Source organism: Podarcis melisellensis (assembly GCF_964234715.1).
Source record: "Podarcis melisellensis genome assembly, chromosome: 12".
Lineage (NCBI taxonomy): Eukaryota > Metazoa > Chordata > Lepidosauria > Squamata > Lacertidae > Podarcis > Podarcis melisellensis.
The window spans coordinates 36,541,008-36,613,096 of NC_138544.1; the positions used below are offsets into that span (position 1 = coordinate 36,541,008).

At 44.4% G+C, this 72,089-nt stretch overlaps 1 protein-coding gene across 1 annotated transcript; it reads right to left on the reverse strand.

Moving 5' to 3' along the window:
- Positions 1-14,453: 14,453 nt before the first annotated feature.
- ST8SIA6 (ST8 alpha-N-acetyl-neuraminide alpha-2,8-sialyltransferase 6) lies at positions 14,454-58,346 on the reverse strand. Its single transcript, XM_081882621.1, has 9 exons — positions 58,139-58,346; positions 57,765-57,875; positions 46,774-46,872; positions 35,341-35,427; positions 24,009-24,153; positions 22,507-22,616; positions 21,657-21,749; positions 18,919-19,393; positions 14,454-18,337 (listed from the first exon to the last, which is right to left on the reverse strand). Exons 1-8 carry the CDS (start codon positions 58,231-58,233, stop codon positions 18,925-18,927), a joined length of 1,209 nt encoding a protein of 402 aa, XP_081738747.1. The 5' UTR covers positions 58,234-58,346; the 3' UTR covers positions 14,454-18,337; positions 18,919-18,924.
- Between the last annotated feature and the right edge of the window lie 13,743 nt (positions 58,347-72,089).

Here is a 72,089-nt window from a genome sequence, read left to right on the forward strand (position 1 = left end):
CTTCAGGGCACTACATGCCGTAAATTTCATTCCGGTGTTCCATAACCTTTCCCAGTCTTCAAACATAATGTTGTGTCCCAAATCCTGCGCCCACTTTATCATGGAGGATTTAACAATCTCATCCTGTGTATTCCATTTAAGCAGCAAGTTATACATTCTCGAAATTAACTTAGATTTTGGCTCTAGCAACTCTGTCTCTAATTTCGATTTTTCCTCCTGGAAACCCACTTTTTTATCCGCTTTAAAAACTTCCTGGATTTGGGCATAATGCAACCAGTCTCGCACCTTGTTTTTTAACCTTTCCATACTCTGCAACCTCCAATTATCTCCAATTTTTTCAATTATTTCCCAATATTTAGGCCAGTGGGCCTCCATATTAAGTCTTTTACGTGCTTTGGCCTCCATCGGTGAGAGCCACCTCGGAGTTTTACTCTCCAATAAGTCTTTGTATTTTGACCAGACCATAAAAATTGCCCTTCTGACAATATGGTTTTTGAACAATCTATGAACTTTAACCTTGTCGTACCACAAATATGCATGCCACCCAAAAGCATTATCAAATCCCTCCAGATCAAGGACATCGGTGTTCTCCAGTAAAATCCAATCTTTCAGCCAGCAGAGGGCTGCAGATTCATAATATAACCTCAAGTCCGGCAGGGCAAACCCCCCTCTTTCTTTCGCATCAGTTAGTATTTTAAACTTTATTCGGGGCTTTTTGCCCTGCCAGACAAATTTAGAGATATCCCTCTGCCATCTTCCAAAACATTCCACCTTGTCCACGATCTGGAGGGCCTGAAACAAAAATAACATTTTCGGCAATACATTCATCTTTATAGCAGCTATTCTACCCAACAAGGAAAGTTTCAGTCTTGACCATGTTTCCAAGTCTCTTTTGATCTCTGACCAACATTTCTCATAATTGTCCTTAAACAAATTCAAATTTTTGGAGGTCAAGTGCACCCCTAAGTACTTTACTTTTTTAACCACATTTAGTTCCGTTTCTTTTCTGAACTCCTCTATTTCAGTAGTTGTCAAATTTTTTGCTAAAACTTTAGTTTTTTGTTTATTCAGCTTAAATCCCGCCAACTGACCAAAGTCAGAAATTAATTCTAACGCTCTTTTAGTACTAGAGGCTGGCTCCTGTAATGTTAATACCAAGTCATCTGCGAATGCTTTCAGTTTATATTGTTTCTCTCCGACCACAATTCCCTGCACCAACCGGTCATTTCTGATCATGTTCAATAGCACCTCCAGGACTGAAATAAACAACAGGGGAGACAGAGGGCACCCCTGTCGTGTCCCTTTTTCAATTTTGAACTCCTCTGTCACCACGTTGTTTACTATCAGTTTAGCTTTTTGTTCTGAATAAATTGCTTCTATTCCATTTTCAAACCCCCGCCCTACTCCCATCCTTTCCAAATTTTTCTTCATAAACATCCAAGAAATGTTGTCAAAGGCTTTCTCCGCATCAATAAAAATCAACACCGCTCTTGTATTTGAATTTGTCTGTAAAAATTCCAAAATGTCAACGATGTTTCTTGTGTTATCAAATAAATGCCTGCCAGGGAGGAAGCCTGCTTGGTCCTTATGAATCACTTCGTTTAATACTTTCTTAAACCTGCTTGCCAAAATGTCTGCAAAAATTTTGTAATCCACATTTAGGAGTGAAATAGGACGGTAGTTTTTAAGTTGAGTTTTTTCAGTTTCTAATTTTGGTATCAACGTGATGAAAGCTTCTTTCCACGTTTCCGGTGCCTTCTTCCCCTCCATAATCTGGTTACTAACTTCCAACAATGGTTGTATCAATGAATCCTTCAATACCTTATAATATTTGGAAGTAAGTCCATCAGGTCCTGGAGACTTGCCCAGTTGAAGATTCTGAATGGCGCATTCAATTTCTTGCAACGTAATATTACAGTTCAAGGTAGCTCTCATTTCCTGAGGTATCTTTTGTAATCCATTAGTTATAAAAAATTGGTCCACCTCCGAATCTTTTTGTGGCCTTTGTGAATAAAGTTCTTTGAAATATCTCTGGAAACACTTTCTAATTTCCTCGGGTTTCTGAACCATTCTCCCTTCAATCTCTAGATTTGTAACTGTGTTAAGCTTTTGTCTCTTTTTCAACTGCCAAGCCAGCAGCTTCCCACACTTGTTAGCAGATTCAAAGGATCTTTGTTTCATTTGTTTGATTTTCCATTCCACCTCTTGATTTATCAGTTTCGAATATTGTGCCTGGAAAAACTTCACTTCTCTCAATATTTCCTTTGATTTAGGCCTGGATCTCAATTTTTTCTCTCCTTCTCTTATTTTCTCCAAAATCTTCTCCTTCTTTTCATTCCAGAGCCTTTTTTTAATCGTGTTCTGCTGTATTAGAAACCCTCTCATAACTGCTTTACTTGCGTCCCAGATTGTTCTTTTTTCCACAGTTGTCTTTAGATTTATTTCAAAGTAGTCCTTTAAAACTTTTTGGGCCTTCTTAGCAATCTCCTGGTCTCTTAACAAAGCGTCATTCATTTTCCATCTGAAAGATCCGGTTGTATTTAATCTCAGTTCCATTCTCAAAGCATTGTGGTCGGAGCAGGTTTTTGGACAGATTTCCACTTTTCTGGTCTTAGGTGCCAGTCCTCTAGTAATCCATATTTGGTCGATTCGCGTCCATGTCATGTGAGCCTCAGAAAAGAAAGTTCCTTCTTTCCCTAGAGGGTTCTTGATCCTCCATATATCAGCCAAGTCCAAGTTGTCAGTCATTTCGAAAAAGGTTTTTGGTAGTCTGCCGTCTTTCGTTATGTTAGCACTTTGCGACTTATCCATATTCACTGAGACGACTCCGTTCATATCTCCCAACATGATAATGTTGTTGTAATCCAAATAGTCCAGCATAGTCTCATGCAGCCTCTTGAAGAATTCCGATTTTCCTTCATTTGGGGCGTATATTCCTAAAATTAAAAACTTTTCTCCTTGTGTCTGAATTTCAATCGCCAAAGTTCTGCCCTGTTCATCTTTGAATACAAATTTTGGTGACAAGTTCTCCTTTGCATATATCACCACTCCTCTTTTCTTAACTTTGTCCGATGAAATAAATTCTTGGCCTAACCTTTTATTTATTAACACTTTTCTATGGAGTCTTGTCACATGTGTTTCTTGCAAACAGATAATGTCCAATTGTTCTTTTTTCAAGATATGAAATACTTTTCTCCTTTTTTCTGGAGAGTTCCCGCCATTTATATTCCAACTAAGAAGCTGTAGAGACATCCTGGTCTAATACTTAAGTATCACAGTTGGGTATCTATGTTATCCTCCGTTCCCGAAGGATGTGGTGTCGGTCCGCCTCCAGATGGTCTTGGTGGTGATCCCGGTGGTGGAGGCCAAGAAACTGCGGCTCCCTTTTGGAGGTCCTCCTCGTTGTCGTGTAGGAACTTCTGCTGGTCCTCTAGTGATTTAATTCTTACCTTCCTTCCTTTATAGGTGAATGATAAACCTTGAGGGAATTCCCACCTGTAAGGAATTGCGTTGTACCTTAACAGTTTGGCCAAGTCTGTATATGAGGCTCTAAGGTCCAACAGATATTTAGGAATATCTCTATAAATTTCTGCTCTTTTGCCTTCAACTTCCAGAGATTTTTTAAAATGTTGGCCTAGTATCTTGTCTCTTTCCTCTCTTGTTCTCAAACAAACCAAACAGTCTCTAGACTTGTCTTTCTTAGCCGATCTTCCCAATCTGAAGGCCGTCACAATTTTAAAGTCTTTGTCTTCCTCAACCCCCCAAAATTTAGAGAATAACTGGGTCAAAAATTCCTCTAGGTTGCCCTGCTCCAGTTCTGGGACGGCCCTCAGCCTAAGATTGCATTCCTTACTTTTCAATTCCACCATCGACAGGTAGGCTTGCTGTTCTCCTACCTGTCTTTTCAGAGGTCTTACTTCCCCTTTGATCTCCTCAACCTTTTTACACGCTTGCTCTGCTTTTTGGTTGGCTTCCTCAGCTAATTTATAATTCTCTGCCGTAGCTCCTTGCAATTTCTCAATAGCCTGGGTATGCTGGGAAACCTGATCTGATAACTTACTGATAGTAGATGTAGCTCTGTCAATTTTAGATGACTGATCATCCACCTTTTTATTCAGAAGTGCCAGTTGTTCCAAAATTTGTTTCAAGACTGGATCAGTTCCTCCAGTTGCCATATCTTCTGTAGCAAGCGTTTCAGCTTCTTCCTCCTGCGCCGTCAGCACAGTTGGTACAAAGGATCTACGTTGATGAATTAACGTTGTTTGAACAAGCTGCCCAGCTCTCTTATCTTTTTCTTTAGCTTCCTTGGCTTTGGCTGCTCTTGTTTTCCCTGGGCCACTCATTCCCCAGCTGCCTCTGTTCAAGGTCAAATAGTCTTTCAATCCATGAGAAAGGCAAGTCCAGAATGTAAACAATTAAACCACAAAAAATCTCAATATGGTACAGTTCCCAGACCTCTATACCTCCGCAAATCCACTAGGGGGGGTGTTTCGTAGGAAGGAAAGTTTCTTTTCCACCATCAAAGTTCCTATCTCAACTTTTATAGTCCCCAAGTTCAAAAAGGAGGCTTCCAGATAGATCTGTTTCAAAATAGTGCCACAAGGTGACAGAAAGGTTCCAGTGTCAGTATTAAAGCGATAATGTATCCATCGATGCGACAATTTATACTTCAGAAAAAGTTTCAACAGCCTGACAGTTCTCCTTTGCAACACTGGCAGCCCGACAGCTCGGTTATCCCCTTTAACTCCACGTCACTCCGCAATAGGGGGAAGGTTCCGTAGCAAAATAGACCAAAAGATTTAATCCTTCAAATCCTTTTAGTTTCTAATAACACAGTCTATTGATGCCCCTTCGTATTACTTTCAGAGTCTCTTTTTAAGCGCTTCAGCCCACATCAATTTCTTTGCTTTGCTCTGGTTAGCAGGATCGGGAGACGGACTTCCTGTTACTCGCCTCCCGTTTTCAGCCGAATTAAGTGAATTTAAGTCAATCTTTAGTACCCCTTACTCACGGGTAAATTGCAGCCAATTCCGATGTTTTTCAAGAAGAAAGGTCGACGCTCATCAGCAGCAGCAGCGCGGCTTCACTTCCGCGAAAAGAGCGATGAACTCACAGCGCCACTCCCCCTTTCACGCTCCGGAGCCTCTTACGAGGTCCCTTCTCCGTTTCTGGGGGGGCTTCTGGCACCCGCCGAGTCCCACGGCCGCAGGCTCACTCTGCCTGCGGTTTATCTTGATGGGTCTCCGCTTTGCCGCAGCGGACAACCCTTTTTCGCGGAGCCCCTCTTCACAGTGTAAAGAGGACCGCCATTGCCGTTTTGCGCCGCCTCCGGAAGTCCGGGATGCATATTATTCTCTAGTCTTTTTTAAAATAGACTGCTTTTGTTGTTGCTCAGGTGCACTCATTTAGCCCTCATTGGTATGGGGTGAAAACCTGTAAGGCTCTTTATCTCTTTGCAGCTCCCTGACCTGCCTTCCCATGTCTAGTAAACAGCACGATTTGACTCAGGAACGTGAGAGTGCCACAAATCACCATTTGTCTCATTGACTGGAGTAAACAGAGCACATATGTACATATACGTAGTGCCAGGCTTCCTGTATATCTTGTTATGTGCAGTTTCAAATTGAGCAAACTTGCAGGCAACCATTCATGCCACTTTATGTACTAATTTAACAGGGACACGTGAATGGGTTTATTTTAGGAGCAGCTCGAGGTGATGTATATGGTTCTCCCTGCCTCCTTTTCTCCTCACAACTGCTTTGAGGTTTTTTCCTACCACCAAGAGGTATATAAACTTCATGAATTAAAAAATATCAACAACCCTGTGAGGTAGAAGACCATACATGATCCCAGACCATACATGGAGCTTCATGGCTGATTGGGGGTTTGAACCCTGGTCTCCCACCTCATAGTCCCAACACTCCTGCCATTATGCCACATTGACCTCTGTGTGTGTGTTGCGTGCCAGTATTCATGGCTGGTCTAGCTTCCATTCATTTGCTCTTGCAGCTGAGCGCTTGTTTTGCTCACATCTGCTTTGTCTGCATAGCACAAATTATTTCCCTGGTGGGTTTGTGGTGCCAGCATGACTGGCAGAGAACAAGGCTTTGGCCCTGTTCCCTCCCAGCAGACTTTGGCCCTGTAGGGACCACACAGCCAATTGCTAGTTCGTCTCACGCAAGTCAAGCCTCCGGTAGTGTTAGCAGAGTAAATTAATATAATCATTTGTTGGGTGATCATGTGGCTTACCCCAGCCTTCGAGAGCATGGGTGAGCAGGCCTTTAAAAATTATAAATACCCGTCTTTCTGTTTATTATGGAGCGAAAGCTCTTAATGATAGCTTGAGAACAGGTGGGCAGTTGATGCAATGCCTTTCATTTTTTTCCCCCTTTAAGAACTGTTATTTAGAACAGTGTGAGAACAAAAGGTTGTTGGGTCTTGCTGCTTAGTTATTATAACCATTACTATAGGCATTTAGCATTATAAATCCATTTTGTTTTTACTATGCCCTTAAAAAAAAGATTCCAGATGTGCTTACAATGAAAATGAAGCTGCACTGAAATTATGTCTATATCCGTTTTTCTTAGTGACACCCATTCATTTTAAACAAACAAGCTAGACTGGATTGAATGTAGCTGGGAGAACACACTCCCATCTTCTTTTTCTATTTTCCCGTTGTTGAAAATATCCCACCTAAGTGACTATATAAAAGATAGAAGCCTCCAATTACGGTACTTTTTTACTAAGCATCTCTTACCGGGCAACCTTTTCTTATCTTCAAAGCTGTTATTTCTGATTGAGCAGCATTAACATTAATGCCACACATTAATATTTCATTTGTATAAATTGATATGATATGAAAGGGGTAGGCGAGGAAAATATGGCATTTGAAGACCAATGCTCATATGGTGTCAACATGCAAATTATATTAACATTTAGGATGGTATTTATTCACTCCCTGTGAACATGGCCTCTGTTTCAAGCCTGGCTTTCAGAATTCCTAGTGCTGACTGTATTTTATCAGCCCTCCCAAATAGTCATCCTGTCTTTAGACACACATACTAAATATATATATATATATCCATCCTGCCCTTCAAGTCAACATTTCCGGGGTGGTTTGTAATAACTAATAAAAGACACAATGAAAACACTGAAAGGCAGTACCAAAACACTCACAGCAGGGGGCGGGCGGGGGGAATATACCCAAGATTAAAAGCCAGCCCACCCTCAACGCTTGAGCTTCACTGAACTCTTGGGTCATTGATTGACAGGGTTGAAAAGGAATTCAACCCTCCAAAGGGCTTTTTTTTTGCCTTTCCCTCCATGATTCACATCATGGCCCTTGCTCAGGAGAATCACAGGCCAGCTCCTGTGACTCTCTAACCAAGTGGCAATAGCATTTTGGCAGCAAGAACAGATTGTAACTGAGTCAAAATCCTTGCACTAATACAATTGCAAGCCCATTGTTGCATAAAGCCCAATAAGGTTGTGGCCTGTTTCATCCTGCAAAGGTGTGTTGGTTGTGCTCATTCCTGCCGCCCTCCCAGGCTGCCACCTGTGACTGCCGCACAAACAACAGGATAGATGTGAACTGTGGCGGATGTCATGAGTACACCACTTCCCAAAGCAGTGGTTGGAGAGCAAACAGGAGTGTCTGCAAAGCCAAATCACATGCACACACATCGCTGGAGAAAAGAAATGTGACAAAGCTGACAATGATGTGAATGATCTCGCAAGCACCTAGTGGCACTTTGCATTGTCAGTTGACCAGCACCTGGGTAGAAGGTACACCAGCAGGGACCCCTCAAGAAAGCAGAGGACAAACAGGTTTTAAGTCCATCTGAAGAAAGAACTAGATGTGATTCTAGATCTATCGTTTTCAGGAGCAAGAAGAGAGTTACCCAGCAAATCCAGGTAAGAATGGAACAACACCTTGAACCCTGTTCTGAGCCTCCTGTTTTGTAGCCCACTTCAGAAATGCCTACTTCACAGGCTTTCCCAACCTGGTGCCCTCAGGTGTTTTGGACTGCAATGCCCATCAGCATGGCCAATGGCCAGGGATGACAGTAGCTGTAATCCAAATATGTCTGCAGGCCACCAGGTTGGGGTGGCTGATTTATTATTTAAAAACCAGGTGGAAACTCTTTTATTTCCTTGGGCTTTTCTTTATTATTTGTTGATGCGTCATTGCTTTTGCCTCACTTTGCTCTTGGATTGTTTAACCGTTATTATACATTGGACAGTTAGCTTTATTGACTCTTTTTAAAGGGGGGGCGGGTTGTTTGAAATTTTGCCTTGCAGGCAGCCTTGAGCTCACATTGAGGGAAAGAGCATGAAAAGTTTTAAATAAGTGTAAATAAGCACAAAGGCCACTAGGTGGCTGATAAGTCAAGACCGCTGAGGAGAGGCATCAGCCAGACAAAGCTATTGAAGGAAGAGAAATTAGATTCCACTCCGTTTTTCATCCTAGTTCCAGCCTGACTTCCACAGCCTGCATATGTAAGGACAATCAGAAAATAGAAATTGCCAACAATCCTGACAGTGACTCTGTATTAGTCCTGTCATGTTTTTAACTCATCTTCCTGTATGCTTTTCATTTTCTTTCTCCGGAGGAAAGGAGATGTGGTGATTACAATCAAAAGAGCCACGGGGTGGCACTGTGCAAAGAAGTTTGGCTTGAACTTGGAGGAAGAAACACTGAATTGTTACTCCATGTAGGGTCTCAGCTCCCCCTTAATTCTGCAGCATATCCCCCACTCAGGCTAGGGTGTGTGTGGGTGCTATTATACACAGGAGAAAGAATGCAGATTCAGCTAGTGCTTTCATGTGCTGTGTTTTTGCCTGTGTCAATATGTGCAGCTGACATGCAAACATGTCGTTGATGCAATACTGGACCACCCACCCATATTTCCACTTTATTTGTTGTTCCACGATGCTTCTCAAGTTTTACTGCATTATTGCCATCCGGAGGGGCCCTCTTGCACTACTGCACAACAAAAAGCTCCATCGTTAATGATTTTTCACTCTTTGTGAGCTGCGTGCTGCAAGTTCCCAGCATTGAGCATGCAGCTTCTTTCATTTGTGCCCATCAGGAGGAAATATAGTAGGGGCAAATGGGGATGTATGTTGTGGGGTGGGAGAAAGGAGAAGTAGAGAGAGAAAGGAATGGCAGTGAGAGGGGGGTTACCCTATTCCACCTTTGGCTCTGAACCTCTTCCTGCTCCCTGACACCCCCCCCCCCCGGGGAAGGCAGCCCACAGCAGCAAAAAAAGTTGCCCATCTACCCTCAGGGTAGGAAAGTGAAAATATGAATTAGGGGGGTGGCAAGTGGTTCACACGGCAGCCTTTTTCTTGCCATAGAACACTTTGTGTTCTCCTGGGTGATAGGAAAGCCCTCTCTGAATTAGAGACAGTGTGGTGTAGAAATTAGTACAGGTGTGTTTATTGGTTGTGGGTGTACCCCAAATAGTGAGGCGATGAAACCAAGATTACTGGGAAAATGTTCAGAGCTTGAGGGGGGAGGGGGACTCTTGATTGGCAGGTCTAGTTTTTAATCATGTGAATTATGTCCCCAGTGCACTTCAGTCACAGTGATTTGGGGAGGATGTGAGGAAGCAAACACATGGGTCCATTGTGTCATGAGACAAAGGTTATTGAGAGCAGAAGCCTAGGCCAGGGGTCTGCAACCTTTAAGACAAAAAGAGCCACTTGGACCTGTTTCCGAAGAAAAAACAACTGGGAGCCGCAAAACCGGGAAGGTGACGTTGGGACGGTGCGTGACTAATGCACGCACCTCTCCCATGTGACGTCACAGCCAGTACAGCACCCGCCACAGTGGGGAGTGTCGGGGCGCACAATGCACCTCCTCCCCTCACTAGTATCCGCCCCAGAGCCATGGCAAAGGTGTAAAAGAACCACATGCGGCTCCAGAGCCGCGGGTTGCAGACCCCTGGCCTAGGCAGTGCGGCCTAAGAGGCCTACACAAATCTTCCAAGCCTAACCGTTAGCAGTAAAATACTGTGTCACTGTGACTCGTGACTCATCTTGGGTTCCCTATAAATGTAACCAGCCTTCAGAGTCTGTGCTCAGTTTGTTGTGTAGTGTGTGTGTGTCTCAGCCAGTATGTTGTGTTGTTGAAGATAGAGCGACTCCAGTTAATCAGCAACTAAGATCTGTGCCTCTGTGAAGAGTCAGCTAGCTATTATGAGCACTCTGTGTATGCTCTTTGATTATGCTGTTTATGAAGAAATTTATTTTCTTCAGTAAAGTTTTATTCTGTTTATGAAGAAGACTCTGCTTTGATTAATTTACCGCTGTGCGACACACTGTTCTCCTGTTGGGTCAGTCTCTCTCAGTCCTAGCCTACATTGCAGGATTGTCATGGGAGGGCATGCGTATAGCCCCAATCTTCTTGGTGGGAAGGGGAGAATAACAAAAAATACACATCAGAGGATATAGTATCTGGAGCATGTGCTCACCTTTTTGAGAGCTTTCTGCACAGCAAATCTGGGGGGGAGGGGCGTTATTCCCTTGCCTCCTGTCCCACAAACCAACTTTCTCATTATTATTTTTCATCTTTCCGATGTGGCTGTTCCAAGCAATTGCTCCCATGCAATTCTAGCTTAACCAGCAGCAGAGAAACTAACATTTGCACTTCAGAATATTCGGCAATTATTTCATATCAACACGGCTAATAGCAAATTCCGTGGGGGTTTCTTAGATTTGCAAATGAGTGTATGAGGCCGTCAGTCAAATTGCGCCTCATCAAATAAACATTTCCAGTAATTGAAATTATATGAAATGGCTTCTTTTGATGGGGGAAAATGCAAATATAATTTAGCAAAGCTACGAATCCACAGCCTCCTACTTCTGTGGATTTTCCATGGACGGAACTGTACATTTCTATGTACAGACAAGCTAGTGGAATATTTCTCTCATCTGCAGCGTGCCTTTCCACAAGGAGGAAATGACTGTCCAACCCTATGCATTTGTGCTCATACAGGAGGCAGTGGTGACCATCAAAATGGCTGGATTTAAAAAGGGATCAGATAAGTTCACAATGGGGGTTATGCTCTGCCTCAATGGACCAGGAAGGCAGTATGCTTCTGAATACCGGTTGCTGGGAACCATAGAATGGGGCAGTATGGCTATATGCCGGTTACTTGTTGACAACTGGGGGTGGGGGTTAAATAAAAATACTGCCTTCATGTACTGCTTATAAGCGGCCTAGAAACATCTGCCTGGCCCCTGTTGGAAACCTTGTTATAGGGACCTTCTTATAAAGCTTTGGTTTTAAACTGCTGGGTTGGGACACATTATCTGGGGATAGCTTGATCTAAGTAGCTTCCAGGTTGGATCAGTGCAAGGCCCTCTATAACAGGCCGTCCCTGAAGATGACTTGGAAAATCCTGTTGGTTCAAAAGTTAGCAGCAGATTCCTGACCGGGGTTTCTTTTAGCTCTCATGTAACACCTATTTTAGAACAGCTGCCCGGGTTGTCATTTGAGATGTATATTCTAGGACCCACGTATTTTTGCGGTTGTATGTTGTTTTAGGCTGTTTTTAGCACTGTGTTTCAATGTTGCAACCCATCCTGAGACCTTAGGGTGAAGGGTAGATAAATAATAATAATAATAATAATAATAATAATAATAATAATAATAATAAGGGTTGCAAAAGCAGCACTACCACCACACAGATATACAGAAAAAAAGAGGGAGGGATGTTTGGTTAAAAGTGGTTCCTGAGTCTGAAAAGGCTAGAGACTCCTGCTACACAACCTACTCCATAAATTAACAGCCTCTTTTGTGGGCAGATTGCAATCAAGATCAGCACAGCAACAAAGCTTTATTATTTATTAACTTGGATTTGATTTGTGCTGCAGTGTGTATGTGCATGTTTGTGGTTGAATGGGGGTCAAAAAACCCAAAGTCAAATGTCCTGTAAGTTCCCTGTATTATGCTTCACTTTCCCCCGCTAGGTTTTCTTATTTTGATTTTTACAAAAAAGGCAGACTGCTACTGAACAGAGCAAACATTTTAAAGGAATCAAAGCAGATGCTTCTCTCATTCCTCCCCCCCTTCATTATTTCTAGGACCGAGAGCATTAATTAATTAAGCAATGCAAATGAGAATTTCCCAGCAAATTTTAATCAGAGCTGTCACCTGCAAAAACAGTCCTAGGTGCTGATGGCACGGTAAACAATTTAGTTCCCTCACTTGATTCAGGATGTGCTTAGCAGAATTTTGTCAAGGACTGTTAATATTCCCTCCCGCTGTTCCAACAGGGGAAACAATTTAATATTTTCCAGTGAGACAGTGGCCTAGTTTACACAACTCAGTCCTCCTACAAGCAAGAAAAGAAGCTTGGAAGTCGCAGTGAAGAGTTAACCTGTGAGCCAGGAATTAGAGTTCATGGCTTCCAAGAAAGATCTGCAAGTCAACTTTAAATTATGGTTTCGTATTCTGGCTTGTTTACAAATCACAAGCTACCATTCTTGGTTTGCCCAGGATGGGAAGGCACGTTTGGTGTTCCCCATAAGAGCACAATATCTTAAGAGAGTTCGCTGCCCCCTCTTTCATGTCACTGGAGGGGAAGAAAAGATCGTTTCAGTTCACATCTGAACTGAACTTACCTAATTCACACTGTCTGCACACACTTCATCCAGCTAGTCCTTCCTGCTTCTGTCTTCTTTCCTCAACATTCTCTTCTGCCTATAAAGCAGAATTGGCCCCATCCACACCTTTTCACTGGGGCTTAAACCCAGGCAGCCGGGGTGGGTGAGGAGCCAAACTGCCTCACTGTCTGGCCAAGACTCATTGCACTGCTATTAACTGCAAGTTCCTGGCTTGTTTCCCTGCTTATGCAGTGGGAAAAGTAAAGGCGGCAGCAAAAGGGCTGTGTGAGGCTGGACGGAGTTTCAACCATGCAAACTTGGCCGACATAAAAAAATTATTTAAGCTTATTTGTTCTTCAGTTAATCAAAGAAAAGCAGGAGGATTGACTAGTGGCCTGATTTACACATCCAAACAAATCCATGACTACAAAGCAATCTCATGCATGTCTACTCGGAAACCGATCCTGATGAGTCCAAAGGGGCTTACTTGTAGGTAAGCATGCATAGGACTGCAGCCTTAGGGAACACTGATTAAGAGGAGGGCCATAGCTCAGTAGCATTTGCTTTATATGCAGGCATTTCCAGGTTCAAGTTCAAGTAGGGCAGCAAGAGACCCTTGTCTGATATCCTGGGGAGCTGCAGCCTGTCAGTGAAGAAAATATGGCCCCAGATGTGCCAATGGTCTGAGTCAGCGTAAAGCAGCTTCCTGTCTTCTTGAATGTCCAAGGTCCACAATCTTGCCTGTGTTTCGCTACATGATGTGCCATTGTCAAAGGCCTACAGTGCTCATTGTTGGTTTTGCTACTGGTTGCATGGTTATGATGACTAAGCTGAAGAGAGGAAGAGCCACAAATGTTCAGAATCAGGGTGTGTAAACCTTTCAATGGGCTGATGCTTCCAAACAGGTTTTCAAGAAACCCAGTGGCAGAGCCCACCCAAAGCAGTCAGCTCAGGCGGCAGGCTGGGGCAGCTGGAAGGGATGGCAGATCTGGAAAGAGGAATTCCACTTCTCCTTTGGCTGTGGATAGGAGTGGCTGCCATTGCCACCAACCCAGTAACCCTGAGGGAGACAGTCCCTCCGCTGCTGCCTACTCCTGTCCAACCTCTTTTCTTCCCCGCTGCTTTCAGCATGCCAGGGCTTCCCTGGGCCACCTCCAGTTGCCCCAGGCAGTGGAAGAGGAGGAAGCAGGGTGTGCAGGGTATGTGTGTGTTGTGTGTGTGTCCCATTGTCTTGGGCTGGCCCTCCCCAGTGATTCCATCAAGGTCCATGATTTGGGTTTCATTGCAATAAATGGAAGCTGTGCAAGAGCACCAAAGCTAGAGCAGAAGAAATCCCAGGTGAGGTATGTTTTCCCCGTGCGATCCTATGCACATTTACTTGGAAGTAAGTCCATTTTGAAGGGACGTGGGTTAAACCACAGAGCCTAGGACTTGCCGATCAGAAGGTTGGCGGTTCGAATCCCCGCGATGGGGTGAGCTCCCATTGCTCGGTCCCTGCTCCTGCCAACCTAGCAGTTCGAAAGCACGTCAAAGTGCAAGTAGATAAATAGGTACCACTCCGGTGGGAAGGTAAACGTGTTTCCATGCACTGCTCTGGTTCGCCAGAAGTGGCTTACTCATGCTGGCCACATGATCCGGAATCTGTACGCCGGCACCCTCGGCCAATAAAGCGAGATGAGCACCGCAACCCCAGAGCCGTCCACGACTGGACCTAATAGTCAGGGGTCCCTTTACCTTTTTAAGTCCATTTTGAAGCTTACTGTCTAGTAAGTGTGTTTAGGACTGGAGTCTTACTGATCTGGCTGAAGGCATGTGTATAATCTAGTGGAAGACATGGCTATAACAAGGCGTTGTTGTTTTTTTTAATTTCCAAATAAAATTGCAAAAATATTCCAGTTCACATCTAGTTAGTGCAACATCCAATGAGTGCAACATCCACTGTATACACCATGACATGAAAGCAAACAGTCTTTGGCACTGAGGCACTTCATCAATACAGAGCATCGACGACATCATCTGGCTGACAATAAAACTTTACCTCAAAGTACAATAAAATTAAAAACAGAAGTATGACACAGCACTCCTCTCAATACATGACACAGAAAGAGAAGTTATCCATACATTAATACAGTCAGACGCTTAGCAACAGTTTCAAACAGACCATAATATCACATTTAGATTTTAAAGCATCAAATGCCTCCTGGCAACACCGGACCTTTCGATGGGGGAGATTTCCTAGAGCAGAAGACTATCCATGGCTACCAGCCATGATGGCTATGTTCTACCTCTGCTGGGAATCCTAAGTGTGAAGAGTGCTGTTGTGCTTGGGCCCTGATGCTGTGCTTGGGCTTCCCATTGGCAGCTGGCTGGCCACTGTGAGAACAGGATGCTGGACTAGATGGGCCATTGGCCTGATCCAGCTGGCTCTTCTTTCGTTCATACAGTAACATGAAAAAGGGAGGTCCCAATACAGTGAGAGTTGTAGGAGACAAGAAGCTGCAAGTAGTTACTACAATTTTCAAGTATAAATATCCCGAAATGCAACGTTCGTCAATCTTGGCCAGCCTACAGCTACCCGTTGCTCTCTGGCTGTTTTAGACTTCAATCCCCATTAACTTTGGCATGTGACTGAATCTTTAGTACAAAATAGCCAGAGGGCACCAGGTTGGTAAAGCCTGATAGTATCACATGCCGAAAGGAAAGGATATCCAAATATTTACTGAGATACGTAAAATGGTCTTTTAAAGACAACCTTTCAACTATAACTGAAAGACGCCTGTTGTTGTCATCACAGGGTGAGTAAAGTCTGTATAAGGATTCCCTGTAAGGACCTTGTTCAGCAGTTGACCCTCTGTGGGATTCACAGCTCAATAGCTCAGTTGGAAGAGCGTGAGACTCCTAATCTCAGAGTCACAAGTTTGAGCCCCGTGTTGAGTAAAATATTCCTGCATGGCAGGGGGTTGGATAAGATGACCTTTGTGATCCTTTCCAACTCTGCAATCCTATAATTCTACAACTCTGTGTCTGTGGGAGATAAACACCTTGTGTCAGATGCAGACGACACATCTTGTCCCAACAACCCATTTCCTCACATTCTAAACCCACTGTACCATACTGACGATTGCAGAGAAACTTTAAAAATTGAGTTTCCGGCAGTGCTTTTTTTTCAGGGGGTACTCAAGGGTACGCAATACCAGCACCTCTTTTTGTTGCTGTTAAAAACAACAGTACAGTGGCACGTACTGTAACAACAACATGGTGAGTATTGGCTCCTGTTTTTTTAGAAGAAGAAAAAAGCACTGGTTTCTGGTGATACTATACGTCCAGTCATGTAAACAGTGTGCAGTATGGAGTGTGTGTGTGTTAGCATGCAATGCAGAGGTGGTGGGCATTTTTCAATCCAAGGGCCACATTCTTTTCAGGCAACCTTCTGGGGGCCCTATGCCAGCCAGTGTTGGTGGTGCCAGAGGACTCCGCCAGGTGGGCAGAGCAGTTCTTGTAAATTTTATCATTGGACAGTAAGCTAGTTTTTTTCGACACTCATTTGCCTGGACAATCTCATGGTTCAAAAACATATCCCAGTCAGGCAAGGACACTCAAGATGCAAAGCAGGGCTAGGGTGGGGCCTGCAGCGAATCCACAGGGCCAGAGAAAGAGGCTTGGGAGTCAGCATTCGGCCCCTGACATAGTGGATTGCAGGTATTAGGTGTATACTGACTGTTCCATTTCAAAGCTTAGGAGCTTTTACGTTGGGAGTGCAAAACCTGTGTCCCAGCAATCTGAGGACAGCCTGTGACACCAGCCTTTGTCTTATGGCCTGCCAGATGTCTGACACCCAGCCAAACGTTTACGGTCTCAGAGGAAAAAGTTGGGTTTATCAAGCCCCCAGTGGACTTCCATTCACAGCTAGGTTAGACTGCTTTCTGCTTGTTTTGCCCAAATTAAGCCCAACATAGAACTAGCCTCCATTTCTGAAATTGCTATGTCCATGTCCATGTGAAAAAGAACCCTCCCTCGTTTTCCTCACCTAGGGAAGACTCAACCCACAGAGTTATTTCGGAAGCCATGCTCCTTATTAGATGACAGAGGTCTACAAATGGCCTGGAAATGTTACTCTAGGGGCATATGATGGTTTTTTATTAGGTAACATTATGTACCTTATTCCCTCTTGACTCATATTGATAGAAGAAAATTTAATCAGGGCTTTTAAATAATTTAATTTTAATAGGTAGTCTGATGAAATGAGCATTAAGAATTTAAACGTAGAAGCCCAGTGTGAAGCTCTTCTGTAAAACATGCATCAATTAGAGACAGATGTAGCTTTTGAAAAATATACCTTGATTCACAGGTGCACAAGATGGAGCCTGGAACCACAGCAACCTTTCGTGACAGAAAGCTGGTAAGTCAGAAATTGTCATGAGCTGATGGGGTCTGTGGATAGCTGCCCCGTGTGGCGAGAACATGATGTTCAGGTGGCAGTTTCTCTGTGAAGCACCCTCAGGCCTGAACTAACTCTGTTCACTTAAACTAGATAGAAAGGAATATGAGACAGTGTTAGCCCTATTCCAGTTAGCCCTTTTGAGCAACAAGGTCTTCCTGAGCTCCTGGCTCACCTCAGAGTCCTGCCCACAGCCCCATCCTAACACATAGGCCAACAATTAACAATCTAATTTTGCTTTACCTTCTAACTTGCCTCCCTTCATTATGTCATCTGTGTAGTCCATAATTTCCTCCCAGTAGGGCTGACTTCCAGAACTTAAGTCCAGTTGGAGGCAGCATCACCTTGGAGGTCAAACTGCAAGGAGGTAAGCCATAGGCAAGGGGGAGAATTTTGTGCTCCTCACACAGGCAAGGGGAATATTTCACTCTCCTCACCCGCAAGTCCCATTTGCTCTTAAAACTGGAACAATACGCTGTATGACTGGAGGATGCCTGGCTTTCGACAAACACACCTCTTTTTCCACACACCTCTTCAGCTCAACTACAAAGTGGGTGTGGGTGTCTCTTTAAACGGAAAAGGGGAAAGGGGAAGTTGAAATAAAATTGCTTATATTTCCTTGTTGCACTTTGTTGTTTTAGACAGCCCCACCCCACCACAACTCCAGCTCTGATGCCACAAGTGAGAATAAAGGATAAATTAGCTGGCCTGTCACATCTTGTTCATGCTGGAGATGCTCGAGCAGGTATTCAAGCCCTTTCTCCGTGTTAAAAGAAATCATTATGACAAAATGTAGGAGACCTGGAGCACAGTCCTTTGTATACAACAATGAGGAGGTAAAACTGTTTGTGGGCTGCGGCACTTCAGACTGCCAGCTGAAGATGTAACCACGTGTAATTGTTTGCAGATCAGCAAAATGGTGCAGTCATAGCTGCAAGATACTAAGACAGACTGCTTCTTAGATGGCATAAACAAAAAGAATAAATAGTTTTACAAATGTAACTGCCAGCTATCATCCTGAGATTTGGCTTTGTTCTCTCTCGTGGATATTCTGGGTTTTGTAAAAAATTTGTTTCCATATAAGAAAAAGGGCAGGTTACAGTAATCTAAAGTCACACACGCCACTATGGTAGGGGAAAAAAAAAAGGAAAAGACTGCCATCCTGAAGTGCAAAATACTTCTGAATTATAGTAGCACAATTTAATGCTCACAAGTTGACATTTGACCAAATCCAACATCAAACCGCAGCGGTGCATACAAATTCTCTTCTTAGCAATCATCACTCTGGAATTGAGACAAGAAAATACGCCACGACTATTATTAATTTGTGAGCAAACCGTACCACATGTGCATCACAAGCTACAGTTGGCATTTATCTGCCTCTGGGTTAAAAAGGGTGAGGGGTTAAAGAGATGTCCAAATGAATAAATCAGCTTGCATCACTTCACTGATGAATGAGCAGTCATACAAGTCACTTCAGTTTTGTCTCAATTTAAAATCCCATATTGCTTCTCTGGCATTTGGTGATTAATCAAATATAACGTAATTTTGGCCACTCTCACTTTTTCTTTCAAAGCAAGAAATGGCCACCTTATAGGGCTGCCCTGCAATTTACACGGCAGGCTCAATCATTGCAAGAACATCCAGGCCAGGCTGGAATTTTCTGCCTAAAACATTTGAAGTGGGGAAACTTTAGCCCTCCAGATGCTGCTTGATTGCAAATCCCATCGTACATGACCACTGGCCATGCTGGCTAGGGCTGATGGGAATTGTAGTCCAACAACATCTGGTTCCCCATCCCCGATGCAAGGCATGGGACTCCTCTGGCTTAATGAAATGCAGGACATTCCCACAAAGAAACCTACCTTGGCCTAGTCAGTTAGACATTTGCCAAACTGCAGCTTGAGGATACCCCTTCCATGGAGCTGGAGAATCTGGCTGTACTCTTTAGGCATTGCATGGAAGCCAGGCTTGGGTAGCTGGTTATCGTAGTAGTGGTGGCTAATAGGCGTGCCCTCGATGCTTTTTGAGAAAGGCCAGAAGCCATAGAGCTTCACGTTCTCACACAGTTCCACAGCCGCACTGGTGATCATAAAGCCTGAAGACAACCGATAGGCTTTGACGCCCTTAGTCCTCCAGAACTGGGCAAGATTTCTGAGATATCTGGGGTAGAAAAATATGGCCTCCTGCTTTGCGCTGAACTCTTTCAGAGTTTGGTGCACTTTGAAAGATGCTGCTGTGTTGCTCCTGAAGGAAAAGGCAGGGAGCAAAAGGAAAGCTTCACCATAGCTTGCAATGTTCTCCAGGAAGGTGAGTTTCTTTTCATTCAGTTTGTTATATCTGCAGAGACGAAAAGACATGTGAAAAATTTTCATCAGTACAGATACTCTGGGTGTGATTCAGTGGGGTCCATTATTGTATAGTGGTACCTCAGGTTACATACGCTTCAGGTTACAGACTCTGCTAACCCAGAAATAGTGCTTCAGGTTAAGAACTTTGCTTCAGGATGAGAACACAAATCGTGCTCCAGCGGCACTGCGGCAGCAGGAGGCCCCATTAGCTAAAGTGGTGCTTCAGGTTAAGAACAGTTTCAGGTTAAGAACGGACCTCCAGAATGAATTTAAGTACTTAACCCGAGGTATCACTGTATTTTATAAACCACTCACCACTGGAAACAGAATGAGAATTAAATCCTACCTGTAAAAACAACAGGAGCAGTACCCTGTTCAGTCCTGTGAGACTCTAGCTGCATTCACATTATATTTTGCTCCATTTTCCTGACGTTTCCTTAATTTTCATATTATATTTGAGCTTTTACACGATGCGAAAGCCACTTCCAGAAATAGCATGGAATATAGCGCAATTCCATATTATTTGCAAACTGTTCCCGCACCCCACCCCTGGAAGCAAATAACATGGAAAAGAAGACTAAATGTTGTTCTGTAAGGAGCCAATCACCCAATTTCTGTTTATTTGCTATTTATTATCTAATCAACACAGTTTGTATGACAAAACTAGCTGCTGTACTGAGTTAGGGTGGTGGTATTTGTGTGCAATGGTAAGCCAAACTATAGTTTAAAAAGGTAAAAAGGACCATTAGGTCCAGTCGTGGCGGACTCTGGGGTTGCGGCGCTCATCTCGCTTTATTGGCCGAGGGAGCCGGCGTACAGCTTCTGGGTCATGTGGCCAGCATGACTAAGCCGCTAGCAGTATATAAATTTAATAAATAATAACAAACACAACAACAAGCAAGTGTGGTAGTGCACAGTAAGAAAAATGAGGCCACTTCACTTCTCTCACAATCCTGTTGCTGCTCCACTACTAGGAAGTAAGCTATGGTTTGTCTTTTGTTATGGATCATGAGTGCCTGGGGGCTCATGGTTTCTTTCCCACAAAGTAACCACAAGCACTAAACCACAAGCTTGGAGTGAAACCACATGACTGTTTTCATTCATAACACTAAAGCAAACCATGGCTTAGCTCCCAATTGTGTAGCAAGGGAGAAGTAGGTGTTGTTTTTAAAACTGTGCACTAGCACAATTACTTGTTCATGTTAAGCCATAAATAGTTTGGCTTAGTGCCACATGTGAGCTAGGCCAGTACTTTGAGCTACTTGGAGGCTTTCTCTCTCAAGTGGTTTATAGAATTTCTATGCACACACACATAAAAAAACTTGGTGAATGTGAAAGATAGCAGATTCTGGAAGCAGAACCTGACTGCCATTTAGATCTGGGATGGCAGAAGTCCTCTGCAAGTGATTATTTCAGAACCTTTGCAAAAGCAATATATACAAAGGAGAGGCTGAAAGAATGGAGAGAAAATGGGGGTGGCAGAAAAAGAGAGAGTGAAGGTTCAGACTAAGGATGGGCAAAAACCTGAAGTTTAGTTTCTCGTTTTTCCAGTCTTAAGTTCAGTTCTTCATGTATTAACAACAGACCGTTGTTTCATGTCCTCAAGAAAATTCAGTGTATCTTAGTGTGAATTTCTCCTAATATACATATTTTTGTACATAGTTTAAGCCAATGAACACATTTTTTTCCAATGTCATTTCCCCTAACAAAACATTACTTTCACTAATATTTGCATTTCTGTGCACACCCTCACCCTGGTAAAAATTAATTGGCTGGAGCACAGCATTGCCACATTTGGAGAAGTGTGAATTTCAAAGGACAGTAGTGTGTTGGATAATGTGAATTAGGTAGATTAGCCTTGAAATGGGAACTGAATCGAACTTCCCCCCAACCCCTCGTTCTGCCACTGCCCCACCATTAGCATGCAACACCGCCCCCCAATGGTCACCCCTGATTTAGATGGTGGCTATGATTTTTGTAAAACCGTCCTTGCCGCACAGCTGAGAATTTGTGGGAGCAGAATCGCAAATGGCTGCTTTATTCCTTTCACCAAAGTTTCAGCTCTTTCCAAAAGCACGAAAAGCTTAAGGGCTTTCAATCTGCATTAGGCTGCCAGTTAAAAGGGAGCTTGGGACCGCTAACGAAGCAATTGCAATTCAGTGGCTGTAGTGGTGACATGCCGATGCGTTTCTCTAATGGAGAATCAAGCAATTAAACACGAGTCACACAAAGAACATTGCAGTCATACTCACTTCTGTGCTATGATGCTCGGGTTGACTGTCACAAGGTTTGTCTTGTTGCCAACATCTTGACTGATGCTTCCCATTGTTGGGGGAAGGTTACACCTGAAGTTTTACAAGAGCCGTTTAGGAGCCACTTCAAACATACCATTGTTATAGCATCCAGACATCTCTTCAGCATGTCATTTGAGTCTGTTCCCTACAGCTGCAGTCCTAGGCACACGTAACTAGGAAGCAAGCGCTATTGTCTGCAGTGGGACTTTCAACATGCATCTGCTGTAAATATTGTACACACAGGGCCAGTCCAGCCATGAGGCAAGGTAAGGAGACTGCCTCAGGTGGCAGGATCCACAGGGACAGCAGATCCTGATGTAGATATTTACACACACACAACAGTGGAAGGGCAACAGGAGACCCCTCTTTCTGTGCATAGTAGCCATTCTCTTAACAAAAGCAAACCTAAGAGTTAAACTAGATGTGGCACTAAATGCAGATGCCACTGCCAGGTTTCATCATCATCATCATTGGGACATTTTTGTCTGAACCACAGCAAACAGGGAGCGGGTGTTGAATTTCCTGTCTCTCACTACTATTAGCCTCAGCTCTCACAGACCTTAAGAGAACAAAAATGTCACCTAGGAACTGACCACAGATATGCTCGTGTAAGCTACTTACATATTTCAGAGCACATTTCTGCTCTTCAAAGTGGCCAGAAATTTGTCCTTAAGTAGAAATCATGCACTTCTGATAACATGTCTGAGGCTTATGAAAACGGGCAAGAAAAACTGCAAAAATAAGGATGCCGGTGTCAGAGTCCCTATGTCCCTGTGCAAGGTACGCATCACAGTTTAGAGTTTCTTACCTAAATACAAAGTCGGATTTATCAATTTCTGCTCCACAGCTGGAGTTCTTGAGGATCCCCCCATTTCCAACCACGGCACAGTTCTTGAATGGGTAATCCAGGGGCTGTGACTAAAAACAAAAACAACGGGTGCACTCTGTTCTCGCATAGCAGAACCAAGAGTTCATAGGTCCTGTGTCCACCACCACTAATTCTAATAAGCTGCTATAAAAGTTATTTATTGATCATTGGTCTGAAAATGATGATGGAGCCTTCACAGCCTGGGGATGCTGGAATCAGCCAGATATGCCTAGGAACATCTCTTTATATAGGATCTGGTTGCTATTCCTTCTAACCCATTATTGTCTACATTGACAGTAGCTCTCCAGGGTTCCAGGCAGAGGTCTATCCCAACCCAACATGGGGATGCCATGGATTGAACCTGGGATCTTCTGCATGCAAAGCAAATGCTCTACCACTGAACTATGGTTTCTTCCTGGGCCCTGAGGTCATCAGCTGAGACCCTTCTTCTTCAAGGGCCCCCACAATCTGAGATGCAGAGGGTGGCTCCAAAGGAGATGACCTCTTCTGTGGAATGTCCTTTCCAGAGAGGCTCACCTTGGTGCCTTTGTTAACATTCTTTAGGCACCAAGCAAAAAAGGTTTTAAGTTCTACTCGGAATAGACCCATTGAAATTAATGGACCCAAGTTAGTCATGTTAATTAATCTCAGTGAATGTACTTTGAGCAGAACTAACTTTGAATACAACACATTGATTATACTTTTTAATTTCAATCTTAACTGGAGTGTTAGGGTGGTGGCTTTCAACTGTGTGGGGGTCATTTCATGGCTCTCTCTATCCTATGGCATTTGCCTTAAACTGTGTTAATTTCTGCTTTGACGTGGTTGTTTCGATTTACACCTTTTTGTGTTGCTCTTGACTGGACTTCTTTGGGAATTTTGGTTCTAATTGGCCCATCACCCACAAAACTCTGGCTATTAGGTTACTGGTAAATGAAGGAAAAAAGAGGAATATTTAATAGAGCAAAAGTATTGAGGGACAGCACCACAGAGGTTTCCTGTAGATGCCCCACTTGATTGAGTATTCATCTTGATTTGCTTGCATGGAGGTTAAACTATGCCGACTTTATTGTTTATTCTGATTTATTTGTGGAGAGCTTATATGGCACAGAGCATTCCTCCTGCTTTCATCCTGAGTTGCTTGTTGGGTACTAATGCATCTCCCAATGAATCATTCATTCATCCCACCCTTTCCAATGGATTTCCCCATCACTTTCCTAATCACAAAAATTTGTTTTTTAAATGATTTGTTGCACTAAGGCAACAGATTGCTTTAATCTACTTTAATTACACAAACCTACACTTCTTGATATGTGCTTGAGCCCTTCTTGCAAAATACTGGTTCTGGAGGCACCCACAGAATACCAAAGGATTGAAGGTGTGTGTGTGTCTTTTAGATTACATTTTTATGGCCATGAAACCATCCAAGGAACTCTTATTACCTCAGGCAGCATTCTGAATATATCCTCTGTGATGTGAATGGTTTTCTTGTTGTCCACTTCATAACTCATGTTGCTTCCCAGCGGGGTGTTATTTTGAGAAGCGATAAAGTTGTGAGCAGCATCACAGCACGAGGCAAGCTCTGACCTGCACAACAACAATAAATAAATGATCAGCATAATAAATGTTGTGGTGGAGGCAAAGAAACACAAAACAAAACCAGCTTTATTACTCGTGGCCCTTGGCAGCACCCAGTGCATCTGATTGTAATAGAGGAGGGAAGAGGAGGGATGCAAGACCACAAACAGCTCTGCTGAGAAGCCAGGCTCCTCGCTCCATCACCTGTCGCCTGGCAGAAGCTGCCCCAGGAGACTCCAGTAAAGGAGGAAAGAAAAGGGGTGAGGAACCACCCCATCCATACAGCAAAGAGGCACAGTTTTTTCTTTGAATTTTTCCACGCCAGATAGTCATCAGAAGAACTTGGAACAAAGAACTTGCATCTGACTTTCCTTATTTCCTCCTTCCTTCCAATCCACTTTCCTTTTGTGTTGTATCCTTTTAGGCTCTAAGTCTGAGACCTTACTTTTTTCCATTTTAGCTGATCAACACTGAAAACTCAACTTCAAAGAGGCTCCCTTTAACTGATGGTCATCAGATTGTGAGGGGTCATTTACGCCTCCATTTGCCATGTTGCTTTGGAAAACAGCAATCAGGTTTTCGATTGCTGTTCTGATTTAGTGCTAAACAGTGGGGAGGTTTTGCAGGGTGGAGGCAGCAACAGGGGACAGGCAAAACTACTTGGACGGAAGTGTGGAAAACCCCTCAGTTAAATGAAGGTGCTCCTAACACTAGAGCATTTTCCCCTCTGCAGAAAAAGTTTGTATTCCAGGCACTGAGGAAGTGCTTTGAATACAAAACTACTTCCCTGGAAAGAAAGAAAAAAGATTCATTTTTAAACTGAACATTTGTGTCCCCCACTCCCCGAGAAAGTGCTTGAATATGTAGGAAGTGCTTTGCGTCCATGCTGCTTCCGCTAGCTCTCTTGGCTGTCTGTTGTGCCAGCAATTTTTTTTTTTAATTTCATTCATGCTTTGACCAGCCCAGTCACTACCATGAAGAATATGGTGCAGAGCTGCCAATGTTAAGTCATGGCAGAAAAATATGAAATTGAACCCATGAAGTTGACCATTTCAATGCAGCTCTAAGCTGAATTCCTGCTTTCCAAAGGTATTCTGGAGTCTTCGCATGCAATCCAGAGAGAAGTTTAGGGCAGCACAGTTCACATTTGGGCTTTCAAGATCTGAGCATCAACTGAAATGCCTTTGTGATGGATAACGTTCATTAGCAATGATGGTGCACACCTCTTCTTTATGGCCCCCAGCATCAAAGGGAATGCTTCAATATAATCGGAAACAGTCTAGCATAAAAGAACTAATAAGAAAAGAATTGTTTCTAATTAATGTTATGGTTTAGCTAATGTGATAAAACACAGTCAGGCAGTGCGATATTAATGCGATGCAACGCTGTGCCACGGAGGGAATAACAGAAGAGCAGTTTGAAATTATTCATTTTTCTTTCTTGAGAGATCAATAAACACAATAAAACTTGATGACGTTCTGCAGTAGAGACATTCTCTTTTGGGAGGATCATATACAATGAGTAGAGGTCCCTTCAGTTAAATTCCCAGCAACTTAACCATCCTTGACATTGGACTTTGCATGAGTTTATTATCGTTTATAATGCTTTATGAAACAAATAAGTTGGCTTTTCTAATCATTAAAATGTCCAAAATCAAGCAAAATAAAAGAACAGAACAGAAGAAACACTAAGGTTTAAAACACTCAGGCTGACAATGGCACCCTTATTAAACTGAAAGGTTTTCACTGCTGGCAAACTCACAGGTTGTGTGAGGCAGGCTGCATCAGACCAGTTCTGATGTTTACAGAAAAAAATGGCATTATCTAATGAGCAAAAACCTTTCTGTGTACGCTAGAGCTATTCCTGCTGTTTTTGTAGACTGAGACTGAGCTCATCTGTCTTATCTCTCTTTCTTGCAGCCAGATCCTATGGATCAGCTTCGCATGTTGCAGCACAAATTGCAATTTGCTCCATGGCAAATTGTACTCCCAAAACATCTGGAGGGCCGAGTTTGCCTATGTCTGTTCCAACCTGTGTTCTGTGCATGCAGTGCTGTTTCCATTCCGCTGCAGCTCAGTTTCTGACAGAGGCAACATTATTCTACACCATTAATTTCAGTTGAAAGGATAATTCATTTCAATACAAAGGAAATGCAATGCAAATAGGGGAACGGGACACACCTATAATTATGTATCATTTGCAGACTGAAAACAGCAACAGTGACTACTGAGCATATTTGTTGGATTGATTTTCATTCTGGATATAGGACAAATAAGACAAAATGGACAGTTTCAGCTTCTGTTTCCATTGGGATTCTCTGAAATCTCTAAAGCAGCAAATAAATATTTATTTTGTTCTCCCAACACCACCATTCTGTACTTTACAACTGTTTCTACATTCCTGATACATTGGAGAGAGAAAGAAAGATCAAGCTAACCATGGTTTTTTTTAAAAAAATATATATGCAGTTTTGCATTTTATTTTTTAAAAACTCGCTTAAATCACAGCACCATCATGACTACAGTTGACTTCCAATTAGCCTGATGCTTAAGCACATTTACCTGGGAATGAGCATCGTTTTGTTGTAGGCATAATTGTAAAGTAACAATAACAAAATCATCTGTAACCATGGATGTGCCTAGCTGGCCAGCCCCCCAAGTAAAGAAGAAGAAAGGGAAGAAGAGGAGACCAGCACCAGTCCCAGGGGGCTCTGGCACATCCATGCCAGCCAAAGTGATGTTGTGGGTCTGTTTGCCACAGCCATCATCACCTGCTGCTTTCTGGGCAGTCTTTTGGGTCCCCTATGTTGTGGCTCAAGGTCCAGCCTTTGCTGTCTCCCGGCTTCTGGGCTGAAGCACACAACTGAAATGTGTCCAGTTTGCAGCACAGAATGTATTCTGAAATAAAGCTCAAAATACAGGCAGTGAAAAGGAAGAACACACGTAACAATGCAATATTTATCCCACTTATTTCAAGGAAAACCGCTGATTTCAGCAAAGACAACAAAGGATCTTGTGGCACCTTACAGGTAAAGGGACCCCTGACCATTAGGTCCTGTCGTGGCCGACTCTGGGGTTGCGGCACTCATCTCGCTTTACTGGCCGAGGGAGCTGGCGTACAGCTTCTGGGTCATGTGGCCAGCAGGACTAAGCCGCTTCTGGGGAACCAGAGCAGCGCACGGAAACGCCGTTTACCTTCCCGCCGGAGCAGTACCTATTTATCTACTTGCACTTTGACGTGCTTTCGAACTGCTAGGTTGGCAGGAGCAGGGACCGAACAACGGGAGCTCACGCCGTCGTGTGGCACCTTAAAGACTAACAAATTCATTATGGCATAAAGCTCGTGGCTTATGGCGACTTACGTCTTAATGAATTTGTCAGTCTTTAAAGTGTCAAAAGAAGACTCTCTGTTGTTGTTTTTTGCTGCAAGAGGCTAACACCCTCTGGAAATCATTTCACTAATTTCAGCCCTCAGTATAAACTTGTGGGACAATTAGAGTATTTCTGCTTTAGGGGAAGCTTGCTCACCAGCAGCTATATAAGTGACAGCCAAACAATCTTTTAGAAAGAATTGGGGTTCCTTGCTTGTTGCACCTGCTCAGCAAGTTTGCCCAGGCAAATGGTCTCTCAAACATTTATTAATCCACTGCTGTTTTGAAGCTTGCTTCCAATGATATGCTATGAACAGCTCTGCTGCTGCATTCAATTGAGTAAGAAGGTCTTTAGGCAGAAATTCAGGCTCATTAGATTCAAAATGATGGAGAACCATGGCTTTGGGAGTTACCTATAATCCAATGCTTAAAAAAAATTATGGCAGTAACCAGCAGTCACGGTCACTTCTAGATGGCCTGTTTACTGAGCATTCATCCTGATTTCTTTGCAGGGAGATTAAATGACATTCACTATTTATTAAGCATTCATTTGAATTGGTTTGCAGGAAGGTTAGATGGCGATGCGGCAAAGCAAGGATTATCTCACATGTTTCAGTGCATTTTCCCATCCCTTTTCGTATCACAAAATCTTATCTTTCAGGGAAGCAGGTTTGTTGTGCAAGACTTTAACGACACAACCTGAATTTAACAGTATGTGATTGCAGATCATCAGTATTTTCAAGTGAGATTCAAACACCCCACGTTCCAGAACTCCCACACTATTGGATATTCCCACCTAATTGGATAGTTTGCATTCTGCACATGGTATAATGGCATTACGGCATTTGAAACATCCACAATTATACTGACACCATTATAAATATGCTCCATGTATTCTATTATGGGGGACCAGCTCCTGCCAACCTAGCAGTTTGAAAGCACACCAGTGCAAGTAGATAAATAGGTACCACTGTGGCAGGAAGGTAAACAGTGTTTCCATGCACTCTGGTTTCCATCATGGTGTTCCATTGTGCCAGAAGCGGTTTAGTCAAGCTGGCCACATGACCTGGAAAGCTGTCTGTGGACAAACGCCGGCTCCCTCATCCTGAAAGCGAGATGAGCGCCACAACCCCACAGTCGCCTTTGACTGGACCTAACTGTCCAGGGGTTCTTTACCTTTAACTTTAATCTATTATGCGGGTGAGGATGGGGAGGTAAGGAACTTGAAGGGGGATAATTAGAAGAAAAAATGCTAGAGAATGCTAAGAAGCCTCTTCCCAGGGTTGTATTTTGCAAAAAGTAGTGATGGGGGCTAATTTGCAATTGGGGGAGATTGAAATATATACTCCTGAAGTTCAAAAAGGCTCATCCTTTACCGAAGAATCATAGCTCAGTAGTAGAGCACAAGCATGGTGGGCAGAAGATAAAAGGGTCCACCGGCAGACTCACTTTCCCAACTCCAGCTTGGCTTGGGAGAAAAGCATGGGGTTACAAGCAGAGCAATTGTTCAGTATACCCTCACAAAATTTCCTTTCTCTAAAACCTGGACCCCCTTTCCCTATTTTGTGCATGACTGGACTAATGTGGGCTTAAGCAAGTGGGTCTCCTTCCATCAGATGTAGATTGTGTCTATAATTATTATTGTTATTATCAAATAAGAATATGGGGAGACTACAGAGAACTATACATTACATTTCTAAAGAAAAGTCACACAGCTGTCTGACCTAAGGAAGAGTGGCTTTGGGAGGTGCTGGTTTTGAGTGGAGACGTGTTGGGGAAAAGAGTACTTAACCCATGTCCTCTGTGCAGCTTCTGGAATTGCTTCCTCCAAGACTACTCCCTGCCCTCCCCATATTGCAGACCTTTGTAGGCAAATGCAAAGCTCCCTGTGGAACTGTTGGATGTGGTAGGAAGCAGCAGCTAAGTGGGGTTATAGTGGAGAAGTGGCTGGCAGGGAAAGGGATAAGCACTCCTCCCCAGGTTGATTCGCTGCTTAATATCACCCACACCCGAAGCTACCGTATTTTTTGCTCCATAAGACGCACCTGACCATAAGACACACCTAGTTCTTAGAGGAGGAAAACAAGGGAAAAAATATATTCTGAACGAAACAGTAGATGTATGATTTTTGTGGTTCATGCTGTGGCCACAGACATGATATGTGATTTGACAGTGAGTTTGGGGTAGCCCAATGCAAAAATCCTAAGAATCCATGCGGATCCGTGCTTTGTAACCATGTTTTTGCGCCACTGCAGTCCCACGAAACAGTGGATGCATGGGGGGGGGGTGTGCAGGCTGTAGCCATGGACATGCTATGGGATCTGATGGTGAATTTGGGGTGACCCAATGCAAAAATTCTGAGGATCCATGTGCTTTTACCTCCCCCCTCCCAGGCAGCCTCCTTTATCACTAGCGTCCCTTATCTCCCTCCTGATCGCTTGCCAATCAGCTGCTCACTGTCTTCCTTTCAACACCCCCTTCCCTCTTTCTTAAAAAAAAAAAGCACAATTTGTTTTTTCACCCCTGGGCAATTCAGCTCCAGGGACCACGCATTTGCTGCATAAGACGCAAAGACATTTCCCCTTACTTTTTAGGAGGAAAAAAGTGTGTCTTATGGAGCGAAAAATATGGTACTTTCCTCCTGCTGCTTTTGTTTGATGTGCATCAAGTTCTGCCCTCAACCTTTCCTTCCTGTTTCAACAGTTGCTTTAGCTTAGAGTCATAACGGCCCTGTATTTAGGGCAGAAACAGACACCAAAAATGTAGGTTAATTAGTATGTCGTGTGGTTCACTGAGCAGCCGGAGAGAATTGATTTGTGACTGTGCTCTGTGATTGACATTTTCCCCTGTTTCAAACTTTTGGTTTTAAATTATGTGTCAGGGAACATTTGCTGGTGATGGATGTGTCAAGCCCTCTCTGCGTGATCACCACTTCAAGCTACTCATTAATTAAATATCGGTCTTCTTGCATGTTCAATACAGTGCCAAAAATCTTGTCACACAGGAATGTGTGACAAGAAAGCAAGTCACTAACATGGTGATTATAGCAGTGTAAGTCCTTTAAAGGTAAAGGTAAAGGTACCCCTGCCCGTACGGGCCAGTCTTGACAGACTCTGGGGTTGTGCGCCCATCTCACTTAAGAGGCCAGGGGCCAGCGCTGTCCGGAGACACTTCCGGGTCACATGGCCAGTGTGACATCGCTGCTCTGGCGAGCCAGAGCTGCACACGGAAACGCCGTTTACCTTCCCGCTGGTAAGCGGTCCCTATTTATCTACTTGCACCCGGAGGTGCTTTCGAACTGCTAGGTTGGCAGGCGCTGGGACCGAGCAGCGGGAGCGCACCCCGCAGCAGGGATTCGAACCGCCGACCTTTCGATCAGCAAGTCCTAGGTGCTGAGGCTTTAACCCACAGCGCCACCTGTGTCCCGGTAAGTCCTTTACACCCTGTTAATATTTAGAAGGAAATGTGAAAAGCTTTGATTTCTTCTACTTCCAAGTTTTATCTTCAGGTCTGTATTTATGAACTTGCTACAGATGTGTCATGGCTGTCCTCCTTAGCCTGTTTAGATCTAATATAAACTTAGCCCATTGTGTTCATGGTTGTGTGCATGGGAGTGCAGATCCCACACTGATGCAAATATCTGCACGCATTGATACCTCATACCTAATGTAATGATACACTGCCAGAGCTGCTTGCTGGTGGCTTTACCTGTGCCTGGCAACAAGTATTGGTGATCAACATGCAAAGCCCAAGGTCTGTCCTTCTCATACGCTGAGCAATGAGACAATGAGTAATATGAATTAACAAAAGCTGACTGGCATGCAGTTTGCTTATTTTTATTTCAATGTCTGTCATTTCTTTACTTCCTCCCAGCTGCCCAGTGGGCACAACACTTGCCCCACCCCCGGGCACCAGCAACCCACGCTATGCCACTTGCTTTCTCCCCTTAAAGGACTTAAAGGACCAATTCACCCTGTTGCATGGAGTCAGTTTACAAAGCCAGCCACGGGCTTAGGGATGGCTCATCTGCACATGGTCTATATACCATGGATAGAGTGTTGGAAGTGCAACAGGAGAGATCATTCAGTTAGTAAACTAAGGGTTACTTCTGTCAACAGTCAGCCAACTGGTGGGTGTGTTGCTGCCACCTAGATCAGACTACTTCAAGTAACTCATGCCTTGCCTGGCTGTACAGTTTGGACGGTTTCTCCCCTTGCATGTTTTCCTGCTATGAATAACGCCTGACCTAAGAAAGACCAAACCCCTCTGTTTCTATCTCCTTGTGTTATACATTGTTCTTTACTCAGTAAAGTTTTATCAATTTCTTTTCTGTCTGGACTCTGTCTGCATTATTCAAACAATTCCACTAACATGGGGGACCTCGGGCCACATCACCCAGCTCTGCATTCTCAAGTGCTATTGCTTGACCAAAAAGTGTCTTTTAACTGTGTGAATGCCTCTTGCTTGCCCAGATGGAGAGAGATACATGTGTGCATAGAAGCCAACTCCTAGGGGCCAAGGTCCCTTCCCCCCTCAGTAAAATATTTGAGGGTCCCCCCAAAATTGATGGGCATTGCCATTTAAATGGTGTGCATGTGCCATGTCTTGAGATTGATTATACAGGGCATGGCTGCCTTGAATCTCCCCAATATTTCACTCAAGTTGGCACCCCTGTGTACACGTGTGGAACCTTTGACTTCTGCTTGGCTGGAATGTAGCCTACTGTAGAAAAGGTTGGAATCAGTTGCCTCGCTCACTTTTGCTTCTGAGCACCCCCAGAGCTGGCATGTGGCCACCTCTGTAAGTTTGTCCACAAGAGAATGCTCCCCAACTCTGGTCTATCTGCATAAAAGCCTGCAAGTGTCAGCCAAAAACCTACAGTTGACTTCCAGATGCAAGCCATGTGCCTGCTGTGCGCATCATATTACATGTGTGAAATTACGCTTGGTTGGAGCATCCTTGCACAGACAGTCAGAGGCAGCAAATGGCCTGGATTGCCATTTCAAGTATCATCTCTGCTGGCTCAGTGCTGGGAAGCCAGAAAAAATGAGAAGAGTCTCAGTTATGCCACAGCTGTAAGGAGAGCAACTGAGCAGAATCCTATGGGCATCTACTGAGAGCCAGTGTGGTGTAGTGGTTAAGAGCAGTAGTCTCATAATCTGGGGAACCGGGTTTGCGTCTCCGCTCCTCCACATGCAGCTGCTGGGTGACCTTGGGCTAGTCACACTTCTTTGAAGTCTCTCAGCCCCACTCACCTCACAGAGTGTTTGTTGTGGGGGAGGAAGGGAAAAGGAGAATGTTAGCCGCTTTGAGACTCCTTAAAGGGAGTGAAAGGTGGGATATCAAATCCAAACTCTTCTTCTTCTTCTTCTTCTTCTTCTTCTTCTTCTTCTTCTTCTTCTTCTTCTTCTTCTTCTCAAAGTGAGATCTGTTCTTTCAATAGGACTTACTCCTAAGCATGTAGAAGACTGCAACCCAAGGGTCACGATGAGCCTCCTCTAAGCAGCAGTTTCCTTTTCAAGACATTTCCATAGCGGAAACAGACTCCCCAAGAATGTTGGCACCCCAGATGGTTGGTTGATCTACTTCTCTAATGGGGGCACAGAGACATCAATCCACAACATGTGTGTCTTCACAATTACTGAGAAATTCAGGGGATGTAGTCAGTTCTAAGAGGAGAAGCCTGTTTTCTCAGATGTATTAAAAGATCAGAACTCTTGCCAGCCTCTGATGTGTTGTCAAAGCAAGATCTCTGTGAAATTTTAATATCCTGTTTCTGAAAAGTGCAAAAAGGAGAAGATATCGGGCGGGGGTGGGGGGAGTTACATGAAAACAGGCACTTGTTAAAGAAACATTTCTCCCTCAGAACCACCGACTACTCAGTTGGTTATGTATGCAGAAACAAAAAGTCACCCTGCCTCATTCTATTAGAGGAAAATCAGACCAAAAACAAAAGTCTTAGATTCTGCCTCATTTTCTTAATTATCTTCCAGTTGCAGAACCTATAGTTTGAGTTTATATTTAAAAGCACATTAAAAATAAGTAAATTTGTGGGTTGTTTTTGAAAAGCAGCTAATTGGTAACCTTCTACAAAGATAATGTCACCGCTGCTGCATGTGAGTTATAATGAAATAGTTTTTCAAACTGTTTATCGGGTACTGTTTAAAATTAGCTTCCATTGCTCATTGCCACACATCTGCATCAAGAGTTTGGAGGCATGACCCAAAGCCCATCAAACTCAGAGGTAATAGTCCCAGTAACTTCAGACTTCAGTGCAGCTTAGAGCATTAACCACAGGGCGTTGCCTTCCCTAATCACCCTCGTAAGCTGGCGCCTCTGGCATGCCCAGTTCTTGTTCAGCTGCTTTGCAGAGTTTCACCCACCCCAAAGTGTTAAGAACATAAGACCCTGCTGGATCAGGCCCGCGGCCCTTCTAGTCCAGCATCCTGTTCTCTCAGTGGCCAACCAGATGTCTGTGGGAAACCAGCAAGCAACACCCAAACACAATAAGAACACCCCTTGTTGTGGTTTCCAGCAACTGACATTAAGCAGCATTGGGGACTCTGACCATGGAAGCAGAACTGTTAAATTATTATTTGCTGAGGTTTAATTTTACTGTTTACTATTAGATTAGGATGGATTGTTGAATGTTGCTTTGTTTGATATAAGTTGCTTATTTTAAAGTTATTGTGACTTTTATATTGGATAAGATTGATACTATTGATGTTTATGTTTTAACATGCTTTTTATTAGTTTTCTTACTTAACAAACACACACACACAATAAATGTATGTTTTTGTTGTTATTATTTTGGTTAATTTATGATGTTCGATGTTTTATGATGTTTTTATGTCTTGGAAGCTGCCCAGAAGTGGCTTGGGTAACCCAGCCAGATGGGGGGAGTATAAATGAAGAATTATTATTATTATTATTATTATTATTATTATTATTATTATTATTATTTCCTTGATCATTCTGGTCGCCCTTTTCTGAACCCCCAAGTCCTACTTCCTCTATAAAGATGGTTCTGTTCTTCTGCAAACAGTTAGCTCTGCTGATACTTTCCTACTGCACTGTACTGGGGTGTGCTTCTCTCCCCATCCCCTTGGCTACATGAGGACCACCCCTCAGAGAACTAAGATCTTTGTTAGCGTGTATCAGATGTGTCCCAGCAATTCTATGCAGGACCTCTGAGGTTTTCCACAACAGTAATCTTCTCATCAGCAAAGAACATACACTTTAAGGATTTGATAATTATGCTAGTTAACAGCTGCTAGAATAATAATTGCAAAACGTCAGAAGACTTCTCTTCTTAATCTCCTTGGATTCTGGTATCAGGAACGATGTCAAATTGCTTTAATGGAAAGCTTCGCCCACAAGGTTGAAGTGCAAAGGCATGGGTGGAAGACAGATAAATCTCCTACGGTTGCCCACAAATCTACGGAATCTGTGTCATTGTTGAAAGGCACATGCCACCCATTCTCTATACGTAAAGAATGAACACTTCTTTTGAACCCACTGAAATAGCTTGGGTTAATTCTGCTATGCATTTCTTTATATAGTGAAGGTATTTAATTTATATCCTACCCTCCCTCCCAGGGCAGCAAGGTAGACAAAGCAGTATTTCTATTCATTCCTTCAGCTTTTGCACTGCTGAAAATTGCCCTAATATAGCATTCTATTCCCAATGCAGCAAGAAGCAGACAACTGTATGTTCTGTACAACAGATGTAAAAAAACCCCGAGATTTTGATTATCTCAGTATATCACATTTTCATAGACAGCTCTCCTGCAGACAGTTTTGTAGAATTAAGGAAACAAACTTACCTGAATCTGGCATACTCTTGTGGCTTCTTCTTCCACGTACAATTCTGTAGTTTCCCAACTATCTGCAAATAATAGTCTTCAGAATATCTGAAAAGTTTAAAATAATGTGTTATCAAAAGCATACATTTTTTTTGCCCTTTAATACATGGTGTGGCATAGACCGCATCTGCACCATGCGTTTTTAGCATCCTTATAGCATTTTAATAGCCATGTCTTCCCCCAAAGAATCCTGCTTTGAATGGCGCAGTTCGCCATCTTGATTCCAAGTGGCATCCAATTCTATCTAAACATAGATGAAAACCTGCTCCTTGATCTCAGGAATAATAATGTAAAATTTGGATATATGAAGAGGTGTCCAGATGTGTAGAAATCAGACAGACAAACCACTTTCCAAAACACACAGCAGAAGATGAGCAATGGTTTTGAATTAAGGCCAAGCAGGCAGGTAAAAGGTCAGCAAGTGATGTGAGCTCTTCAAGTTGGAAATTTCCAGCTGAGCAACATGGACATTGCTCCACAGATCTCCACAGTATAATGGAATTGCTTCTGAAGAAAAAACCTGGCAGCCCTACTTGAAACAGCCTCTCTGAAACACACATCTCTTCCCATTTGTGCCACAGATAATCTCCTTCTTGTTGAACCAGGTTTTTAAACATTTATGATGTTTGGAGAGACAGGCAAGCCTTGTGAAGCAACATTCCGCCCTGCGCTGCCTTGAATGTTCATTTATTTATTTCTTGGGCTCTTTCAACAGCTTCCCTTTTGTGTTCAAGGCTGTTCAATATTTTTGTTGCAAAAATGAATGTTTGTCTGCTGAGACACATTCTAAGCAGAACATCACATTCAGATGCAATGAGCCTCAGTGGCAAAGGCCTCACAAAGATGCAAGCCATTGAAATGTTTCGCCCCTTGATAAAGCATCTTGCAAACAAGACTTCATACGACTTTGAAAAACAAATATTCTGTGTGTTTGCTGCCAGTGCTAATTCTGTTTGTGCCTTGAAAGTGCAGCCATATTGAGTTCAGTGACATTTACTTCCAAGTGGGTACATACCCTCCAACATTTCTCCGATGAAAATAGGAATGTCCTATTCAATCATCATCACCATCAGCATCATCGTCTTATTATTTATACCCTGCCCATTTGACTTGGTTGCCCTATCCACTCTGGGCGGCTTTCAACATATACAAAAACAAAATTAATCATTAATTTTTTTAACAAGTTCCCTATATAGGGCTGCCTTCAGATGTCTTCTAAAAGTTGTAATCTACTTATCTCCTTTGCTTGGGAGGGTTGCATAACTCCATACTCTCCAACATAACTTATTTTCATTGCGCCCCTTCCAAAATTAGTGCAGGGTCCTGGTTTCCCAGCTCTAAAATAGGAGGGAAACATACCTGGAGAGGTTCACACATCTTTCCCTATCCCAGCTCCCTGATTTCAGCAGCTTCCTTTGATTGGGATTAAGGGAAAGATCCCTTTAAAAAGAAATGGGGGAAGGGACCAAGAAAAGCTGGACTCCTGAATACATATACTGTAAGTTGTCTAAGCTGGAGCTGTATACATTTTTCAAAGTAAGGGTGTGTGCAATCTTCTGCCCCAACAACACTGTCTGGGGACTCAACGCTAGGAGACCACCAGGAATCACTCACTGCTGGAGCAGCTCTGCTGGCTAGCAATAAGTAGCATGGGGGATTTCAAGAGCAGAGTGAGACCCCTCAGATCCCACTCACAAACACTCTGGCAATTATCATGTTAAAGTTCCCATCCTTGGCGACCCCTCCAAACGACCACTCTTCTCTGCCACACCAGCTACATAGCCAGGATGAAGCAAGTGATTCCTACCAACTGGAGCCAATAATGGAACACGTACAGCAGAACATCAGCCCCAGAAAACCACCATTGAGATGATGACAATTTCATGCACGAATCACTTCCTGTGAAGCACCCTGAAGCAAAAACAAAAACCTAAATAATAAACCATATATATTCATTCATTCATTCATTCATTCATAGGCCAATACAGATAATATTTTCTTTTTTAAAAAAACTTCACTGATAGTTAAAAGGTAAAGGACCCCTGGAAGTTTAAGTCCAGTCAAAGGTGCCTATGGGGTTGCGGTGCTCATCTCACTTTTCAGGCGAGGGAGCCGGTGTTTATCCACAGACAGCTTTCCGGGTAATGTGGCCAGCATAACTAAACCACTTCTGGTGCAGCCGAACACTGTAACGGAAATCAGAGCACACGGAAACACTGTTTACCTTCCTGCCACAGTGGTACCTATTTATCTACTTGCACTGGCGTGCTTTCAAACTGCTAGGTTGGCAGGAGCTGGAACAGAGCAACAGGAGCTCACTCCATTGTGGGGATTTGAACTGCCAACCTTCTTTATTGGCAAGCCCAAGAGGTTCAGTGGTTTAGAGATAAGGCTCGTTGGAAGGGATGGTTTTCAATAGGGACTGAAGAGACCATGGCGATGGCACCTGCCTGATATATCATGAGAGGGAGTTCCGGCGGGTGGGTGCTGTCACATTCAAGGCCCAGTTCCTACATTACATGGAAAGGGTTTTCCTGATGAGATGGGATCTGCAGGAGTACAGTGATCGGCTGGGTATGTAAAGGGTGAGATCATCTGAAATGACAGGACAGGTGCCTGCTCTCTCTGCCTTGAAGGTCAGGCATCCTTACAGCACATATAAAGATAGCAGGTCATGCAGCCTTAAAGCCAAGAAGTGAGGGACTCTGCTGAATAGTTTTCTTTCTTCTTTTTGTAAAAGGGACACTTAGCAAAACAGAGACCCAGAACAAACAGGATGAGCAGAACAGAATTGTTCTTAAAATAAACATTTCAATCTAATAGACATTGACACATTGTAGCTGATAGACACATCCGAAGAAGATTTCTTAAAACAACCCCCCTCCAAGTCACTCCAACTTAGCTGATTTTACTAAGCAACCACTTACATAAAAAGTATGGTTATATTAGCTGCAGGCTGCAGTTCAGCCAGGGAGAAACAGAGAGAGAATTAGTTGGCTGTGGGGAAAACCACTTGACAGTTCCATTCTTTGATGCTGAATATCATCATATACCACAAAATAATTTCACTTAGAAGATTGAGGCCTAAGGGGGAAATCTTGATAAATTAAGGGGAAAGACTATAAAGCTGATATAACAGATAGGACACTGTGTGTGTGTGTGACTTGGGGCAATTATGCTGTCGAGGGGAAACTCCTGCACGGTTCTAAAAGCAGACTTCTGCCTCAGGACATCAGCAAGTTGGAGATCACAAAATGAGAACAACTGTCAGATTCTGGAAGAGATGTCATTGGACTGGCAACATATTAAAAAGCCACAGAACCAATGTCTAGCTTCGAAGCACATCAAAGCACTCCATTTAGACGCCAGCTCAATGGTCACATGAAGGACCTACTGAGAAAGAGAGAGAGAGAGAGAGAGAGAGAGAGAGAGAGAGAGAGAGAGAGAGAGAGTAGTATGTTTGTGGACTGCTCCAGGGACTCGATGGGGGGCTGTAAGGCAGGGTATAAATAATTCTAATAAATAAGCCAATTTATTCACTGTGAGGGAATAGATCCTGAAGAATAAAACACAGAAGATGGATTATACCATCTCATGCTCAAGTAGAACATGATATGAATAACAGATCAATCTAAAAAGGTTACTGAAGATTCTTGTTTAGTGTGGAAGTTGGACAGCTTCAGAATCCTTCCAACTATGTAGCATTGAGCCTGTAGAAGTATCTGGCATGGTCACACTGTTCATTACATTAAGTACAGGGATACACAGCGGCACCTTGGTTGTTGAGCTTAATCCTTTCCAGGAGTCCGTTCAACTCCCGGAACTGTTCGAAAACCAAGGCGCGGCTTCTGATTGGCTGCAGGAGCTTCCTACACTCAGTCGGAAGCTGCAGAAGCCCCGTCCAAAGAACGTTCGAAAACTAGTACACTTACTTCTGAGTTTTCAGTGTTCGGGAGTCAAAACCTATGAGTACCAAGGCATTCGAGAACCAAGGTACAACTGTACAGTGGTACCTCGGGTTACATACGCTTCAGGTTACAGACCAGAAATAGTGCTTCAGATTAAGAACTTTGCTTCAGGATGAGAACAGAAATCGTGCTCCGGCAGCGCAGCAGCAGCAGGAGGCCCATTAGCTAAAGTGGTGCTTCAGGTTAAGAACTGTTTCAGGTTAAGAACGGACCTCCGGAACGAATTAAGTACTTAACCTGAGGTACCACTGTATAGACTAGGGAGCAGACATCAGCTCAATGTTGGAGAACATAGTTTGTCTCTCATCCCTTGTTACTTCCCTTGCGTCCGTCCGTCACCCCCCCCTTTACTCCCTGACTCTCTGTTTCCTCCTCCATTTCCTCCTCCATGCTCACTCACACATTCCCACTCCTTTCTCCATTCCAGCTCATCTCAGTCTCTCTTCTTCATTCTTCTTCCTTCTTCCTAGCTTCCAACTCATCCATACTCTCTGCTGCTGCTGTCCTTTTTGATCCCACTTCTCTTCCCATATGTCAGTTGACCTGCTCCTGTTTCCCCTTCTCTTTCTCAGTGTCGGGGACCCACACCAAAGGCATCTCTTGACCCCACCTGTATCCTCCAACAGGCTGAATCATCAGTACCTTCTTCCCACTTCATCCTTTTCTGTCACCTTCCAGCTGGATCACCCCAACGTCTCCTCACACATGATTTTATAGCAACATCAACTCTTGAAAGAAACTTAAAGTTCAGAATGGCAACTGGAGCCCTTGAGCAACAAATCTCTCACCCTGAAGATGCTAAGTGGAGAGGGAAGCGTGATAAACCTTGACATTGTTCTCTTCCCTTAAGCTCACAACACTTTCTATCCCAATCCCTCCAAGTCCCATTTATCCTGAGGTTTAGAAGTGATTATCGGCAGCTTTTCTGCTTCTGCATAGACGCCTCGTCCTCAGCAATAGTTGAGTCATCGTCACTTCTGTGACACAAAAGTCGAATAAAAGGATTAAGAGAGCAAAGCTTCTTGCAACAACAGATGCAGCAGCACCCACTTAAAATTTACTTACTTTTACCCAACTTCTAATAATTAGTTTTTAATTAAAGATTTTCTTGTGCAACAAACAAACAAAATAAAACTTTTTCACAGTTTGTTTGCTTTCACTTTGAGACACTGTAGTCATATACATAGTGCAGTTGGGGGGAAAGAGAGAGGAGAGGGGGGATAATGATATTTCATTCTATTGCATAGTCTTTGTGCAGGGTTTTTGTATCAGCACCACGTGGGTAGGTCCTTTATTTAAATATTTATTTATTTGTGTGGGCATTGCAAGAGATTGGAGGGTCCAGAGTTTGATTGGTTGCATTCGGTTGGTTGCAGTGTAGTTTGGTTGTATTGTGTGTGTGCTGAGTCAAGTTAGCTATATTGATTCGTATGCTGTTGGTGGGGAGGTTAAGTCATAGTCTTCTTGTGCTGTATATATAATGAAGGGGGTCCACACCAGGGTGAAGGCAGCCTCCATTGCTTGCCCCCATGCTAGTGAACCAACAATTTTTTCACCCAACTTTTGAGTCAACAGAGGCTTCCAAACTGGCTGTTTATCTGTAGCCAGTGGCAGGTGGTGGAGAAAAGAGATCCTAATGTGAAATAAACAAGATACCTTTAAGTATTGTATTGCTTTAGAAGTTTTACTGTCAATCCACAAAGCCCCTCAAATTGGGCAGGACTTTTCACAAGGTTTTATTGAGGTTGTGTTAGAATCAAGCATTAACTGCGTGCTGTGATGCACAATGCCCATTCAATACCAGTTAAACAAAAAGGGGGAAAAGTCTTCAATCTCCTACCTTTCATTTTTGAACATGAAATAGTTCTGCTTGGTCTCTAAGTGCCTATTTGTTTCTCAAGGAGACTTCAGGGCTTTTATTGACAGCTTTTGCAGAAGGAGATAAGCATTTCAGTTTACAGCACATTTTGAAACTTCTTCATTCTGTATCCATTGATTTTTTAAAAAATAATAATAATTCATGTTTTGAACAGCCAGGGCAGTCATTTTTGTTTGTTATTTTTGTAATTATTTAAGACAGCTGTTAGTTCTTTCTTTCTTTTTCTTTCTTTCTTTCTTTCTTTCTTTCTTTCTTTCTTTCTTATAAGATGACAATCATTTATCCCATCTGTGTTCATGGGATTACAAACATATTCAAAATGCAACCCAATACGAACTGGGTGTTTCAAGTGGAGTGTTTTGCTTCAAATGTGGGTAAATGGTACATCCAGGACCAACGTCTCCAGATGCAGCCTGCAGAAAATGGTGCACAAGTGTGAACAGCAGGCGACAATCTTATAGCAATAATGGAGGGAAATAGAAGGAACCCATGTAGCTAAATAACTTAAAGGTCATCAAAACTGATCAGCTAATCAGACATTTAAATGAATGGAAATTCCATTTACGTTGGCAAGGATCTACTAGAAGGACACACAATGAATTCAGATAATGAGGAGATGTGTATGAACAAATATAAAATGAAGAGGCTTAGTGAAAAAGCCTATGCTTTGCATGGATAATTTCCCATGTTCAATCCCTGGAACTTCCAGCTGAAAAGAGCTCAATTAGCTGGGCTAGCAAAGACCTCTTTGCAGTACACTCCCCGCCAATAAGTCTAGACAGGGCTGTCTGATTAGTGGTCTAATTCAGTATATGGCAGTTTCTTATGGTCTTACATAATTCCAACAATTGATCTAGTGAAGGGATGGTGAGGTGACCTCTGGTGAACTCCAGTCTCCATTTTGATTTTTGAGCCCCCAGTAGCCTACATAATGGGGGCAAAACACAGTATGTATCTTGCCTAATAGCTGTTGAAAGTCATATCCTCCATCAATTGGCCTAGTCTTGCCAGTGCATGGCTGCTTTCTACAAAGGGAGAGGCCTAACCATGTCAGTGTTGGGCACTCCTGCATACACACATCTCTTTTCAGCAAGGCATTCATGACCTTGCATTGCCTTTCCCCAAATCTCCCTACAATAAAGCTGTGGCCAAAGTTTAGTATTTCCCATCTTGGCCAACTGTTCTCTGGTTGCTGTCATTCATTTATCCATGCCATTTCATCCAAGAAGCTCAAGGTGGTGTACAACAGTCTCCCCTCCTCATTTTATCCTCAGCAAAACCCTGTGAGGTAGGTTAGGCTGAGAGGCAGTGAGTAGTCCAAGGTGACTGACCCAAGGTCACCCAGTGAGCTGAGTGGAGATTCGGACCCCAATCTCCCAGTCTGGCTCTCTCACCTTTACATCACACTGGCTCTCTAATGGGCTTAGGTAAGCTGAGTGACTTGCTTGCAAATTTGGTTGCCTTGAGGAGCCACAGAAGCCTTCAAGGAGGAACTAAGTAGATCTGAGAGATAGAGATGATGGGGACAGCACACAGCTGCACACCACAATGTGGAGAGTGGAGATATCTCTTTCCCAGCCAGCATATGTTACAAACTCACTAGGAAGCAGGCTTCTCCTTAATTACCTTGGAATCTTCTGATAACAGACATATATTGATGCCAGAGTTTAAACCCGGGACCCCTGAATGTAAGGCAGATGCTCTGTCACTGAGCTACATCCTTTCCCCAATTCATGCCTTAAGCATGGGTCACCAACATGATGCCTGTGAGCACACATGTGCTATAACAGGTCTCCATTGACAGCCACAGGCTCCCATCTGAACTAGTGTGAAAGAAGCTTTCCATAACCAATAGAAAGTTTTTTTAAAGCCTAATTATGCTATGGGGGGACGCGGGTGGCGCTATGGGTTAAACCACACAGCCTAGGGCTTGCCGATCAGAAGGTCGGCGGTTCGAATCCCTGCGACGGGGTGAGCTCCCATTCCTCAGTCCCTGCTCCTGCCAACCTAGCAGTTCGAAAGCACGTCAAAGTGCAAGTAGATAAATAGGTACTGCTCTGGCAGGAAGGTCAACGGTGTTTCCATGCACTGCTCTGGTTCGCCAGAAGCGCCTTGGTCTTGCTGGCCACATCACCCGGAAGCTGTACGCCGGCTCCCTCAGCCAATAAAGCAAGATGAGCACTGCTTTAACACTATCCTCCCCCATAGACTGGTGTCCAAGCTAGAGGCGATTGGACTCTCCAACTCCACCTGTCTCTGGGTTTTGGATTTTTTGTCAGAACGTTCTCAGAGGGTTAGAGTAGGGTCACATATGTCCACAGCCCTTAGCCTTAACACCGGCTCACCACAGGGTTGTGTGTTGAGTCCCCTGCTCTATACTCTCTATACGTATGACTGTACAGCCATCTATTCCAGCAACAAAATCATCAAGTTTGCTGATGACACTACGGTGGTGGGGCTCATTTCAGGAGGGGATGAGTCCGCCTATCGGGACGAGGTGGAGCGGCTCTGTGTTTGGTGTGGAGAGAACAATCTGGCTCTTAATACGGCTAAGACCAAGGAATTGGTGGTGGATTACAGGGAAAAAAAGGCGGACATTCAGCCCTTGTATATCAACGGGGAACGGGTGGAGAGGGTGGCGGAATTCAGGTTTTTGGGAGTGACTATCGATCAGGGCATGACTTGGAGCGCAAATACCACTGCTCTGGTGAAGAAGGCCCAGCAGAGAATTTATTTCCTCAGACTTTTAAAGAAGAACAATCTGAGTGAGAGACTGCTGGTGTCCTTCTACCGAGGCTCCATAGAGAGCATTCTCACATACTGTATTTGTGCTTGGTTCTCCAGTTGTACAGCTAGGGAGAGGAAGGTGCTCCAGAAGGTCATAACCACAGCCCAAAGGATTATTGGTCATCCTCTCCCATCTTTGGAAGAACTGTACGGTTCCCGTTGTCTTAGGAAAGCAAACAACATCCTGCAGGATTCATCTCACCCGGGATACAGTCTGTTTGCACTACTGCCTTCTGGCAGGAGATATAGAAACATCAAGTCAAGGACAAATAGACTGAAAAATAGTTTCTATCCAAGAGCTGTGGCCTTTTTGAATGCTGTAACTCGATAGTGTGACCTGGGAGTTTGATGGGTGTGGGTGTGGGTGTGGCTGGAATGTGGTTTGTTTGGTTGTTGTTGTTGTTTTGCTTTTGTTGTTTTTAAGGGATGGCATCCAATTTCGTTGCACTTGTGCAATGTTGCACTTGTGTAATGACAATAAAGAATCTATCTATCTATCTATCTATCTATCTATCTATCAATCCCAGAGTCGTCTGCAACTGGACCTAATGGTCAGGGGTCCCTTTACCTTTATGCTATGGGGTGGGGAGGTTACATCTGGAAAGCAGAAATCTGCATCACAGAGGTAGTGTCCAAAACATTTTCTATGGTTTGCAAATGTGTTCATGGGTTGGCTACCCTTGGCCTTAAGGATATAGGCAGGAATTCCCCCACACCCCATCCTAGCAGCCAGGTATTGCACCAGCAAGCTGCTCCTCTGACTACTGCAGAGTTTGCCTGTCACCATAGCTGAGCCGTCAGAATCACGACTTTGCACTTCTCTCCTTGCTCCCCACTCCCTAGTGGTGGTCCAGAATTGCACAACACGTCCTTGCGAGGGGCTGCTGCTCTGATATGCTGTGCTGTGTGCTCTTCCATCACACCGTGACTCGTCAGAGCAATTTGAATGCGAGAGCGGACCTAGAGGCATCACATTCAACTGAGGCAAACTTTTAAACGTTATTTGCTGTTCAAAACACTTTAAAAAAGAAGAAGCTTAATGAATATATGGTCTTGATGTTTTTTTTGTCCTAATGAAGGATTTTGGAATGCTTGAAGTCTAACGAGAAAAAAAGGGAATGGGGGGGGGAGAGACTTCTCAGGAGAAGCAAAATGAAATACCTCACTGAAATAGGTATAGTCATTGTTGCTTGTTGAAACATGCAGCATAAAAATCAATACACAGAGAAAAGAACAAAACACTGAGGGTGTTTGTTAGAGGCTTGCTTTGTCCTTGTGCACCACTGCATTAACATTTGTGGACACATCATGTGAGAGGACATGGTGGGACAACCTTTTCCCCTTGGGGAGGGCTGAATCCAGTGGTAGGCGGGGCCAGAGCAAAAACAAGGCAGGACCACCTCTTTTGTTTTCTGCCACCCTGCTTTCTTCCAGTCCCTCTTTCCACCGCCTGCTTCCCACTCTCCTCTGGTCTCCTTCCTTCCCATTCAACAGGCTGCTTGCAAAAGACTTTTTGAAATTAGACCACAGGTTGCTCATCTGTTTTACAGTGGAACCAGAAGTTCTGGGACTAAGAAAGGGAAGAAATTAGAAGTAATATGCTTGTTGGGCTAGAAAAACAACAACAAAGAACACCATACATCCAGGAACTCTGGGACGTGAAGTAGACAGGGACTTGAGGTTGAATCCAAAGCTAGTTCTTGATTAATTTCAGTGGGTTTGCTCCGAGTTGAACTTGGGCTAGCGGACTAATGGAAACTGTATGAGCTCCAGCCTCAGAGCCTCTTCAAGCACCGAAAGGAAGAGGGATAAGATGTGAAGCATCAACCCTTGTACCTGACCAGCGGTATTATGCTCCTAGATTGCCAGGGTCCCATTGATAGGTGCTGGTGGGTTGGCTGGCAAAGTCATTTAAATAATGCAGTCCAGAGAGAAAAGAAATCCTGACAACACATTGCTGAGGAACACAAAAACAGCATCGAATTTGAAAAAGGAACAGAGAAGTTTTTTACTTTCTCGTTGAGGTCTTGTACATAGCAGGGAGACATTCAACCAAACATACAGAGGAAATGCTCCCTCAGAATCACACTGCCAATAATGTCACACGCTACCTCAACAAATATCATTCCACTCTGCCTTGTTGCTTAAACAACACCCCCCCCAAACTTGTTTAACTGACATATTGATAGCAGAACTAACTGTTAATTTACAAGCAGCACGATTCCTGCTGTTGCACTTCCAACAGAAATTAGATGGCAGTAGCTGCCAATTATCTTTCCCACAATTCCGCAGGGTGATACTATATTGAGGGCATTGTGGGGGAATTTTAATGGTGGCTAGACCCAATCTCCCAGTTGCCCAGGACAAGCATCAGCAGTGGGCCTTGGGAGGTGCCCCAAGATGTCAATTATATAAATGCTTGGAACCTGGGATTCTACCTGTGCCTGTTTTATGTGTACTTCAGGCTCCAGTTCAAGTTTTTCATTCCATCTTTTGTCACTGGCCTGAGGGACTCAGGTTTGGAGATTATGGATTCCAGGTCTAGATTCAGGTCTGGCCACTCTGCACTTTGATCTGCAACCTCAGTCAGTCTTGTAACTCATTTCTTTACAACGCGACTCCACTATAACCCTGGTTTTGCATTGAGCATCTCACCCTTGGAACTACTGCCAACACACATTTGGGTAACCTGGTTTGTGTTTAGCAGCTGTATTTGGATGTAAACCAACTGAATTTAAGAACAGAAGCAGACCTCCCTACCTTTTTTTCTTGATAGATGAAGACCAATTGTTGTTCCACAACTCTTTGCATTTTGAGGCTTGCTCAGACTTCTGAATTCCAGTCTGATTGGGAGCCGTTCTGTTAACATAAAAGGGAAAATCAGTCTTTGAAAGAATAAAAATGGTCTTGGCAGCAGCTGCACAATGGATGGCTGTGAAGCAAAGATAAGCAGCAGCAGCAGCTCCAGCTTGTGAGGGGAGAAAACTCAGGATGGCAAAGTCTGTTTCACTCTCATTCTATGGTTTCTGTCCAGAAGTGGGCTGCTCTGAGTTGCCTCCAGAAGCATATTTTATTATAAAGAGGTGAGTTTTGCTTGCATTGTTCGGTGTGTTGTGTTGATTTTGATGTAAATCAGAAATGTGATATCTATCTATCTATCATCTATCTATCATCTATCTATCTATCTATCTATCTATCTATCTATCTATCTATCTATCTATCATCTATCTATATCTATCATCTAACCACACACAGCTTCAACATAATTGCATTTCAGAAAGGCGCATCTATTTTAACAATAAACATTAATGGCATTTACAAAGACCCAAGATGCTCATTTCAAATATGAATGTGCATTTCAAATAGCATCATTATAGCTGTATTTGTTACCTTTGCCTTTCTTCCATGATTGAACTCAAGGCCACCTTTTGTTTGTATCATGTTGAGACTCTGTGCTGCTTCACTTCTGCAGTGTTACTGCTGTGTGTGCTCTTAAGACAGGGGTGGGGAACTTTTAGCCCTTCAGGTGGCCAGGGATGATGGGAGGTGTAGTCCAACAGCATTCAGAGGACCAAAGGCTTCCACCCACTGCTTTAAACCTACTTTCTAGGCCTTGACTTCAGGCAACCACCTCAACATGGCATGAAATGCTCCACACAGAAAATTTAATTTGCCTGCATTCTCTTCAGATATTAGGGCTGTGCACCAGATTCAGCCACAACCCAAAACATGCAGTCCAAAATATCTGAAGGCCACCAAGTTGGCAAATGTTCTCCTAGACATCCCACCCATGCCCACCCCTGGCCCTACTCCCCTTTTACTCTAAATCACCTCTGTTCATCTTAATCCCCTTAATAAATTCATGGTTCTGTCAGGTGGGTGGAGATTTCAGGATCAGAATTCCTCTCCCCCTTCAACCTTAGTTCTGCCTTCAGAAGGAGACCGCTGTTCATTCCCCTGGCAATGATGTCTCCAAATACATAGCTTTCATCTTCACAGTAGGAATGAATGACGGGCACACAACAATACAAGAGAAAATAGAGTGCCGCACTAAAAATAAAAGTGGTATTGAAAACTGGCTCTGAGATACACACACAACCATAAAAATCAAACACTGAGTTTATCTCTGAATGTATCTCTATTAAATAGCTTTAATGGGACAGTGCAAAAGCAGACCAAGTCAACATGCAAGAATGCAAATTGCTTATGAACAGCACGAGTTCACAGCTATCCCAGCATGAGGTTGTGCAAGAATTGCAAATGTGTTATGCTGTCATGATAAACAGGTGTGCCCGCTCAAATATTTTGGAGGAGAGTGTAAAGCCGAAAAGGGACTGAAGCAAAGAAGCTCCATCTTCCACAGCCAACGGGCCTCAGAGTGTCCTAAGAGTGGTGACAGGCTTTAAATAAAATCCATAATTACTTATACTGTAGAAGAAAAGCAAATAGTCCAGTGTCACTCAGCTTAGTTCTACTCCAGTCTCCAGGCCACCTATCATTTTGCTCTTGTTCTTCAGGTTTTTGAGATCCAGGAGCCATTTGTGACATTTTGTCAAGTCAAGTTTAGTAAATTTGTGAGGTCCATGCCTTTACACAAAATACCATAAAACATTATGAAAAGATAAACAATAAAATTATAAAAATAAGCTAAAATTCAAGCCTGACATTTTGTGCTTGGGAAACACACAACATGGATCTCGCTTTCAGTTTCCTTCTGAGTGCATGGGAGTGCAAATGACTGCCACCTCTAGGGGGGAAAATGAAAGCTAATAACATGAAAAACGAGCTCTGTGTGCTGCAGTTCCTCTGCGGTAGCCAATGATTCCCAAAAGCTGGGTAATATTATATTTCCTGGTCCAATGCTTTCTTACCCAATCACAATATAATCTCCAGTTTTCAAAGGTTGGGTGACTTTGACCTTTTCTGCATATTAGCATTCCCTTCTGTCTTAGCCTTGACTCTCATACTGCCTAAAACTCATTACTTCTAGTCATCTTAGCTTCTGGATTTCAAGTGGGAAGTCAAAAACTGTGCCAGCTCACAATACATGCTCTTTATATTTGCACTCTTTCCCCTCTCCTTTCAAAAACTATTGGAAAGAGCTGATAGATTCCCTGATTGCTGGCTACAATTCTCCATCTGGACTCAACACTTGTCTCAAGTGCCTGGCACTATCTTGGCACATGGGCAGCTGGATCTTGGCATACGGACTGGATAGACACCCACATAGTTACCCCAACTATGATCCTTCTTCCCCAAATCCAGGATTCACTTGCTATTACAGCCGGGGGGGGGGAGTGTTGTTTAGCCTGAGGGACACATTCCCTTCTGTGTAACCCTCCTGGGGCCACATGGCAATGGAGGGCAGGCTCAGAGGCATAGTTGTCAACGTTTCCCATTTTTTAAGGGAAATTCCCATATTCCAAATAGGATCCCTTGCAAGAAAAGAGAAACGTTGACAGCTATGCCCAGAGGGGAAATGGGTGGAAGAATGGAAGTTATCATACCTTTGTTGCTATGGTTCCAAGGGGGTTGCTCGAGAGCAAGCAGGCAAATGCCTCCCTGCTTGGCTGTGACGTCTTGCTTTTGATGCCAAAATAAACTTTATCTGTCCAGAGCGCCACTCTCCCATGGCTGGCTCATTCACTGGCAGAATCCGTGAGTGGGCGGTCCTTAAACCTTCCCCAGCAGAGTAGTTTCTTGACGCCCAGTCTGTACCTCCCCTCTTGGCACAAAAGCTTACTGCGCAGGGAGGGCGTGGGTAACGGAGGACCTCTCTCCTCCCCGCTTTGCCCAGGCAAGGTGTCCTGGCACCGCCTCACCTCCCCGAGCCCTGAAGCTCCTCTCTACTGGAGGCGTGGTTACTCTCCTCCACTGAGGAGGAGCTGCTTCCCACGATCTTTGGGGGCTCTCTGTATTCCATCCGGCTTTTCCCCTCTCCCCCCTGAGCTGGTGGCAGTTCCCTGACATTTGTATTTAGGCTAGTTTCTGCACATACAACTGTGCACATATCACCCATCCCAGACAAACAAGGGGCATTAACTAAAGTTCAAGGACTCATTCCAACCATGGGAAAACACTCAAGATGGGTTAAAAGTAGAGCCAATGAGGAGTGTGGTCTGGGAAGAGGCCTGGGGGCCAGGTAAAAAGAACTGGAGGGCTTCATTTGGCCACTGGCCTGAGGCTTCCTACCCCCATATTACAGTTTGGACACTCCCCAAATTGACAAAATATGTATAAATTTTGAAAATACCCTACCATGTTCTTCTATTTCTAACACTGCTATTCATTCTTCATTCTCTCCCATTTTTATTAAGTCAGCTACTCTATGGCCATTATAAACCAATTGTTGTTCCCCAATAGGATACATGCTTTTAACTTCTTAAGTATTCTGCCACTAATTTTGTCGAATTAGATAATGAGACTGCATTGCTGTTTTAGGGTTCATGACACTTTGATTAATAAGGTAATATGCAATCTAAATGCTCGGTGAAATGGACTGTAAAATCTTAAACGGCAGAAGTAACAAATTGTCTTCCGACATTAATCATGGTGACTGTGTAAGACACTCTCTTCCCACTCTCCCCCCCTTCCCCCAATGGAATTGTCACTAATGTTTTAGGCCAATGAAAGGTTGCTGAAGCCAGACATCAGCGGCAGGCATCTGCTTCCCACGCCCCATGGCTGGCTCAAGACATTTTGCTTTCTGATGCAAAGATCAATATGGAACTCTTAGGAATGTAGGAAGCTTCTCAATATTGAGTCAGACCATTGAATTGAACCTGGGACTTTTGCATGCAAAGAAGATGCCCTACCATTGAACTCCACTCCTTCCATCACAGTCCATGTATAGAAGCCAACTGCATTGGCAGTTGAATCTGTCTTTGACATTGGCAATGGTGGAACATCTGAGGATGGCAGGCTAGTAAGCCTAGTGACTCATTCAGATCTGCCTTCCAACATGTTGCTCCTACACACCCCACCCAGCAACTACTGCCTGTGGTGGTTGCCTCATTCTTCCTAATAGTATGGACAGCCCCAAGCAAGATCAAACCTTCAAACTATTTAAGCCACTGGAATGGGAATTAATAAGCATATTTAGCATTCTGAATTCCAGTTTCTGCAGAAAATCCAGAAAAATCTCAGGACATTTTAAACAAAGCCAAGCTGGTTTGGGACAGCAGAAAGTGCTTCCCCGCTCCTCCCCACAAAGCCAATAAAATTCATTTGGCACCTAAGGCAGAAAATCCCACAAGTATCTCTCCACGTTCCCGGTCAGTCAAAATACAGACACAATCAATTAAGTAACTAACAGTTTGCTGCCAGTTCATGGCACTCAAAATCGGTGCCTGAGGCAGGTGTCTGATTCTGCCTAATGGCAGGACTGGCCCTGCCTGTCCCATAAACTTATCAGCATGGCATATTTGCCATAAGCAAAGGCCCCTGTGCATTAACCAAAGTTCAAGGACTGATTCCAGCCATGGGAAAAGAAGAGACTGACCCTTGGGAAATGCTGTGGTGAGGATCATCAACAAGTCATCCTCCTCTAAGGCAGGGGTGGACAACTGACAGCATGTGCCCAAAAGTCTTGGAAACAGCAGTGCCATCAGGGCCAGACTCTGAGACAGAGGTCCAGGGCCCCACACAGCAGCAGCAGGAAGGCCCCTCAAATGCAACAGCGGCAGGGCTGGATGACCACATTTCAAAGGAAAGTAATTATCCCCTAAAAGAGAGAGCCTTTGTAAGGCCATTAACTCAAGAATCTAAAATTACTGAACTATGCCATTGCTTGGTAATAAGGTGATGTCCACAGAGACTATAAAGTGAAGCAAGGAAGCCTCAGGGCTGTGATCTCCTTCCTCTTCAAGCACCAAGCTTATTTTCTTCTATAACTCAGGTGCAGAAAGATTACATGAGCAAGCTCAGTGAAAAGAGAGCCTAATCAAATCAGAACTCTGCCTGGAGGGGCAAGAACACTACTGAATGCTGAATTCAATTGATAGCTACTCTGGTTTCAGCAGCTGGTGAGAATGGGATGATGTCCTCTTCCCCAGAACCCCTCACTCAGGTTAAGAACGGACCTCCAGAATGAACCCAAAGTACCACTGTATACAGTGTTTTCCGGGGGAAAGCAGTGAGACAAAAGGAAGACCTCTCAAGCCCGTGCTTAGGAATCATGGGACAAGTGTAGATGAGCCCCAAGCTCTGCTCTGAAATAAACTCACTCCTGCCCATGCTCAGGGCTCCTGCTGTGGTTCGCAGGGGCCTTCTGGCCAGCCAGGAGCCAAAGCATGGATCTGCTGACTAAGAGTCAGGACCATGGATAGCTCACTGTGCATTCAAGATCAGGGCACACAGCAGGCCTCACAGATTTGCTAGACCTGTCAGAAGCCACCTGCAGATCTATGTGGTCCTGCACAGCAAGCTCTGCTTCCTCCAAGCTGGATGGGGTGTGTGGGGTGTGGATTGCTTGGGCTTAAAGGGGTTGCACCTTATTCCAAAGGTATGTGCTCCAGAAAAGCTGAGGTGCCTTTTGTTCTCAGATCCAGGGAGTGCTTTTTGAACATGCAAGAGACAGGGTGGAAGATGCGGCCTATGCAGCTAGATTGGGGGAAAGAGGAGCAGAGAGGTAGCAGCTGTGGAGCCTTAAGATCATGCAGAGTAACGTACAGGGCTGTGCTGGGATGGAATTTGGCACGAAGAAGCCAACCCCCAAGCTCACCCACAACACAGCCTGAGGTGGAACACTGACTTGAGATAGTTGATCACATTGACAAACTTCATTTCCATAATGGGCTCCACAGATTCTTCAAGAGTATTTCTGCGTTTGGAAGACAAGCATGGTCCCTGCTAAGTTCCACCTCTCCTGCGCTTGTCAGGGGTAGAGATGTCATTCAGGAAGAAAAGAGGAATGGGGGTTATTTTCTGCCCCTTTAGCAGAAGAGATGTATGACTGACAGAAGAGATGTATGACTGACAGAAGAGATGTATGACCGGCAGCAAGTGAAGCTGAACATACCCCTCGTCCACACCATATATTTTAAGTGCTATGATACCACTTTATACAACCATGGTTCCTGTCCCCAAAGAATTCTGGGAGCTGCAGATTGTGAAGGGTGCTGAGAGTTGTTAAGAGACCGCTGTGCCCCTCTGAGAATGACAATTCCTAGAGTTCCCTGTGAGGATTGACTGTGAAACCATTCTGAGACTTGTAGCCCTGGGAGGGGAACGGGGTGGGGGGGTGGGTCTCTTAACTCTCAGCCCTTTTTTAAAAAACTGCAGCTCCTAGAACTCTTTGGGAGAGCCATGACTGTTTAAAGTGGTATCATAGTGCTTTAAATGCAGCGTGTGAATGTGGCCATAATCACCTATTTATTCCTGTTAAAGGGACAGCTGTAGAAGGGAGAGTTCAGAAGTCCACACCCCTGCAGGAGAAATGTGGGGATAGCTGGCCGATGCTTTCTGGCATATCAGTTCTGCCAGGTGCACCCCAGAAAGGCTATTTCATAATGTGTCTTAAAGACATAGTCTGGGAGGAAATAAGAATGTTAATGATGGCAGTCAATTTAGCACAGCTGCCAGGCTTGCTGAGCAATGTATATTGCAGTCCATTACTTATGTGCTAAGTAACTATTCCCATTCTTTGTAATAACTATTTTACCCTCAGGGGTACAACATTCTGACAGAAGAAAGAACATAGAGGTCTCTGTAGCACGGTTAATAATTAATTACATTTAGTTAATTATTTCACAGCCTATCCAAAAGGGTCTGTTGTTGTAGACAGGAGCCATGAAAAAAATAACAATCACATAAGCACACACCACCCCTGTTTCTTGTGTCCACGCACAAGCCAGGTCATTGTGTGAGCTGCTGTGATGTCATAGAATGTTTATAAGCACTCTAAGCTCTATAGGCAAATTCTGTCATTGTGGAAGGTCAGATATCAGGGCAGGGGCTGTGTGGGAGGTGTGGTGTCAGTTTTGGAGAAAACCCTTCTTGCCTGGCCAAGTGCCTGGAGAGGTTGTGTGGTATAGAGGAGCTGTCGAGCAAGAAAGTAGAAACAAAATAATAAAATTGGGCAGAAGTGGGCATAGAGGATATGGAGATATAGATAAACGGGGTGTAGAGGAATGAGATGAAGAGATAGTCAGGAGACAGGATGGAGAAGGGAAGAGACAGCTCACACAGGACCTAGAAATAGGAGTGGCAGCATGCTGCTGAGTAGACAACTGGTGGAAAGAATTTCACACGATCACTTTTCTGGAAGTGCAATAGCAGAGATATTTCTATTTGGATCTCAAGGGTTAATTCTGTTAATGTTAAAGTCAACTAGCCAAGAGGTGGGTGGGTGGAGGTATTGCTTAGCAACCAGAGTGGCATGCTCTTTAACAACAACAACAACAACAATTTTATTATTTATACGCCACCCATTTGGCTGGGTCACTGAGATGGCAAATGTCCTGAGAGTGTTTTCCTCTGTATATTTGGTTGAACAAAACAAGGACTGAACCCCTCTGTTCCTTTCTCTTCAAATTATGCACCATTTCCCTCAGTTTTCCTCAATAAAGTGTTACAAAGATTCTTTTTTCACTGGACTCCATCTGCATTACTTAAGTGACTTTGCTAACACTTCTACAATAATCAGCCATAATTTTTAGCCAAATAATTCCAATGCATTATATCGATGTAATGTTTCATCCCTGGAAACAGGTGCTTTCCCCTCTTTATTAGTCAGTTAATCTCTCTTGCCTGACTGCTGCTCCTACAACATGCACATTACAAACTTTAATGGAAACTGACAGGAGAGTCAAGAATGTTTGGGGGGAAACTGTAAGAGGCACCACATCTGTTTGTGTGTCCTGCAGTTCAGCACCTGGCATCCTGGTAGGGAAAGGCTTACCAGGAAAGGCTTTTGTTGTTGCATTGCTACTCCTGTGGTTGCTTTTTTTGTGTGCAAAGTATTTTCTTATCTTTCCTTCCACACAATTAAACACTAGATGTAAGCAAACAAAAGGAACTCTTTAAAAAGCCATTGGGAAATTTATATAAGTGGATTGACAATTATTGCCCCTGGAGGTGTCCCCAGTGTTCTACAGAAGTGCAGCAAATGTTGAACATTCAATCACAGAATGAAATAAATATTGTCCGTCCTTCACTGCTTTTGAACCCTAAAGTAATTTGAAATTACAGGAGTCACAAAAGGCCAAAGAGACAGGAAAACATTCTATTTTACTGTAAAAGAGTTTTGACAAAGAAAATGGATGTTCTGTGCCATGGCTTAAAAAGAAGACGGAAAAAAGAAAGAAATCACTGCTTGGCTTAACTTGGCAAATCCTTTATTAATTGTAATGGAATAAGACTTGTAAGGCCTCCGTTTATACCTTTAATCAGCATCAAAATCTAGGTGGGAAGGCTTATTCGATATTGGAAGTGCTGTAGAAGCAAGCGCTCTAGTAATAGAAAAATGCCAGTCGAATGCTGGGGGGAAATACTTGCAAAAGGCACAAATCAGCTGAGGAACTAGCTACATAAGAAGAATGAGTCTCTCTCCCGGGAGACTTAAAACCAATGCAGAGCAGCCTATAATGTCAGGTTGAGGAGAATCCTGTCACATATGGAATTGAACACCAGAGTGACGTAGTGGTTAGGGTGTTGGATTAGGAGCTGGGAGGCCTGGGTTCAAATTCCCGACTCAGTCATGAAGCTCACTGAGTGACCTTGGACCAGCCACCATCTCTCAACACCCAAGGTTGTGCGATAAAATGGGATGTGGGGGAGCCATCAACACCAACTTGAGCTCCTTGGAGGAAAAGAGGTATGTAAATATGGAGAGAAAGCCCCCAACCCACCCAAAATACAGGGGAAGAATAACCTGTAGACCTGCCTGAGAATCAGAATTTGTTGCTAGCGTCAGAAAAGGGATTCAGATCTTCTGGGTGTGGAGTCTGAACCTGCTGCTGAACCCACCCAAAGGCAATAACTCCCCTTTAAAGCCCTGATCAAAATGTTAGTAGGCATAGTGTGAGCTCATCCATCAGTGTTGTAATGCAAGGCTCCAAACCAGATAACCCACCCCTTACATTCTGTTTAGCCCTCACTTAAGGGATGGAGTTTGCATGGTGATCAGCTCCAAGCTCAATAGAATTAACACTGGTCAGTTCCCTGGCTGTATTGATCTTGCCTATCTTGCCTACTGTCCATGCACTGGTAACCTCCAGGCTGGATTACTGCAATGTGTTCTATGCAGGGCTACCCTTGAGGTTGATCTGGATTCTGGAAGCTGCAACTGATGCAAAATGCAGTGACTCAACCGCTCATTACCTCTATTGCTGGAGAAAGTGCACTGGCTGCCAATCGGCTACTAGGCTATGTTCAAGGTATTGGCTTTGGTGGGTAAAACCATATATACAGCTTGGGAGCAGTTGACCTGAAAGATTGTCTCACCCCTTATAAACACAAATGATCACAGTACTCTGAAGCATCTTCTCAAAAAGTCCATTCCAGGCAATACAGCATTTTGTTGCTATATGAACTACATGAATCTCAAGGCAATTTACAATCCTACAACAAAAGCTACTAGGTTTAAAAACAGTAGAAGCAAACAATGGAAACAGAGACCCAAAAGAAACCTTATCAATCCCATACAGCTGAAAAGATTGCCGACACAAGAATGTTCTCAATCTGAATTCTCTCTTCATGCAAAACTTTTTCAGAATCTTCCACTTAAACCTGAACCTAACTGGCTATTTACAGTACAATCATATACATGTCTACTCAGAAGTAAGACTTCTTGGTTAAATGGGATTGGGAGGCTGGTATAGAACTGAAGTCACAAACTGCTGGGATTCTAAAAGCAGGCGGGGGCTGGACCTGAGAACTCTCCAAAGGTCAAATTGTGTGAAACTGTTCATCTTACTCTGGTGACACTTCCCATTTCTGCAAGTTTTCACACCAAATCTTAAAACTATTTTTGTTTTTTATGCCGTGGGAGTTTAATGAGTGGGTTGAGACGACAAGAAACTTCTCAAGAAAAAAAATACTGTGGTCTCGTGGATCACAGCTGAAGTGTTTGAAAGAGAAACACCTGAGCTTGAGGGTGGTGAGTCACAGCAGAAAGGACTGAAGCGAAGCGAAGATGATGGATAAAGTAAGAAAGAAAGAATAAAGAAAACAAAAGTGGGGGTAGAATATCTTCAAAGCTGGAGATGGCTCCTCTGCTAACCTAAATGGGAAATAATTCTGATTTCATTTTTTCCTGGAAAGGAATCTGGTTTCCACCACCAGTTACAAATTTTGAAATGAACAAATGATTCCTTGTGCTGCTTCAGTTGCAATATATCATTAACACTTTAAAATGCAATTTTAAAAATAACTGATATAATACAGGTATAAGATAATCTACCGCCAAGCTTTTCACCGCTGTTGGTGAAGCCAAAAGGCACGTTACAAGAACAATGTTTTGTGGAAAAAAGAAAAGAAAAAGTAAGGTCACCGTATGTTGACCCCTGAAAGTTGGGATCTCGAAGTGAGAGCAGGACAATCAGGGACCAACCACAATATCAGGAACTCGTGGGTGTTTTCAAGATGATCGGCCCTTCTTGGAACACCGCTGGTCCACAATCCAGATGTTCGCGGCTGCCTTTCTCACGCTGGACCAGCGCAACTCTCCCTTCTCGGTCCAACCCAACACGGAGGCGAGAAAAGGCGTTTCAACAACAACAACAACAACAACACGAGCTCAGCCTTTTTACCTGTTGGTGGCCAACGGAGGCTCCAGCTTGGCAGGTGCCGACGGCGCCCGGAGAGATCGCATCACCCTGGGGGTGCCCCTCGTCGTCGCCCTGACCTCCTTCTCAAAGCCCCTGGCAAGCAAGCGAGACAAACCCAAGTTGGCCAGCCGAGAGCATTAAGTGGCGCGAGGAAGGAGCCCAGTCCAGCCACAGCAAAGACCGGGGCACCTTCGTGCACCGCCCCCCCCCCGCAAAAAAACGCGCGCCCCCTGCCTTGGGGAAGCCTCCCTCGTGCAGGGAAGCTGGAGCTGGCCTCTCTCCCGACCGTGACTGCATCCCCGCCGAGTGGGATCCCGCCACCCCCAGCAGCCCCCCAGGCAAGACCCCTCCAGTACCTCGCGCCGCCGGAGCCATCGGCGGAGAGCCACCCGAGGCACAGGCAGAGGAGCAGGCTGCCCAACAGAGCCGCCAGGGCAAGGACCGCCCGCATCGCCGCCGCCGTGGGGAGGAGAGCTGCCTGCCTGCCTGCCTGCCTGCCTGCCTGCCGCGGGATCCGGCCGCCGTCGCCGCTGCCCCCGCCCGCCTCCCACTGCAGCGAAGGCGACCCCGTCGGGCAGAGCAGGGGCGGCGGCGAGCGGCAGAGCAGGGGTGGCGCTGCTCGGCTCTCGCCCCGCCCCTCGCTCGCTCCCGCCCCCCGACGCCGCTCTGGCTCCGCCCCCCTCCGGCTCCTGGCGGATCCGCTTCGCCTCCTGCAAGGTCTGGCTGGAGAGACGAGCTGCCGCCGGAGGGGCCTCAGCTCATCCCAGCCCCTCGGCAGCCCTAGCTAGTCGCTCAAACTCTCGCTGGCTCGTGTCTCACAGAGGCAGGAGGAGAGATCCGGAGAGAAGGGATGGGGAAGTTGGGGGGGGGGGGTCGGGGAGATCTGTGTCTTGGGAAGATCGGGGCGGGCGAGCTCTCCTAGCCACAAGACCCGGGTTCATTGGAAACGGCAAAGGCTGCCTCTGAGCATGTGCAGAGAGTCAGCGGAGGGCCAGAGGTAGACGGGAACTCAGCTAATGAAGGAAGAGGCAGGATGGAGATCAGGCTCGTAGCCCAGGCGGAGGGCTAGCCTACCATCCCCCCCCCGCTGTGGGCGGCTGCCATGAGCCGTCGCGGCCACCCCTCTAAAGTTACCACTAGCAGAAGAAGCGCGGGGGGGGGATTGCTGCCATAAATCTGCATCTTCCTCCAGCCCCCCCCCCCCAGCAAATCGCAGCCTAGGAGGATTGGGGAAATGACAAAGTGGGGAATAGGAGCCAATCCTAGGGGCTGAGGTCCTTTCGCCCCAATAAAATAATTGAACACCCCCCCCCGTTAATGGGCATTTCTATTCACACCTGGGCTCCCCCAATATTTTATTCAAGTTGGCCACCTTGAGATAGGGAGAGCAGAGTCACAAACTCCTCTTTTAACCAGAGGAGGCAGACCATTCTGCTCTGTCCAGTTAAAGTCTGGGGACCTCCAGGAAAACCCTCAAGGTGAGGAGCCAGGGTGAGGGCTTTTCCCTGCTTGGCTTGAGAGATTTGACTCTTTGCCTCACCCTCTTGCTTGCCATACATGTTACATTCAAGGGCTTGTGCCTGTGATTAATTTTTACTGGCTTTTAATGACTGTATTGTTGTTCTGTATTGTATTTTAATTGTACTGTGGCACAGAAAGAGGGGAAATCTTGGCCGCAGGGGGATGGACAGTCCACATCAGTGCTTTCGATTTATACGATGACACATTCTTCTAAAGAGCATGAGGAAATCTCAGAAGGTGATTTAAATTACATGTGTGAAAATGTGCCTGATCATGCAAGAAATCTTGCAGGCTATATATATATATATATATATATACACACACAGTGTTGTGAGAGGTTCGCAACGAGAATCTGATAAACATTGTGAATGTGAACACCAATTGCAATTCCCAGAGTCCCTTAAGGGAAGCCATAAATGTCATAAGAAGAGGCTGATGTGCTGAAAAAACCTGGAGATGCCAGAATGTCCTGGGCCGCTTTTATGAGTATCATCGAATTTTCTACAATACAGTGATGGCACTGGGCAATAGATATTCATCAGGGTGATCCAATGAAAGGAACTATGTTTTATTCCTGCCCTTCAAAGGTGTCTGTACAAGGTGGGAGAAGGATTTTGGTGCTCCAGTGAACATCTATTTTTGGCATCTCATAAATTAGGAGACCACCAAGTATGTATTCAACTGGGGGGGGATCTAAGTCAGTCCCAGGCATAACCTGCTGAAGTGGGCATTTTATTGTGCCAGCGTATGAACTTAAAGAGTGGTAGAATAGTAGATGCCCTGGCTCCCAGCTGCTGAAAAAACAAAAGCATTGAAGAAGGATTCTTTTCCAAGGCCTTAATGTTTAGATCACTTTGGTACACATGCAAATCACTGGTTTCAGGCAATGCACATGGTTAATCCTAACTACAGCTGCAACAAAAGGCAAGTGCTTTTAACTGCCCAAACTTTGGATGTTGTTGCAACACCGTCACACACCTTTGGTGTAGGAATGAGGTGCACCCATCTTCTGAAATCTCTCACTATGCCTAGCCGGCATAGTGGATCCTCCTGGACCTAGGTGAAGGGGGAGGTGACTATGTCTTCTGAGAGGTGGCCAGGACTGATGAAATATCACCATCTGGGTATTTGATAACGCCAGGGTGGGTTGCACAACAAGCACCATGGGTGTGTCAGAGATGATACTCTGACAACCCTAGAGAGGGAGGTGGGGTTCATCCATCATGGGGATGGATGAGGCAAGAGAGCAGGTTGAGGGAGCACACACACACATCCACACCAAATTCCTGGGCTTTCAGTGTTGGCTGTGATGTGAGAACACGTTGCAGTCTGGTATAGGCTGTTTGGATCCCAGGCTACAACTACAGGAGAAGGAAGACCCTCTTGCAGTATTAATGCTGCAAACCGCTCCATCATAGGCTCAGGTTGTACAGGGTGAGTCTTTTAAAAGAGACCCTGTGGAATTTGTGTACTCTGTACCCACGGGGCCTCTTTTAAAGGACTCACCCTGTATATATATATATATATGTGTGTGTGTGTGTGTGTGTATGTAAATAAACCATCTATCATAAAGACACCACAGTCTCAGCTGTGCCTCATTTCCAAAGGGAAACAGGAACCCTGGGTAAGCCACCAAGAACCCCCTAGAATCTCGCACCGCGGGGAGATTGGGGCAGCATGCAGCAATAGTATATTTCAGAACAAACTCTGGCATAATTTAGTCATGCAGACAGATCTGAGTGTCTGGAATGTTCAAGTTGGTTTACAGTAAATTTGAAATAGCTACAGGGCATTCAACAAAGCAAAGCAGAAAGAAAAGGGAAAAGTCTATGGAGAGATTAAGTACATAAAATGAGTCCTGCTGAATCAGGACATTGTCTATCTAGTCTGGCATTTTGTTTCCAGCAGTGTGATCAACCAGCTGCTTCTGGGAAAATTACACGCAGGGCATGCAGTGAAGTCATTAGTCAAGTCATTAGTCATGCCAGCTCCACACTATTGTCCATTCCCAGCACCTGACATTCAGAGGCCTGCTATTTCGGAACATGGAGCTTGTGTGACAATTCAGCTATTGCAGATGCTGAATGGATTTCCAACAGGAGTCCACTTGTATGTGCCTTTCATAGCTGGGCAGCCTATCTCATGCATGCTTCTTACATAAGAAATATGAACAGGACTGGAGGTACTTGTAATGAAGTACAGAACAAGCTCATGTTGGCAGTCATCAAATTCCAATCGATTCAGTGGAATCCCTGATATTTATTTATGTAACAAAATGTATATACCGCTTGATTGCAGTGAAATCTCAAAGCTGTTTGTAAGGTAGGTATGCCTAAGATGATGGTCTCCTCTCAGGTCCATTTCTATAGGCGCTACGTAGCCAACTATCAACTGCTCAAGGAGAAATTCCATTTCCTTGGATACCTTCAATCAGAATCTCCCAATTATTTTAATATTTCGCTATTGTGCTGCTTTGCAGTGTCATAAAAACAACAGGTTTGAACAAAGTGAGAGGAAGCATGGTAAAAAGGCAGATCACCTGACCTGTTGTGAATTATGGAGGATGCTATTTTTAGAACCCTATTTTTAAAGTGCATCCACTTTTCCAACTTCAACTGATTTGAAAGATAAAAGATCTCAGGGAGGACCGGCTCTGCCCTAATGGGAAAGCCAGTCAGCAGGTGCACAGGAGTGGGGAGGAACCACAAGGCTCATCTAGTCCAACCCACTGCAATGCAGGAATCTTTTGTCCAATGTGGAGAAGGAGCCATAGCTCACTGCTAGAGCAAGCAGATGGTCCTAGTTCCAGTCCCTAGCATCTCTAGGTGGGACCCCGCCTGAAAACCTGGAAAGCAATTACCAGTCAAGGTTGCCGGTACAGTGGTACCTTGGGTTAAGAACTTAATTCATTCTGTAGGTCTGTACTTAACCTGAAACTGTTCTTAACCTGAGATACTACTTTAGCTAATGGGGCCTCTCGTTGCTGCCGCACGATTTCTGTTCTCATCCTGAAGCAAAGTTCTTAACCCGAGGTACTATTTATGGGTTAGCAGAGTCTGCAGCCTGTAGCATCTGTAACCTGAGGTACCCCTGTACTGAGCTTGGATGATTAGGCAGCCTCTTCCTATGGCCCCAGGACAGAGGTGTGTGTGCCTCATGGCTTGCTATACATACCTTAAACAGAAAAATGTCTTGGTCCAGCCATGCACTGAAGACACTGGTAACCGGAGTCCAAGCTGCCATCTCATTAAGATCTATAGGAGTTTACCCATTGGTTTTAATAAGACCAGGACTCCATCTGAAGATGCATCTTGATGATGCCTTCTGGTGAGCAAATGATTTCATTGAAGCTCTGTTGACCTTCCAGCCGAGGGCAATATCTGGGCTGATGCAGACAAAGGGAAGGGGCCACAGCTCAGTTCTCCAGGAGGACAGGCCTTAAATGTGAAACATCCTTGACTCAATCTCAATCATCTCCATCCTAGAGAAACCCCAACAACTATGTTAGGAAAGACCACTGCTCACAACCCAAAGAGCCACAACAGCAAACAGCACTGTGTTAGACATCCCCAGAATTTAGCTACCAGCATCTTGTCTGGATTTTTTAAAAATTATCAATTGATTTCTATCCTGATTTTTGACCCACAAGGATTCCTAGGTGGTTTACATTGGGGGGGGGGGATGTGGAAACACAGTACAGTAGAGCTTTTTTTTGGAAATGGTTTCTGAAAAATATTATCAGTGGGTTGCTGAAATTTAAATCCTAAACTGGTAATTGGGAGCATATCTTGCCAGAGCATAAGGAGCTCCCAGTCTATTTACAAGAGCTGGTGCTTATCTGGGTCTCTTCCAGACAGTCACTAGTTTGTGGAAGAGATTCGTCACATTCCAGACATTTAGCTTTGTTTAATTAAAGTGGATTAAAGAGTTCTGGTACAGCAAATTCAGTTTTTTAAAAAACAGCCCACCAACATACTTTTGAGATTGTAAAATGAACTGAAATGTGTGGGATAAATTGACTGGAAGTCATATACTGTAATTTCCACACAAATAACTCAGGATGAATCTTCAATGAAGACTGGGCATTGTATAATCTCTGTGCAAGCTTTGGCCAAGCAAAGTAGGCTGAATGTTCACTAGACAGGTCATCTGGAGGAACCTCAGGGAATCTGAAGGACTGCTCTTTCCCACGTCAACCTGCCAGCTGCTATAAATCTCAGTGTACTGGGATCACCTCCAGAGGTTCTCTGTTAAGTTGTGGGTGAACATATCAGACAACACAGCGATTCTTCAAACAGCTCTTGTTTATTCACAGGCCAGAACAGAACTGAACTGAAGGGTTCAGCCAGCCTGCTTATATAGAGCTCCAGTACAACGTAACTGTAACAATTTTCTAAAACTATCCAATCACTGAACGTTACTTTCGATCCCTTATTTGCATAACTATCTACAGTATCCCCCTGCTGGCCCAGGGTGAGAACTTCAGTACATAACATTCTCCTCCAGGGGATCCTGTCACTTGAGGAGACTCCTGAGGATGCCTTTCATTTGGAGAAAAGGGATTCTCCATCACCCCTGAGTGCTGACTGTGTGCGCCTTGAAAAAAGCTGTAATCTGGAAAGACCCCATTGTTACACAGTACTGGGTGATGCTGCAGCTGCAGTTGCAAAATAGCCTTGGCTTTTACAATGGGGGAAGCATGTGTGTTCTCCATTTCAGTGTAGAGGATGGAATAAACCTCACTCCTGTTGTCAGTCATATGGACCCCCTTTTGCATCTTTTCATTTCACAACAGCTAAATTGCTCAGCTTCTGAAGGCCTATTTGGGAAGCACTCAGTGAAGCGTGAGCTATCATCTAACAGAGGAAACAAGAGAGGCACCTGCATCCTATTGTGCCATTCTATTTCTCCACAGGCCATGGTCCATGGACCATCAGTGATCTACTGCCTATGCAACTCCTATCCCTGAAGCTGTCACCTGGACATGTGCTGTCATCCACGCATGTGCAATAGCGACTTCAAATGTACACACAAGGTGACTGTGGCTTGGGTTTTGCTTTTGGATTGAAGCTGCTTTGAGGGGGAATGCATTGAACATGCATTGAAAATTGAAATGCATTGGAAAATATCTCTCTCATTATTTCCCAAGGATAGCCCTGTGTCGTGAGTACTGTCATGGGTACACAGATTCAAAAGCCAGCTGTGGGGGAATAAACAGTCTGAGTCTCAGGTTTTTCCTCCTTAGCCAGTATACTATTCCAAAAGCAGCAAGCACGGCAAGATCATCTCTCCAGGACCTGGGGCATGAATTTACTTCCCGCCACTTCTTCCCACCCCACCATCCCGTTTTCCTTTCGAGTCATGTCTTTTACATTGTGAGCCTGAAGCTGGGGGGGCGGGCGGGGGGGGGGGAGATTGCTGTCTTTTCTGCTGCTGATCTTCTGTAAGCAGCCCTGGGTGTGCTTTAAATAGATAAATTTAAGTGCCTTTCTCAAATAAATAAGCAAAGAAGTAAGCAAACCTCTCTAGACGGATGAAGAATATTGTCACAACACACATACAGAGGTTGCACAGAAAAGGCACAGTGATTGCCTAGCTACTCGAACTCGTGGCTTTTTCATGAAAACAAAACAAAAAAATGAATTGTGTTTTAGAGGGGCTCTGGCTTGGAATCTGGTGGTGCATGGATCTTGCTTGGTCTAGAAGTACTCAGTCCCCAGAAGCAGACAAGCTGCATTGAACCAGGTCCCTGTAAGCCCTGCCCATCCTCATTCTGCCCCATCACACTTAAGTGCCTAGAGGGGAGCTTTTAGAAGACAGCATCACACTCAGATCACACATGGAGGAATATGAAGGGATACAGGAGAATTCTAAAGAGAAGGCAGCATGAAACGATCAAGCACAGCTCCACTCTACATCCCCAAAGGCCAGTCTCTCCATCATTGGATTTTTCTGTATACAGTATCCATGCACACATTCACACAACAAAGAAACGAAGAAACAAGTACAAATTTCATTATTTCCTGGCAATTCCAGACATCCTACATTAGCCTGGGTAGCGAAGGGTTTGTTTGTTTGCTTGCTTGCTTTTGCGAGAGAGCATTTGCAGCACATCTTCCAAATCTGCTCGGCTGTTCCTACACACTCGCAGTACGACTTCTCAAGGAATCATTATGAAGCACACTGTGAATGCAAATGAAGCAGAGCACATCACACTCCAGCAGATCCTAACTGGCCAGTGGCATGATATTGAACTCCAGCCAGGGCAATTAGTTCTAATACTGCCATTAAGAGTACAAACTTGACATGATCAAATCAGCTCTGAAACAACCCATTTCAAATTACAGCTCCCAAGTCCTCTTCAACGTGCCATTTTTTTCTATAGGAACTGGCTTTGCAGCCTAGACTGCAGAAGTGGAGCCCAGCTAAAAAAGAAACAGTAGTTTGTTTGTTTTATTTACCATGTTTTTGCACTCCGCTTCAGACCAACAGCTGCTTGCAACAGACAGTAACCAGGCAGTCCCTGCTGAAAGGCCTATACCACTTTGCATAGCGCTACTCAAAATTATCTATAAGCACTGAACAACTGAATTGCATAAATATGAGCATTCAGCATGCTAAAAAACAATTCAGCAATCCAATAAAGGGATAATACAGAAGCTGGTTACACTTCAGGGGAAGCTCAGTTAAACGAGGCATTTTTAGCAAGCATCTAAAGGATAAAACAGAGGGAGCTTTCTTAATATGCATGGGAAGGGAGCTCCATAACACTGATGCTGCTGCACTAAATGCTCTGCTCCTGTTGGCTAGAGAACAGACATAATATGACACTGTTAGATGCACCTCCACTGATGAACGTAGTGGGATAAAATGATCCCTTGGGTAAACTGGTCCCAAGCTGTTTAGGGCTTTATAAACCAGCACCAACACCTTCCATTTGGCCCACTAGTATGTCAGCAGCCAGTGCAGATCCCTCAGCCAGGGTGTTCTCTGCTGTCCACACCCATTAACAGACAGCTGCCATGTTCTGTGCTAGCTGTAGCTTTCAGATCAACCTTACGGTTGGTCTCACACAGAACACACTGGAGTAATCCCATCTCAAGGTAACCAGTGCTTGGACCACCAATGCCTGAACATGACACATAATGGAAAAGGGACTGAGAGGGAGGGAAGGAAGGCTGGTAAAACAAATTCAGCCCAACACCTTTCCTCACTTCCCTTAGAGATCATCCAAGCTGCATGCCCCTCGCTTTACAGATTGCCCAGACCTGCACCCCACCCACTTACAAATCACTCAAAACCTTGATTACAAGTTTTGATTGCTGAAGCTGAGGTCACACATCATCTATAGCAGTGGTGGTGCCAGGGCAGGTGAATGAAGGGAAGAAGGACCTCTTCCCATAAGCAGCTGCAACAGGGGATCTGACCTTCTCTCACAAGCAGCTGCACTGATCTGATCTTCTACTTTCCACCCTGCCCACCTCCATCTACCTGCCTCCAGTTACCTCCTCCTCACCTCCTTGCTGGCCTTATTCGCTTGCCTGCCTGCCTGCTCAGTCAAACCATGCTCCTCCCTTTACAGCTCTGCCAAATTGTGGCCCAGGCAAGCTGCAGAGGAACAAGCAAGACAGGCTGAGACAGATCCCCAGGATCCATTCTGCTCTGCTGTCCTTCACCTTGGCTGCTGAGGTCAAAATATCAGTGTCAGTATGACATGCACAATGGCAGCATTCTTGTTTGGGAGCTGTCCCAGCCTGTCTTGTCCTGTTAGTAGCCATGCAAACTTCAGCATGACAACAACCTTACAATTTTATTATATAGTAAGATATATGCATCCGATGAAACATTTGTTGTACCTTTTACCATTGCTGATTATTCTGTTTTCTTTTCTTGATACTTATTTGTTAATTTATGTCATTTGTTAGTCTAAAGCACATTCCACATAAGAGTAGCTGTTCATTTTTACATGTAATTAAAAATGTCTACAATTAGACATTTGGAGATAATTTGAAGATAAACACATAGACAATTTGCTGCTGGGAGTGTCCACCAGCCTAGCTGGTCTGTCTGTCTGTTCCAGGTATTTGCTAACACTTAGACATTACCATAGTTCCCGGTGCCAGTAGCTTCACAGGAGGGCCATTACAAGCCACCCCTCTGTGCTGCACTTTTCTGGCAGTTGCAGACCCCCAACTATGATTTATTGAAAGTGTGTGTTATCTAACATGGAGCAGGCCACATGGTGAAAAGGAAGGATTGCAATGATTATTTGTTCTGAGCTGTGAATATGCAAGGTGATTTCAATAGATAAAACCTCCATGACAAAGGGAAGTATAAAGAGCCAGCCTTCTCAAAGACAAGCAGGTGGAAGCCTGGACCATTGTTAGACCACTGTTGCCACCCCTGCAGCAGGAAAGTTTCCCCAAATGTATAACCTCCCAGTCGATGAAGATTTTGTGCCTTCAGTATCATGAAAAGTAGGTGCTAATTTCTGTTGCTCCAAGGATACCTGCTTTTTGGCAGGGCAGCTCGTATAAGATTGAAATTTGCAGTCTAATCCGATACATGTTTATTCAAAAATAAACCCCACTGAATTCAGTGGATTTATCCCCAATTTAATATGCATAGGATTCAATTCCAGCCTTGGGAATGCAGCGTAGAATAACACACTTATTCCACTTTCTTAACTTTGAAGTTGAAGAAATGTGAGGAAAACAGTAAGTGACAAGATGTTATTGGCTGCAACCCAGAGAAGATTAAATGTTTCCTACAGTGTAATCTTATATGTGCCTTCTCAAAAGTCACATGGAATTAAATAGAACGGTGCAAGCCTAACCATGCCTACTCAGAAGTAAGTCCTACTGAATTCAGTTGGGTTTACTCCCAGGTAAGTGGGGTCAGTGCTACAGCCTTATGCCCAGCAGGGAGTGATACTATAATTGACCTGACTTCCTAACACCAGCATCACTGCCCCTTATTGAGCTGGGGCACAGCAGTGAGGTCTGGGTGGTGCAAATCCAGTGCTGCCTCTGGTGTGCCCACACTGCCCTCTCCCAACGTTGCCACCACCCTGTCCTGCCTTTGCACTGTCCTAGTAAACAGCAGTGATGCCAGGGCTGGGAGGTCAGGTCTGCTACCACAGCCTTCACCACCTGCTATTCCTGCTCCCAGGTAAGTGGGTATATGGTATAGCCTAAGCGGCAATCTTATTTCCACTTAGTTGGGACCAAGTACTGTTAAAATCAAGGTGACTTCTTTCCAAGAAGACACATATGCAGTTGCACTGCAAATCTCTTTGAAATCAATGGGCTTCAAACCCTGAGTTAATTGCTGAAATCCCACGGATTTTCAGAGGAAAATGCAACCCAAATCATTTCTAAATCCATTTACATAGAAGGCACTGCCAATTATTTGAATGGATTTTTTCCCTGCATATACTTAGGATCAAACCAGAGTTTTCGAGTTTGACTATGTAAACAAGAAGCATCATACGTCTTCTCCAAATTGAATTTAATAAGGTACTCTCTCAAACCTAAGAGTTTATATTGTACCAACACTTATACAAATACATCTGTGGGGCTTTTAGCACAAGCCCTAATTGCAGTCAGAAGATTTGGCTTGAGTTAATAAATCCTATTACGCACTATTCAGTAGTTTGCATCATTTCTGGAGCCTAATTGCCTGCGTCCCACCAGTTAGTCATATGGACAGCTCTGCTCATCTGAATTAATTAGACTCAGATGTTAACCTGCTGTGTAATGTATAACTTCCGATGTTTGACAATTGCTTCATGAATAAAAGTCGATCCCTGAGCCTCCTTGATGTATAAGGAAATGTGAAGTATATGAACAATTTCCTTTCATTTGTAGTAGCTTCTTCCAGAGTTCAGGGGGCCAATTTTAACAATTGTATGTACAGTGAGCGGATGGAACAAAGAGAAATAGATGCAGGGCTAGTGGCCTTGGAGAACATGTTTAATATGGGCAGGATGAGGCTCCTCAAGAAGAAATAAGTCATGGCAGGATCAGAGCCAGACAAACAGCATGTACCTGAGATCTCCTGCAGGGTCATGTCTTGTCATTTTCAAGGATGCCTCTGAGACAGGGAGATTTACTTTATTCAGGGCTAGAGTTGTCATCTTCTCAACCTTTGGTCCACTGGCAGCAATATCCAACTAACACATCCCGCTAGTGCAAGGATTTCTGCTTGCGCCATGAGACATTCCTCCCTCTCCTTCCCTCCTCTCCATGCACATCCTCTGGCCTCCCCAATTTTGCTCTAGAGAGTTGGGGGAACCCCTAGAACAGATTTAGGGGCTACATGGGGAAAGGAGAGGGAGAGAACGTACTGTTGCACAAGCAGAAATCACAGCATTAAGTTTCTGAGATTCATTTTCAGCATGGCAGACCCAATACATTCTGCTACTCAAGGCAGAGAGTAAGATGTCCTACCCCATCCCATAAACAGAAGCTGCCCAGATACCATCCTGCGCAGAGGGGCCTGAAAGTTGCCCATTAACAGCACTTGGGCAGCAGACTGAGCAGGTACACAGCTCACCCGGTCCACCATTTTTAAAAGTAGCTTCCAAAAGCGTGGCATGTAAAAATTATTAGCAAGATCATAGCAATTATCCATACCTGTTCAGGGAGATTAGAATGATAGTCGTTTTCTTCAAGAGTGATATTTGTTTCATTTATTTAAGGAGACAAGATTTGTACAAGATAATGTTAGGACACATATATCAGGTGTGGAATGTTGTGGGTAAAAGTTATTTATTCTAGCTGGGTTTATAAGATGTGGAAGATGTAACATGCTTTGTATCACCCTGTCTTGAATTTTCTGTTTTGTTCTCCCTTCTATACATGAAGTACAATCAGCTTTATCGGAAATTACTATAGTGGATGATAAAATACTGCACAGACTGAGAACTCCTGTGCTTTCAACACTCATCATGCATGCATGCATGCAACTCAAACAAACAAGCTCTTATAGGAGTGTCAGAGAAAATGGACAGTATTTATAGGTACAGCAGATTCTGTTCTTTCGGCTTCCTCCAAGATGTATTGCCATCATTTAAGAGTTTTGAGCAGTTGTCAAGAAATGGAGCAGGAGGCACAGACACTTGTGGTGAAAGCCACTAGCATCGAAACTGATAATCTGAAGAGGGGGAAGGGTGAGGTGCCTTTAGTCACTATAGGCATGAAGCTAATCGTGAAGAACTGATTTTGCAAAAAGCAGGATGCATTAAGAACTGTTCTGTTACCTACTGCCCTGCTAATGGATTGCAGCCGCTTCTGATCTTTTTGAGTCATCTACATTTATCTGAGGGTGTATTCAAATGCACAAAAGGCTGCTTTAAATTCAGCCACAAGGAGTAGAATTATCCCTACCTCTGGTCAAGCTCCTAAACCTGACATGAGAAAATCAGCACAGTTCACACCCCCGCCCCCATTTATGCCTCTGTTAACTGAAATTTCACCATAGTTCAGCATGGTAAACAACATTGTTGTTAAGCAAAGGTGGGGAACCCACAGCCCTTCAGATCTTGTAGGACTCCTGTTCCTATCAGCCTCAGACATAATGGACAATGGTAATGGATTATGGGAGTGGTAGTCTGGTACACTGGGACGCGGGTGGCGCTGTGGGTAAAACCTCAGTGCCTAGGACTTGCTGATCATATGGTCGGCGGTTCGAATCCCTGCGGCAGGGTGAGCTCCCGTCTTTCGGTCCCAGCTCCTGCCCACCTAGCAGTTCGAAAGCACCCCTAAGTGCAAGTAGATAAATAGGGACCGCTTTTTGCGGGAAGGTAAACGGCATTTCCGTGTGCTGTGCTGGTGCTGGCTTGCCAGCTGCAGCTTCGTCACGCTGGCCACGTGACCCAGAAGTGTCTTCGGACGGCGCCGGCTCATGGCCTATAGAGCGAGATGAACAGCAACCCTAGAGTCGGACACGACTGGCCCGTACGGACAGGGGTACCTTTACCTTTACCTTTAGTCCGGTACAGGGCAGAGTGCCAGATACTGAGGGGTGCATAGCAACAGACCTGTATATGCCACATAATACATAATATCTGTATATGCCGCATTGCACTCTCTAAGATAGCCTGCTTATGGAGGATGTTGTCCCACTGCCCACATTGAAGTAAAATTCAGCCGCCACTTCAGCCAGTTGTTGTTTGTGGAGGGGGAGACAGTTTCACCTTCGCCTCAAGCAGCCGAATGTTTTGGGCCCAGCCCTAGACCAGCGACACTGGGAGGACCACCACTCTTCAGTTGTTCCAGAAACACAAAATGGCCACAGCATCGTGAGGAAAAGCCCTTGCTCCCTGGCCTCTGTGAGGAGAGAGTCATTTGTCAATTTCGCATCACCACATAAAATTTCCAGGTCTTGTCAAGGCAAACAGTGCAAATGCAAGGTGAAGGTTGGAGAATCTGGCTGGTGAGATCCAAGAGAAGGACTATTCCTCACTGCCATGAACTGGCAGGACAATGGGGAAGAGGAAGAGGATCCCAGCAAGGGGTGCAGCCACGACTGGGACCCACCAGGCCAAGACGGGGATGGGAAAAGAGAGGCTGGGGTTGTGAAAGTATACAAGGATGGCAAGGGGATGGGAGTCAGTATTCAGGGACCAGAAGAGCAGGCCCCTCATCAGAGCCAGAGAGGCCACAGTCTCCACGAACAAGGCAAGCTCTGAGGCGTAGGGAGCAGCAGGAGGCGTGCTCTGGGAGGCTGAGGTAGGCAGGGGCCCACAGCCCAGGTGGGGCTCATTAGCTTGGGAAGGAGGGG

Excerpts from the sequence above, each read along its gene's own strand:
- ST8SIA6 (XM_081882621.1), bottom strand. The coding sequence starts at position 58,233 with ATGCGGGCGGTCCTTGCCCTGGCGGCTCTGTTGGGCAGCCTGCTCCTC. Across the intron at positions 24,154-35,340 it reads CAAGAGTATGCCAGATTCAG|GTCAGAGCTTGCCTCGTGCT; the intron begins GTAAGTTTGTTT and ends GTTGTTGTGCAG. Across the intron at positions 21,750-22,506 it reads AAATCCGACTTTGTATTTAG|GTGTAACCTTCCCCCAACAA; the intron begins GTAAGAAACTCT and ends GTAAAACTTCAG.